General features: G+C 42.9%; 2 protein-coding genes across 3 annotated transcripts; both read right to left on the bottom strand.

The window, feature by feature from the left end:
- Window positions 1-3,049: 3,049 nt before the first annotated feature.
- Window positions 3,050-34,989, bottom strand: LOC130114381 (mixed lineage kinase domain-like protein). Of its 2 annotated transcripts, XR_008810395.1 has the most exons (12): window positions 34,902-34,989; window positions 31,397-31,850; window positions 31,159-31,257; window positions 26,129-26,306; window positions 25,818-25,918; window positions 23,357-23,492; window positions 19,465-19,549; window positions 18,339-18,478; window positions 14,193-14,242; window positions 13,914-14,054; window positions 3,918-4,026; window positions 3,050-3,177 (listed from the first exon to the last, which is right to left on the bottom strand). XR_008810395.1 is itself a non-coding variant. In XM_056282245.1 (11 exons), the coding sequence occupies exons 2-11, from the start codon at window positions 31,842-31,844 to the stop codon at window positions 3,977-3,979; spliced, it is 1,428 nt and encodes a 475-aa protein (XP_056138220.1). In that variant the 5' UTR covers window positions 31,845-31,850; window positions 34,902-34,989; the 3' UTR covers window positions 3,415-3,976. The 2 variants fall into 2 exon arrangements, 1 of the variants encoding a protein (XP_056138220.1); XM_056282245.1 differs by lacking the exon at window positions 3,050-3,177 and having other exon boundaries at window positions 3,415-4,026.
- A 3,083-nt stretch (window positions 34,990-38,072) lies between these two features.
- On the bottom strand, window positions 38,073-43,564 carry LOC130114464 (transmembrane emp24 domain-containing protein 6-like). Its single transcript, XM_056282345.1, has 5 exons — window positions 43,493-43,564; window positions 41,169-41,315; window positions 40,007-40,133; window positions 39,095-39,246; window positions 38,073-38,294 (listed from the first exon to the last, which is right to left on the bottom strand). The coding sequence occupies exons 1-5, from the start codon at window positions 43,562-43,564 to the stop codon at window positions 38,073-38,075; spliced, it is 720 nt and encodes a 239-aa protein (XP_056138320.1).
- Between the last annotated feature and the right edge of the window lie 17,766 nt (window positions 43,565-61,330).

The raw sequence follows: 61,330 nt of genomic DNA on the forward strand, positions 1-61,330 counted from the left end.
ATCAAAGTCCGAGACAAACTGTAGCGAATTCGGGGGACAACGCAACCGCAGGAACTGCCGCGGCCGGGAAGCGAACCCGTATCGCCCGCACCGCAGGAGACGTCGCTAACCGCTAGACTAAAGGGTCAGACCCGCGAGCCAGCGTGTCTTCTTATCCATGCACGTTACAGGATTTCCATGACAAACAAACAGTAAAAGCCAGACCCACAAGTAACGACTGCAGCAACACGCTGCCTCAGCACGTGTCTCTGGATGTGTGCGGTCAAAAACGAATAACCTTCCGGGCGGAACACCTGACCAGACAAAGATTGGTTCCTATTTATACAATAGCGCGCTACTTGGCTCCGACAGCTGTAATAACAGGGATGATCGGTGACTCGTTGTGCAGATATGAATTTGATAAGAAAGGATCTGCAGGGGTAGCTGAAGTTGAAGAGCTAATTTTGTTTATGATCTCAACCTTACTGCAGAAGTCTAGAAACTCATGGGCCATGAATGGCGACCAGCTAATAGATGGCTGCTTTTTGGTAAACTTAGCTAGTGTCAAAGAGAACTCTGGGGTTGTGTTTATTAATATCAAGCAAGAGACATACGCCGCTTTTGCAGCAGATAAAGCACGCTTGTATTTCAATAAACAATCATGCCAAAGGGCATCCGGGGATCGCCGGTTCGAATCCCCGCGTTACCTCCGGCTTGGTCAGGCATCCCTACAGACACAATTAGCCGTGTCTGCGGGTGGGAAGCCTGATGTGGGTATATGTCCTAGTCGCTGCGGTAGCGCCTCCTCTGGTCGGTCGGGGCACCTGTTCTGGGGAGAAGGGGAACTGGGGGAAATAGCGTGATCCTCCCACGCGCTACGTCCTCCTGGCGAAACTCCTCACTGTCAAGGGAAAAGAAACGGCTGGCGACTCCCCATGTATCGGAGGAGGCATGTGGTAGTCTGCAGCCCTCCCCAGATCGGCAGACGGGGTGGAGCAGCGACCGGGTCAGCTCAGAAGAGTTGGGTAAATGGCCGAATACAATTGAGGAGAAAGGGGAGGGGGGATAAAAACAAAAAAAACAAAAAACACTCCCGCCAAGATGGGTGAACAACTTCCAATTTTGATTTTCGCCATTTATGTTCCAGTCTCCTGCAGGCCCACATAAGAGCACGTGTCTCGTCGTTAAACCAGGGTGTAGGCCTCTTTAGTCCACTCGCTCAGGTAGTGAGAGGTGCAACTGAATCGAGGAAACTAGAGAGGGTCACATTTAAATTATTAGTGAAATTTTCAAGAGTCTGTCTTTACAGTGAAAGTAGCAAAGACTTCAGGCAGCTGCTGGCCAAATGCAACGGCAGTAGACCAACCAGTGCAGCAAGTGGCCATTACATCTGTGCTGACATTAACAGGACAAGCCAATAATGCCTCAAATTTAATGAGAAAATAATCTGACAGAAGATGTGTTTGGCAAGACAGTCAGATCAGAAATAGCTATCCCTTTAGATAAAACCAAATCAAGGGCGTTACCACTGCAGTGAGTTGACTCGAACAAACTGGGCTAACCCAAAAGTACCAACAAGTGCCAGAAAGGCTTTATTCAGATGAATATTGAAATCACCAAGAATTAGGATCTCATCAGAATGAGTAACGAGGCCTGAGATATATTCTCCAAATTCTTGAAGAAATAGAAGGGCCAGGAGGTCAATAGAGTATCACAATGTGGACTGAGCAGAGTCTGTTTGTGGCTGAGGGAGATGGACTTAAAACAAGAGCCTAAAAGGATCTGAATCGTTCTAATTTTTTTTTAAATTTTAATTAAAACCACACTGTTTGTGCCAGGGGATCCGATCCTTGGGGTGGACCAACTTCTGGTGCAGCGCTGCGCCAGAAGTTCAAGAAACTACTTGTTTTTAAAGCTGTGCTCTAAAACAACTAATATTAAGTAACCTGTATTTACACCTGCAGTTTATACCAGTTAAATCATGATTCTCTGGTTGGTGAGTTGATTCTATCAACAACAACCCCTCCTCCCTGTTTCTGGAGTTGTATCTACTACCAAACTATCCTGTTACTTTTAACTCGCAACAGAGAGAGTGTCTCAACAAGAGTAAAGGTGGTATACCATCACTTATTTTTTCATTGATGAGGGATCAGTCATGTGGTCGAGAACATCCCTGCAGAAACAGGGCTAAGGAAGAGAAACAAGCCAGTGATGTACACAATCAGCCCCTGCACATACATTTCTCTCCAAACAAACATAAAAAAGAATTAGATCAGGGGATCAAATGTTAACAGTTTTTTGCTTTGATATTAGATTGTAAAATGACTGTAAACATCAACAGACTGTAAACTGCTGATTAACACCGTCGATATGCCCGATGGCACGACACAGAGAACAAACACTACCACACAAGTACCTTTCTGTGGTGGATGATTGAGGTAACAGTCAAAGTCAGTGATGTAGTGGAAAATAAAATCGTAGGTAAACCATAATCTTCAGTTAGTGACCATCGTCAAGCTGCCAAATAGCAGTATGGGTGATATTTTCAGGGAGAAAAAAAAACGACTAATTAATTTTCAAGAACTTACATCTGTTTGATACAATTTTCTTTGATGTATAGTATGAACTGATGTAATGAAGCTTTGTCAGACGTGAAAAAAAAGTGGGTACACTGTAGTCTACAAATAAAAAGGTAGGAGGGCATCCGGGCAGCGTAGCGGTCTATTCCGTTACCTTCCAACATGGGGGTCGCCAGTTCGAATCCCCGTATTACCTCCGGCTTGGTCGGGCATCCCTACAGACACAATTGGTTGTGTCGGGTGGGAAGCCGAATGTGGGTATGTGTCCTGGTTGCTGCACTAGCGCCTCCTCTGGTCAGTCGTGGGGGGGGGGACAGCATGATCCTCCCACGCGCAACGTCCCCCTGGTGAAACTCCTCATTGTCAGGTGAAAAGAAGCGGCTGGAGACTCCACATGTATTGGAGGAGGCATGTGGTAGTCTGCAGCCCTCCCCGGATCGGCAGAGGGGGTGGAGCAGTGACCGGGACAGCTCGGAAGAGTGGGGTAATTGGTCAGATACAAATGGAGACAAAAAGGGGGGGGGGATAAAAAGGTAGGGAACTGTGTTCAGATGCGTTCATCCTCCACTCCACTGGTCAAAGCAGACAGCTGCTAGCAAAGGTTTGAGGTTGTGTTTACCTACATAGAAAACAAGACGTAGTGAAAACCTCGATTTTTACACCAACATAATGCTATAAGGTTGTAAAAATAAAACAAAACTCTGCACACCCCAACCAAGTCTACATCAACAACTGAGAGAGTCAATTAAAATCAGTGTTGAGTCACAGTAATACTATTTACCTGTAAAGTGTGACGTGCAACAGAACAAATAACTATTTTAATTCCAGCAAAAGAACTGTAACAGACTCCTATTTACATATTCACTTTTCACACAACTGGTAAATCTTCTCTCGCTTTACTCAGGGACTATCTGAGCCAGCTTGGTGTAGAGTAAAAAGAAATGCTTTTTTCACTGGGTCATGATTTTCTACTAGTTTGATTACACCATACTAAAGGATGACAATGACACTGGAGATACACATTATTCTTTTACCCTGACCGGCAAAACGTTGTACCAACTTTTGAATGAAAGGGAAGGAATGACTGTCTTAACGGGATGCACAGGCAAATTACTACCATGAGTATTGTTATGACTCTTCCCAAGGAGTCGTGAGTATGATAGCAAGTATTCAGTAGCAAAGTATTAAGTATTGAGTAGCAAAGAATTACTTTTGAAAAGTGAAAATGATTAAGTGTTTCTTCTTGAGTAACAACCCCAACACCTGAAATAACATACGAAATCAACATCACGGCTTAAAGTTTTCTGTAAAAATAGAGCACAGGCCAGGTCTAAGAGTGCACAGGGTGACCACGCACACCATATAAACTCCAAACCGGGAACGGGAGGGTCAAGCAGGAACATGTGGAACATCTGTCTTTAGTCCTCTTCTAACTGCTCCACCACTTTGCGCAGTTTGTCCACCACCACTGCAGAAGAGAGAAGGACAAAGAATGAAAGCATCAACAGGCTGAAGCAAAGGCAAAAGACAAGAAACGACTATCCTTCTTTCACTTTGCCCTGAACTTTTATAGTAAGTCTTGTAAAGACCTCCTGCACTGAACCATGCATCAGACCATACTGTGAAAGTCTGTTTTTTTTTTCAGCCTCATTATAATCAGTGGTATATGTTCAGACAGGGACAGACCAAATCCTGTGTACCTCTCAAGATAGGTGCTCTCTTAATTTCAGCCAAACTGAATTATCTTTCATTTGGTAATTGTTTCCAGTAGGATTCTTCCCCTCTCACACCCTGTGAGATGACCGCCCTTCTATCATTGTACAAGATGCTGTACATGTCTTTGAGCGGGGGTCAGGGTTATCTGAACACTGGAACACAGTAGTTGATAACAGCATAATGATTCTCGTTTTGAATACTAATTTAAAAAAGCATGATAGAAACAGCAAATACAGCATCCAGGTGGCGTGGCGGTCTATTCCGTTGTCTACCAACATGGGGATTGCTGGTTTGAATCCTTGTGTTACCTCTGGCTTGGTCAGCTGTCCCCACAGAAACAATTGGCCGTGTCTGCAGGTGGGAAGCCGGATGCGGGTATGTGTCCTGGTTGCTGCACTAGCACCTCCTCTGGTAGGTTGGGGCGCCTATTCGGGGGGAGGAATGACTGGGGGGAATAGCGTGATCCTCCCATGCGCAACGTCCCCCTGGTGAAACTCCTCACTGTCAGGTAAAAAGAAGTGACTGGCGACTCCACATGTATCGGAAGAGGCATGTGGTAGTCTGCAGCCCTCCCCAGATCGGCAGAGGGGGTGGAGCAGCAACCAGGACGGCTCAGAGAGTGGGGTGATTGGCCAGGTACAATTGGGGAGAAAAAGGGGGCAAACTAAAAAAAAAGAAAGAAAAAAAAGAAAGAAACAGCAAATACCAAATAGATCCCCAAAATTCACATAAAGGTTTTTATGGTCGCCTGAGGTGGATGAACTTTTCATTCAATAAATATAAGTATGATAAATTGCAGTGGAATTGCATCTGCTGAATGGAAAAACAAAATTCAAATTGAATTCAATCACATGATCATCTGTCTCTTAATTGTAACGTCACATGGGCACCGGCAGATATTAAAAGGTGAACAGAGGAAAAGAAAATGTTCCCTTGTCTGATTTAAGAAAGCAAGGACACAGTGTCATCGATGTGAAGCATCACTGTTGTGAACTGAACGAGACAAAATCATTGTGTTAAAGGGACCCAATGTAGTCGTCCTTGTAAACATGTTTGGTTTTGTTTGCATTCAACATTTCTGACCTGACCACCTTGTGTGTGTTCTTGGAGCCTAATAAACGTGTTTCACACAAAGATTTATTATGTAATGTTTTGAAACCGGCATTATTTACAACCGGTTGATTTGTTGAATATTGTTGAATTGTCAAGTTAAATTAGTACACTACTACCACCAAATGTCGACTTGAGTGTGACCAAGTGAAATGAGTATAAAACCTTATTAACCATTCTTTTAATTGACATCAAGTAGTTGAGGAAAATACACTTTATCCTGGTTGGCTATCAGACAATTTGTTGTGTGGCTAGCAACAAGATGTTTTCAGCAAAAGTAATATCATACGAAGTTAGTGATCATGTACCCGGCTAACGCCAGCTGCAGTTTATTGCTCAAAGTATGTAAATTAGCCCATTTAGTATTACTACTAATTAACCCAGCCACTGAGAATGTACAAGTCAGCATATTCTTAGTGCTGATCCCAAGCCTGGATAAATTGGGAGGGTTGCGTCAGGAAGGGCATCCGGCGTAAAACCTTTGCCAAATCAAATATGTGGATAATAAATCAGATTTCCATACCGGATCGGTCAAGGCCCGGGTTACCAGTGCCTGCCAACGGTACTGTTGGCCACTGTGAATTTTGTGAAAAGGATGGACATAGCTGTGGTGAAACCGTGAATACATATATTTCAAGAAGAGGGAGAAACACAAGGTGACATATAAGAGTGGAGGAAGGTGCACACAGGTGGACTATATCTTATGCAGCAGATGCACAAGTCCTTAATGCACTAATGCGAAGGCCACAGAATCACATACAGACCCCAAATCACCATGACGTAATATAATCAAATCAATGATGTAATCAATGTCATCAAACAGGCAATTCATAATATAGCAGAGTTCCCAAATATGGTAGGAGCAATCGAAGGGACACATGTTTTTATGGCACTGGTGACATTTAGATTAACAAGGCTGCGCTTGTGCCACTATCTTGCCCAGCTTTAGTAGATACTGCACTAAATTGGCCACCCCCATGAACACTTATTCGGTCAACCCACTTTAACCCTCTTGCATTCCCTCTCCCATGGCTGACTACACTAAGATTGAATTTACACTGGATGGAATTACAATGGAATTTTCCCTCTGTTGGAAGGCAAAATAGAGACACACGTCAAAATAGAGGCAAATGGCAAAATAGAGACATACGTCGGTCTAACAGAGAGAACATTCAAAAAAAGGTTTAATGCACACATGTGTAGCTTTAGAAACAACAGTTTAAAGAATGTAACATCTTTAAGCCGTTATATATGGTAATTGGCGGATGGAAATATTAATTATTCAACCACCTGGAAAAACCCTCTCAAAGAACAGGGCATATTCAACCAGTAGTAAAATGTGCAACCTATGTCTCACTGTAAAGACGGCTACATTAAATAACAGGAATTAATTTGCCAGCAGTTGCAGACATATATATAAGCATCTATTTTGTAATTATAAATAAATAATGCCGATAGAAAAATACCGTTAACATTATATGTAACCCCCCACTGGATGGTTAGCGATCACATGTTTTTGAATTTTTGGATGTAGGCACATCCCCCTTCCCCATTGGACGTTGTGCACATGATGTGCATGACGAGGCAGTTAATATGTTATGTTATGTTATGTTATGTTATGTTCTTTCCCGTGTGCTTTATTGACAGCTGATGATTGCTTATGGAATGAAGCAGGCTTGTACTGTCAATTAAAGAATTTCTTGAATCACTGGATTTTATGTAAATGTACTAGAAGAACCCCGCTACATTGTAGCGGTTTGGTTATCCACCCATCTAAATCTACCTCCTCTTCATCCTGCCAGCTAACCGCCTTCCCCCTGCCCCTAACCCCCCCCCCACTCCAACTCCCTCCCCCCAAATGCTCAGAATCATCTGAAATGCCGAGAAAAGTGGTTTACCCCCCCACTCCAACTCCCTCCCCCAAATGCTCAGAATCATCTGAAATGCCGAGAAAAGTGGTTTTTAGCCATTTTTAGAACATGCATATTTTGCATAATTATGCATAATTATTATAATTACATTTTAATTTTCTGCTATTTTTCTGGTCCTCTCTGAAACAATACCTACCACCTCCAAAAAAATTAGGATCATAAGTGCATTTTTGCAAAAATGCATATATTTTGCATAATGCCAAAACATTTCGAAGTCCCAGAAATTTTTTATATAGGTGAAAAAAATCAAAGATGCTCAGAATCATCTGAAATGCAGAGAAAAGTGGTTTTTAACCATTTTTATAAAAATGCATATTTTGCATATTTATGCATAATTATGCATTTTTAATTTTCTGCTATTTTTTATAGGTGCCCCTGATCATCCCCAATAACCTCCCAAAAGAATCAAGGCCCCAAGTGCTTTAGTTTGGCCATTTATAGACTCTCACACAGACACACACCACACACCAGACACACATTGTGAAAATACAGGGGTAGATAATATATATATATACACACACACACACACACACACACACACACACACACACACACACACACACACATACACACACACACACACACACAATGAAAGACAGGCCCTGGTTGAAGAAGTATAGCAAGATGTCCATAAGTGAGGCCCTGGAAACTGCCAAACAAAGGCTTACAGCTCTGGCCATCAGGCTGAAGAGATACACTAGAGATGTAGAAGCCGAAAGAGTAAATGGCCTGTTTCTCAAAGAACCATCCAAAGTGTACTCCCAGCTGCAGAGTAACAAGGGAAAAACTTCAGACCCACACAGAGCAGAGACTGAGCGATAGTGGAAGGATATATGGGAAAAGGAGGCATCACACAGCACCAATGCCCAGTGGCTGGTGGGCCTAAGAGCAGACCAGAGTATTATCCCAGAACAAAAACCAGTTATCATCACAACCGCCACCATCCAACAACAAGTCTCAAACATGAAGAGCTGGACTGCACCAGGCCCTGACATGATTCACACCTACTGGTTGAAGAAGCTAATGGCACTCCATGAACGCCTGGTGACACAGATGAACCAGCTGCTAACACACACTAAGGGCTGAGGGAAGAACTAGATCCGATGTGGAAGGTAGTCCCAAAGGTAATAGGAGCACTAGGGATTGTGATCTCCAAACTGGGACAGTGCCCCCAGCAGATTCCAGGGACAACATCTGAGGTCTCTGTCCAGAAGAGTACAGTCCTAGGAACAGCTAAGATACTGCATAGAACCTTCAAACTCCCAGGCCTCTGGTAGAGGACCTGAGCTTGAGGAAGACAAAAACCACCCAAAAAAGGGTGAGAGAGATTTTCTTTGATGAGGTGAGGCGGATGCTGCAGGCACGCAAGATCGTGTACGCCCTGCGATATCCAGCCACGAGGACCTTAACGCTTAACAAGCGGCGACACGAGTTCTCCAGCCCGGCGGAAGCTAAGCTCTTTCTCAGCCGCCTGGGAGATAAAACAGCGGCCTCTGCGGAAAGAGGTGCGCTCACTGATGGCGAGGATTAATTTGGGATTTCGAGACCTTGGCTAACTGACATTGACATTGAATTGACATTGATACAGCAACAACTCTTATTCGTTTGGTGTAGAGAGCACCCGCAGAAAACAGGACCACGATGTCACCATGTCTGGGCGGGACTGTATTGAGTGGAAAGCCCAGCAAAAGGTAGGCAGCCTAACCGGTGGACTTCATTTTTCTTTGCTGCTGACCAGCATGACAAGATGTGGGTAACGTAAAGTTTGTCCTCCCTCTACAGGTTAGCTGGGTAGCTTACACTACAAGCATTGTATTTGCTTATACTTGTAACGTGACAGTTGAGTTCATAATTATTACCGGTAGACCATGTCTTGTTTTTTTGTTTTTTTTTTAATCATGTCATTATTTCCACCGGCATGTATAAATAGCTACGGTCTATGGTAGGTGGGGGGCAAAAGAGATAGGAAAGCCTATAGGGGATATTAACTGGGGCTCTCTGGTATTAATCTGAGGTCGTTGCTGTAGGTCTACTTGTTTATAGAAACAGGAATATGTTAGCCAGGAGGTAGGGACTAAGGACAATCAATCATTTTGCAGCCTGAGTAGGCCTGCCAAACATTATGCAATCACTAAGTTGTGTGTTAAGGAGTGAGGGTTGAGTCAGTTGGCTAGCCAGTAGTGGAGCCTTCGATGGGATCAACCAGTTCCATGGACTCACTAAAGTTAAACTATGGGAATGACTGGCATGGGGGCCAGCTAGTTTTCAGTTTTGTTTTTCTTTTTTTGTCTGTTGTGTCTTTTAGTCTTGTAGGTTATGCTCATGTTATGTGTCCGATGTCTAGCCATAATGAGTCTACTAATACAGGCAGTAGGCCTACTAATTGCAATGCAAGTAGGCTATATATTTTTCAGATCCGAGGGATAAATGCATATAGGGCAACTTTTATTTTTTATGGGGATACTTCAATAATTCAGTATGGGTTTACTTAAAATTGTATCTTGGAATATAGCGGGGTGCACACATGTTATTAAAAGGAAAAAAATCCTAACATTTCTCAAACAGAAAAAGGCTGATATATATTCAGGAAACACATTTGAATGAGAAGGAATATGGCAAATTGAAATGAGACTGGGTGGGACAGGTTTATTACAGCACATTTGCTGCTAGGAAGAGAGGGGTGATTATTCTTGTTAAGAGGAACGTAGACTTCCAAGTGCTGAAGCACATCTCAGATAAAGAAGGTAGATGGGCCATCTTAGATGCTATAATGGAAGGCTAAAGAGTGACAGTGACTAATATCTATGGTCCGAATTCAGTATCGCCAGACTTTTTCCATGATGTCTGCAATATAATTAGAAATGTGGGGAATGACAATATAATTATAGGGGGAGAATTCAACCAGGTTAGAGATCTGAAACTGGACAAATCCTCTCAATCAAGCCGACCCAGCTATAGGTCTGCATCAATGGCCGCAATAGAGTTGATGATGGAAGAACTGGGACTTATTGATATATGGCGGTTATTACACCCACAAGAAAGAGAGTATACTTTTTTCTCTCACCCCCATGCCACATATTCTAGGATTGATTATTTTCTTATATCTAGGGCTTTCGTTAACCAAGTGCTTAGTGCTACAATTGGCAATATAGTTTTGACGGATCATGCACCTGTGGATGTAGTTATGTCCCCTCAAGAAAATGAGGAACGGGTGTTAAGGTGGCGCTTTGATAATTTCAGGTTAAATGGAGAAGAATATTGTACATTTGTTAAGATGGTGATGTGTGAATTCTGGGAATTTAACGAGGGCTCAATTTCAGACTCCAGGATGATGTGGGATGCCTTTAAAGCATATGTAAGGGGGCGTCTTATACAACACAGTGCGCTTGCTAAAAGAGCAGAAAATGAAAAGATGCTTAAACTAGATAAAGACACAAAAAAGCTTGAGAAATAGCATATACAGCAACCAGACCCAGAAACGTGGCGTAAACTTAATAAATTAAAATTTGATTTGAATAACATTTTACAAAGGAAGGCCACATTAGCGTTGTTTTATGCGAAGCAGAAATACTATGAACAGAGGGTGGGCAAATTATTGGCACATAGAGTAAAACATAGGCAAACTCAAAACATAATTTCTTCAATATATAATAAAAGTAATGAATTGATCACGAATAAAAAGGGGATTAATGGGGTGTTTAAGACATTTTACCAAGAACTTTACACATCACAAGGGACGACGGATGAGTCTAAGCTGAAGAGCTTCCTCTCAACAATTAACATGCCAACCTTAACAGAGGCTCAGAGAGACACTTTAGAAGGAGACGTCACTATTGAAGAAATTCAGCAAGCAGTACTTAATCTTAGTTTGGGGAAAGCGCCGGGATATGATGGGTTTACTTCTGACTTTTATAGGAAGTTTATCGACTAGTTAGCCCCGAGACTGCAAACTGTCTATCAAGATGCTTTACAGAAAGGTAAACTCCCGGAAAGCATGAGATCAGCAGTAATCACTTTACTTCATAAGAAAGGGAAGGACCCGCAGTACTGTGGTAATTTTCGACCAATCTCACTTATCAATGTGGATGAAAAAGTGTTGGCCAAGATTCTAGCAACCAGACTAGAGGATGTTATTCCACTTCTAATACATCCAGACCAAGTTGGATTTGTAAAGGGGAGGAGTTCAGTTGATAATTTACGCAGACTCTTGCATCTGATGTGGAAAACGAGAAATGGAGAAGACCCAGTGGTTGCCTTCTCTCTAGATGCAGAGAAGGCCTTTGATAAGGTGGAGTTTTCCTTTTTGTTTTCTATTCTAGAGAGATATGGGTTTGGACCATCGTTCCTACAATGGGTTCAACTAATGTATACAGATCCGATGGCCACTGTTCTCACCAATGTCATCATGTCACCCTCTTTTAAGCTGAGCCGTGGCACTAGGCAGGGCTCGCCTGTCTCGCCTCACATTTTTGCTCTTTTTCTCGAACCATTAGCACTGGCCTTATGCGCGAATAAGGATATAGTGGGAATACAAGCGGGTTGGGAAGAACATAAACTTTTTTTATATGCTGATGACATCCTAGTGGTATCCAGTAATCCTGAATTGGCTACATCAGAAATTAATTTAGTAATAGACTCTTTCTCTGAGATATCAGGATATACAATCAATTGGACAAAATCAGAAGCCATGCCACTATCCAAATTATGCCCAGCAGCCAGTAGAGAAAAATGGCAGTTCAAACGGATGCCGTCCTGCCTAACATATCTGGGGATTAAACTAACGCCGGGTCTGAATAAGATAATGGAATCAAATATAGCTCCTATTATTCAAAACATTCAATTTCTGTTGCAGAATTGGACTAAGATGAATATATCACTGTTGGGTAGAATAAACCTAGTGAAAATGATTATAGCACCTAAAATAAAATACATTATATATATGCTACCCTTATCATTCCCACGCTTGTTGTTAAAACAGTACAACACAGTAATTGAGCACTTTATCTGGATGGGAAAAAAGCCCTTATTTAACCGTACTAAGTTATATGCAGCTAAAGAACGGTGGCTGGTATCATTATGCCTTCTCACTCTCCCAACTTTCTAAAATTAATGTTCCTCCAGACCAGGCTCCTGCTTGGGTAAGGATAGAAGAAGAGCTAGTATATCCTTCCTACCTAGAGGCATCTCTGACACAAATGGGGAGAGCAATACCATTCAGGAACCCAGTGTTATCTTTTGCTCAGGAATCTTGGAGAGTTGCACATCATATTATGAAATCCAATACATATCTCACACCTAAAGCATCCATATGGTACAATAAGAAGCTTCTCATAGGCAAGAAGACATTCATGTGGGAAAGGTGGGTTAGGTAAGGTATACATCTCCTTGGAGATCTGTTTGGGAAAGACGGAATGAAATCCTTTGAGGAAGTGAAGACAGAATATAATCTAGACAAATCAGACTTTTGGAAATTTTTGCAAATTAGGCATTGTATATTGGGCCAGGTAAAATCTGAATCCACAAACTAGAATACAGGATCTACTCCATACAACATGGATGGGAAAAGGGGGGGCATCAATATTTTATGTGCATATTAGGGAAGCACACAAGCCACAACTAGAGGGCTTGAAAATGTGTTGGGAAAAGGATGTTGGGGGGGAGATTTCGACAGAGATCTGGGAGAAGATTGTTGCATCGTGGCATAAATGCTCACGTGAAGCACAGTCACAACTCATTTATTATAAGGTGATCAATAGAAGCTACTGGACTCCATGTAAACTGGCCAAACTGCAACTAAGGGACAATGATGCTTGCTGGAGATGTGGGAAGGAGTCTGGGACTTTAGTACATCTACTGTATTATTGTGAGAGGACAGTATGTGGGACAACATTGTTGTTTTTCTGAACGGGATGTTGAAGTTATCACTGATTAAAACCCCAGCACTGTGTATTTTGGGACTGTTACCAGAAAATGTCAGAATGTCTAATCGTATGAAACTATGGGTACAGCTGGTTCTGATAACTGCCTGTAGAATCAATCTGAGACACTGGAAATCCTCTGCTCCTTCAACCTACAATGAATGGATGGAAACAATGTATAAGATGGCAACATATGAACGAATCACTTATAGAGTGGCGGGTAGAGAGAACATGTTTAAGGAGGTCTGGGGCTTATTCTTCACAGAAACGGAATGTGGACATTGAAATAGATGATTACTCTGCATGAATATTCATATGGACTGGACTCTATGGCTGTGTCTTGTCTAATTGTTTTGTTTTTAATTTGTGTATGTTTAATTTGTTTGTTTTTTTTGTTTGTTTTTTTTGGGAACTTGTTTGGGTGTATGTTGTTTAAAAACAGGAAAAGAGGACAGTTGAGTTTGTTTGATACTTGTGTTATGATGCATTCTGTTTGTGGATGTAATTGTTGATCTGTCCAGAAAAATATTAAAAAAAAAGAAGTTTGTGTTGTCTGCTGTCTGTGACTGAGAAACACATTCAGTCAAATTTTAAACCTGACAAAATGTGTACCTACAAATTTGACTCAAAATTTTGAAAACTTATGAGCAAATGAAAAAGATAACTCTGATTGTGATTACCTCCTGCTGACGGCCTATTGAAACATTTACAGGAGCGACAGGCATTAATTAGCTCCCCCAGTTTTTTTGGGCAGTCATCAGGTAGTGGCTCTTGGTATTTGTCTTCACATACTCTCTTGTAGATCACTTCACGTGAACAATCTGTCAAAAGTCGGAGTGAAAATTAGTCAATATAACAGCAAGAGAAGATGATTAAAGTTGTGTTGGCAACCTTGATTTTACTGTGTGGATGTGAATTTTACTAATGTTGATAGTGAGTGTTGCCTTTTGGAAACATACCTTCAAAAGGCTTCTTCCGGGTTGCGATTTCCCACAGGACAATCCCAAAACTGAAAAACAGGATTTCAGAAGGAATGATCATTCATTTGTTAGAAGCAAACTGTTGACAGGAAGTGTTCAGGTCTGCAAACCAACAAAGAAGTCAACAAGACACACTTTCTATAGAACTAAGAACTAAAGAACTATGATGGAGTTGCATCTGAGAAAGGTGCTAATCTGTCCAGTGGAGCTGCTTTGTGGTTGAAAGTGGAAGACTGCTTTGCTGGACAGCTCACAATGTCCAGCTTTTGAGGAACATGGTTGGCTGGGATAGGCTCCAGCATCCCGTGACCCCTATTGGGATAAACGGCTTGGATAATGGATGGATGGACGGGCCAGTCATAGCGGTCAACATCAGATGATTGGTTATATTGGACACCTCGGAATGCCCAACTTTAGATGACTGTGGTGTACTGGGAGCTCCCAGGTGTAAATATGCAGAATTGTATGAATGTGAGCCAGGGCTTGCTGCAAAGTTAGATGATGCTCAGTCAATTGAATAAATAATTTGATTTGATTTGTTTTTATTTCGAACATGTAAAAAAACAAAACAATAATATTAAATTGAAATGAACAATAAACCTATACAACAAACTCAATAAACAAATTCTCATAAACACAAATTAAATATTACATGTTCAAAAAGGAGTAGGAGGAAGTAAACACTTATTTATTTCTACCCCTTCTCTACTACTCATCAGTTAATTCATTATCTTTATCTTATATACAATTTCTAAACAATTATCCCAGTTCTATTTACAAACCCAAATATCACTAAGTGTCAATACTATCAAGCCTAAACCGGTATCACAACTCTCCCTCATCCTTGTACCTCTTAAAAATAATCTTTGTACATCTTTTTGAACTAAATCATTTTTCTACTTTGCTTGAGTTTTCCACATCCAAACCCTTCCACAAATTCACCCCACAGATCGAAATATACACTCTTCATAGTTGTACGAACACAGGGTTTCCTTAAATTAAACTTTCCTCTCAAATTATAACCCCCCTCTCTGTCAAACAACATTTTTTGTATATGACCTGGTAGTAAATTATTTCTTGCTTTATACATTATTTGTGCTGTGTTAAATTCTACAATCCATGAACTTCAAGGCATGTGACTTAAAAAAAATAGCGTGTTAGTGTGTTTGCGAAAGCCTACATTGTTATCCTTATGGCCCTTTTTTGCAGTATGCATAATGGATGTAGGTTGCTTTTGTAGGTGTTACCCCATACCTCCACACAGTAATTAACATATGGTAATACAAGTGAACAACATAGTGTGTACAATACTTTATGATCCAGAATGGGCCTTGTTTTTCCCGAGACTGCAATGTTTGCACATATTTGATATGTTTCCAGCAGATTTTGTGGTCTATTATAACACCTAGAAATTTATTTTCTTAACACTTTCAATGTTGACATTTCCTATCATCACTTGTCCTTGAGTGTTTATTTTACAATTTCCGATAACACAGTCTTTGTTTTTGTCAAACCACCTTTTTAATAATCTCATTTATGTTTTGATTGTCTAGTTGTTTATAGGTACCTTTATGCTGGCTGACAGTCACGAGCCTTGCTGCATCCATTTCTAGTCAATTCCTACTTTTATTAGTTGTCCCTATACAACAGTCCACAAATAACAAAGGTTTCTACTTTTGTATATGACCTAATACTACAGCCCCTTTCTGAGATAAAAGTATTTCAAACTTTTCAACACAAAAAAGTTTTTTAAGTTTCAACACATTTTCTACCTAGAAGGGAAGGGTAGACAGCCCAAACCCTTATACTGTGCGAAGATTATTCTGCCCCATATCTCACTCTGTGTTCTCCAAAGGTACCAATGCCTACATGTGCAAAGTTCTTTAGGTACCCTGGAGGCCTTCTCACTCTGGATGGGTATCTGCTCTCAAACACTGGACCCGGCTGCTGCTGACACTGATCCTGGGCCTCTGGTGTGAGAAGTGTCCTCGCGGCATCTGGAGTGGTGCTCACCTCTGTTGATGTCTCAGGTAGGTTGGTTGGAGTCTCAGCAGCCACTGGAGCTAGAGATGAAATCTGTTTCTTCGCAGGGTGCCTCCGGGTGTCTCCACAAGGTAAGACCTTGGTGTGCCTGCTGCTGACACCACTGTGCCTCGCTCCATTGTGTCTCTGATCCACACGTTCACCAGGTTAGAGGTGTGACATGCCATTTGCTCTGTGTCTTTTACTGTAGTTCTGTTTCTGGTTTTGTCTGAATATATGTTCTGTCTTTCTCAGCTTCTCCATGTCCGTACATCTTGGGTTGAGCTGGGATGGAATGACAGGAACGGGTAGTTTTTCTTCCCATGAGGAGTTCAGTGGGACTATATCCATTTGGCAGCGGAGCAGCGCGGTAGGCCAAGAGAGCGAGGTAGGGGTTGCTTGACTTTTTAAGCTGAGTTTTGATTTTTCTCGCTGCCCGCTCTGCCTCCCCGTTGCTTTATGGAAAATAAGGAGTGGACGTTACATGGCTAAAGCACCAGTCCTGTGCAAATTTGCGGAAGCTCTCTGATGCAAACTGTGGGCTGTTATCTGAACTCACTACTTCTGACATTCTGTGACAAGCAAATTTTTTTTTTTGGAACATTTTATTTTTCATTTTCAGACCCATTTTAACAACCATACATAACACAAAACACTAAAGAAACCCCAATTTCCTACCCTTCCTATACACAGAAGACAGGGGGAAAAAAATAAGATTCAGCACATAGAGTGAAATACAGAGACAGTGCACTGACACAGTGTTATATCCTTTAAAGAGGCCTTCTCATTAACCAGAAATGATCACATCCCTATGGTGGCGTCAGTGATGTGCCTATATACTCGAGGTAAGGCTGACAAAGTTTCAGAAAGGTGTTGTATCCTTTTCTATGACTATATGTGATCTTTTCAAGAGGAATACAACTGTTCATTTCTGAAGACCATCTATCAATGAGGAAAGGGGAATCAGATTTCCATGTCACTGTTATGCATTTCCTGCCCACACATAAATCAATTTCCATAAATTTAATTTACAATTGGTTGGAGATCTACTGACACTTGTTACAATTCCCCAGTAAGCAAAACTCAGGATCTAATGGAAAGGTAACTCTGTGATCTTGGTCCAAGCATCAAAGTCGTCGTCTATGGCATTTCCAATGTTAAGTTAGCATTAATCCTGATGTTAGTTAGCTGTAGTGCTAATCAGTGATAATCCCAGCACATGTTGAGGTGTGTTTGTGTTGTGCATAACAATTAATGACTCAGTGTTTGTTGATGTGAAAAGAAGAGTCAAACACATTACAAATTGTAATTTTTATTTTTTATTTCTGTATTTCAGTTTCACAGTGCTTTTTACAGTAAACATCCTAAACTTACCTGCTGTCTCCTGGATGTTTATCAAGGAACCTGTTTAGCGACCTGCCAAGCCAGCAATCACATCCACGTCCTAGTAAGGGCAGAATATCCAGTTTATCATATTCTGTAATTCTTGTTGTTTGCCATTCATCATTATCTCCAGACAGAGATGAATTACTTCTTTCAGAACTTGTCTAAGTGTTTACTGCTCCAAATCCGCCACCCGGTTCTCCAGGAAGATGATCCTCTTTTCATTCTCAGTGTTTTGTAGCCTCAGGGCCTTGACTTCTTTCACCAGGTCCAAAATCATTTTCTGCTGTAGTCTGACCACTGCAACCTCCTCCGTCAGAAAGTCGAGTGATCTTTTTATATTGTCGACTTCCTCAGCTGCGGGATTCTGTTTGGTTCCATGGCGTTTTGTTTGTGCCAGCTAGTTAGCTTAGCCAGCCACCGACTCAGCCGGCACATTTTCAGTCCAAACTTCCAAAATTCAGCATCATAACACAGACAGCGGTCAAAGCCAAATATCTCTGTTGTAGATAGTCCTGTTGTAGATAGTCCGTATTCCAAAATCAGTAGTCAATTACAATTTTTTTTTCAAAAACCAAGGAAAAAAGAGACACGAGCGAGAGAATAGTTTCAGGAAGTCATCAAACACAACTTGACCAAATGTATTTGAAAAGAAAGCGAAGTAAAAGAAAAGAAAAAAAGAAAAGTAAAATGTTCCTGTGTGAACAACTGATATCTTACCTGTACATCTCGGACTCCTTGTTGTAGATATAGTTGACGTCAGCCATCTGCTGAGGGGAGCAATAACACAGGGAGCTACTCTTCCTCTCCTTGCTCCTCCTCAGTGATGTCTCTGTTTTTGCCAGCTCCAAACCACCCAGCTGGTACCAAAACCAACAACATAACTTTAACCATTTGGTTTGAGCCAAAACCCAAAAAGTGTTCAAACCATTCAGTAGGTACCAAAATGAACAACAGGATAAAAGATATTCAAGTAATCGAATATATCAAATCCCCCATTTCGAACAAGAGTTTTGTTTGATAGTGTAATTATCTGCAGTTTTTAAGAACTGAGTCATGAATGTTAGATTACATTTTCCTTCATGTCCATATACATGTCCATATCTGTAGAACACAATCTTTTCTACTGATAATGGTAAAAGAAAACTAGCATTCCTTTCAGGGCCGCCGCTCCCATAATGCACATCATGCACTGTGCATAGGGCACCAACTGCCGGAGGGGGCACAAAAATTATTTATTTATTTATCATTTTTGTAATGATTAATTATTTAAATTTAAGATGAAGCACAATTATAATTGGTATCATAAGACCATTATAGGTAATACAAAGATACACATATTTCCCCGAAATAATAAAATTAATTATGGTGCCCCCCTACTCCTCCTTCCTATGGTCTGTGCAATTGCGCCTAACAAACTCAAGCCTGGCGCTAACTTAAACATTAGCTACACACTATGGCTTCAATAAGGCAACAGGAGTCAGGAGCAGAGAAGCAAAAAAAGAAGAAGCAGCGGGATGACACTCGTGCATCACTTGCAGGTATGTTTTAGAAGTGTTAATTCTTAAAATACTGTTAAGTGCTTAAATGTTAGCCTTGGAGTGCATAACATACATAGCCTAATGGTAGGAAACATCTTGAGGCAACTAGCTTGCTAAAGTTAGCAAGTTAAAGATATTTTTCCCCCCTGGGGGATTTGTGGGGGTGGGGGTGTTGCTGGCAGTTTGTGCACCACCACTCGGCGGGGGGGGGGGCACAAAGCAATTACGCCTAGGGCACCCAAATGGCTAGTAGCGGCCCTGATTCCTTTTCCTACTGTGGGTCTTCAGATTTAGTATTCTCTTACCTTGACCCTGTAGCCTTCTGCCACCAGGAACTTGCTGCTGTTGATGCTTCCATGCAGCTTGAATTTTTCCTCAGTCTGGTGCAGTCTAGAGGAAACATCTGTGCTCATTAGTACTAGGGTTCAATTGATACATTACATTAGTTCTCTGACATCAGGCCATTATTAGCCTTTTTATTATTATTATCAGAGTTATCAGGCCAATGTTAGCCTTGTTTTGATTATCAGAGATCAGCCTGCCCATGTCTGCCTTTGCTGATATGAAAGAGGCTCTATCCCTGTCCTCCATCCTAGCACAGACAGAACGTTATTCTGAGTCTAATTTCCAGAGAACACTCAACACACGATTAATAATTCAAATTATTCAATCATTTAATTGTTAATTAAATTATTCGTTATTCTTTTTTTATCTTACTGACAATATACTATTATTTATATTTCTATAGATAGTGGCTTCAGAAAGTTTTCAGACCCCTTCTCTTTTTGCACTTTGTGTTGTAGATTTGATTTTAAATGGATAAAATTGCCATTTTTGCCCATTAATCTACACTTAATGACCCATAATCACAAAGTGAAAAACATGTTTTTAGAATTTTTTTTGTTTTTTTTTTTGCAAATTTGTTAAAAATAAAAACTAAAATATAATTTACATAAGTATTCAGACCCTTTGCTGTGGCACTCCAAATTGTGGTCAGGCACATCCTGTTTGCTTTAATGATCCTTAAGATGTGTCTAGAACTTGATTGGAGTCCACCTGTGGCAAATTGAATTGATTGGAAATAGTTTAGAAAGGCACACATCTGTGTATATGAGGTCCCACATTTCACACAACATGTCAGGCCAAAAACCAAGCCATAAAGTCCAAGGAACTCTCTGTAGACCTCCATAATAAAATTGTGGTATAAAACCATTTCTAAAGTTTTGAGTGTTCCCATGAGGACAGTGGCCTCAATAATTGTGCAATAGAAGAAGATTGGAACCACCAGGACTCTTCCAAGTGTTGGCTTTCTGGCCAACTGAGTAACTGGGTAAGAAGTGCCTTGGTCAGGGAGGTGACCAAGAACCCAACGGTCACTCTAATAGAGCTTCAGAAGTCCTCTGCAGAGATGGAAGAACCTGCCAGAAGGACAACCATCTCAACAGCACTCCATCAATCAGGCCTTTATAGTGGAGTGACTAGATGGAAGCCACTCTTTTTTTTAAGATTTTTTTTCTCCCCAAATGTACTTGGCCAATTACCCTATTTTCTGAGACATCCCGTTAATTTCTCCACCCCTTCTGTTAAGCCGGGGAGGGCTACAGACTACCACATGCCTCCTCCAATACATGTGGAGTTGCCAGCCGCTTCTTTTCACCTGACAGTGAGGCGTTTCGCCAGGGAGTGTAGCGCGTGGGAGGATCAGGCGCCCTGAATGACCAGAGAAGGCACTAGTGAAGCGACCAGGACACATACCCACATCCGGCTTCCCATCCACAGACATGGTCAGTTGTGTCTGCAGGGACGCCCGACCAAGCCGGAGGTAACATGGGGATTCGAACCAGCGAATCCCCGTGTTTGTAGGCTGCGAAATAGACCACTAGGCTACCTGGATGCCCGATGGAAGCCACTCTTGAGAGAAAGGCATATGACAGCCTGCTTGGAGTTTGCCAAGTGGCATTTAAAGGACTCTGAGAGCATGAGGAAAAAGATTCGCTGGTCTGTCAAGATAGAAATTGAACTCTTTAGCAGAACTCAAAGCACTCTGTCTAGTGAACACCAGGCACTGCTCATCACCTGGCTAATACCATCCCTACGGTGAAGCATGGTGATGGCAGCGTCATGCTATGGGTTGTGTCTTGGCGGCAGTGAGAGGTAGACTGGTCAGAATTGAGGGAAGGATGAATGCACCCAAATGCAGGGTGGTCCTTGAAGAAAACCTGCTCTAGAGTGCAACCTCAGACTGGGACAACGGTTCACCTTTCAGCACAACAGTGACTCAAAGTGATTCAGCATATCAGCTCCCTCATGCCTCTGGGCGCACGCGCTTCCGATGACCTCAAGGTCTCACCATCCCACTCCTGACACCAATGTAGCGAATTCGGGGGGCAGTCTGGGAGACTGTCGCCACTGCCGGGACGCGAACACACGTCTCCCACACTGCAAGCAACAACGTTAATCAGTTGACTAAAGGGTCCAACCCGTTAACCAAGGGCCAACATGTCTACTTATCCATGCACGTTACACATAGAACAACTGTGGATAGACCTGAAGATGGCAGTTCACAGATGCTTCCCATCCAATTTGAATTTGGGAGGATCTGCCAGGAGAAATGGGGCGAACTGCCCAAATCCAGGTGTGCAAAGCTTGTAGAGACTTACTCAAGAAGGCTTGATGCTGTAATTGCTGCCAAAAGAGTTTCTATAAAGTACTGAATTAAGGGTCTGAATACTTTATATAAATGAGAGATTTCCGTTTTTGAATTTTTTTTTTATATATATAAATTTTGCAACATTTTTTCACTTTGTCATTATGAGTTATTGACTTTATAGACTTATGGACAAAACTGGCAACTTTATCCATTTAAAATTAAATCTACAATTGTGCAAAAAGTGAAGGGGTCTGAATACTTTCTGAAACCACCGTATTTTAACATATAATTATACCTGGCCCCAAAATGGTGGAATGAACTCGTCTTCTATCAAAGCTGTAGACTCACATATGGCATTCAACTTTGCTTTTCCAGGCCTATATTAATCCGTAGATGGCCTCGAATTATAACTGATACTGATTTGTGGTATTGTCCAGCTAGAAATTGGAATTAACTGAATATTGATGATCTAACTATTGCACACTAATATCCCATGACATAACTTGCATTATTGGCTATGATATGATAATTATCCAGTGTTCTCAGATGCCTGTAGGTCGACACAACAATATATCTGCTAATTGCTGATTCTCCAAAAAGTTGCTTTGTTGAAATTGTCTGCTGAATGAGATCATGTACATTTTTGTTTCATTTTTCAAAAGACTTCATAAAAGTTGTTTTGAAAAGCACTTTATGAAGTTTGTCATTATTGTTGTTATTACATTATTAGTAGTAGTTAGTAGCAGTACTCATAGTAGCCATACTACATTACATCAGGTAAAAATTCTGATATTTGAAAACATACCCAGCGAATAATCAGGTACTAATACTCAAATATCTATTATTCTGTACAGGGGTAAACTATCATTCCATGCATTTTCCAGTTTTACTGAAATGATGAGACTATTAGCTCTCAGGTGACTAAATAATCTTTTTTTTTTCCTCCACAATTGTATCCGGCCAATTTCCCCACTCTTCCGAGTGGTCCTGGTCACTCCTGCACCCCCTCTGCCGAGCCGGGGAGGGCTGCAGACTACCACATGCCTCCTCCAATACATATGGAGTCACCAGCCACTTCTTTTCACCTGACAGTGAGGAGTTTCACCAGGGGGATGTAGCGCGTGGGAGGATCACGCTATTCAGCCCAGTTCCCCCTCCCCCCTGAACAGGCACCCCGACTGACCAGAGGAAGCACTAGTGTAGCGATCAGGACACATACCCACATCCGGCTTCCCACCCGCAGACACAGCAAATTAATTGTGTCTGTAGGGACGCCTGACAAAGCCATAGGTAACATGAGGATTCGAATCAGTGATCCCCGCGTTGGTAGGCAACGGAATAGACCGCCACGCTACTCGGATGCTGAAGAATCATTCATAATACTGCAGTTGATTATTGACAATAAAGTTGAACTTGAGACATTGAGCTTAATTTAAATTGATTTAAATTTTCTTTTGCCTTCATGATTTACAGTATAAAATTGCTTTTCTTTTGTGTTTCTTTTTTCTACGTTTGACTATTTATAAAATCCTGTGTTAGACTCTCACCTGTAGAGGCCTTGTGCTGCATCCAGACATATGCGGGCCTTCCTGGTCCAGGGTAATTTACACTGAGAGTCCAGCACCTGTCTGAGGCTGCCCTTCTCACAGTACTCCATGATAATGAGGTAGTTTGGACTGGGCCCTGCAGGCAATGACAAGGACACCTCAATGTCACAACATGATATTAAACCAGGCTTGGATCCTGGTCTGTGATTTGTTTAAATTTATTTTTTTTAAAAAGCCATGTTCATTTGCAAGGGGGGAGATGAAAAACACAGGTGTAGTTTCCATTTTACATGTTAGGCATTTAGCTGAGGCTCTCACCTCAAGGTCAAGGGTCAGAGCCACAAAACAGCAGGAGTAGATACCACAATCAGCTTGTACTTACAGATCACTTAGTTATGAGCTCAAGTTTGGGAACTGTGATATATCATGTCAGACCTTGGAAAAGTAGAAATAAACTAATGTCATAAATGTTCTAGTGATAAATAGGGATAATACTGAAACCACTAATTTACTTTTTCACCATTCTCAAACATCCATACTCAAGAAAAAAATACTCTTTTTGTAAAAAAAAAAAAGGCCAAATAGTCTATAATTAACCAAACCAGAACTCTTGATCCCCCTTCAAAATGCAAAAACAAGGCACGCAAACAACAATGTACTGTGGTAGGTGGGGCAATTTGTCTTGGTTGTAGAATGGGAAATCTCATAAATTCAGCCTGGAGGTGATTTATTATCTATACTCATGAAACGGTGAGACCTTTTTAACACATAAAAAAAAGCTTTTGAATAAGTTCCACCTCAAACACTTAGACAGCAAGACTAATTCCAACCACCCCCTACTCGCCTTCCCTCTAAGCATTTCTTCAGCTGTCCTTCCTCACTCTCTAGACGCCACAAAACCTAACAAATAACCAAGTATACTTTTTGAACTTGTGCCAATGTCACAAGACCCCACCCCTCCTGCCGGCTGCACTGGAAAAGAAGCCCCAAAGTGGGGGTTTGATATTCACCACATTCGCTGTATCCCTTCATTGTGACAGTCATTTAATCCTATAACTCACCGGCCCGAGTCTTTTCATCACTTAAGCCGGCCCTGCCAACATCTATGGGCACTGTAGCATCCACTTTGTCAGCTTTGGGCCCTCTCTACTCTCACCTGTACTCAACAGCCTGAAGTATGTGTCAATAAATCAACTTAAGCACTCAATTTAAACACATATTTGAAGTTCAATGTAGCAGAATAACCACCACTGCTTAATAATAAAGTGCACATGCCGTATTTAAAAAAAATGTAAATACTGCCATGCATGGGCATCCAGGTAGTGTAGCAGTCTATTCCGTTGCCTACCAATATGGGGATCGCCGGTTCGAATCCCCATGTTTCCCCGGCTTGGTTAGGCGTCCCTATAGACACAATTGGCCATGTCTGCGGGTGGGAAGCTGCATGTGGGTATGTGTCCTGGTCGTTGCACTAGCACCTCCTCTGGTCAGTTGGGGCGCCTGTTCAGGGGGGAATAGCATGGTCCCCCCATGTACTACATCCCCTTGGTGAAACTCCTCACTGTCAGGTGAAAAGAAGTGGCTGGCGACTTCACATGTATTTAAGGAGGCATGCGGTAGTCTGCAGCCCTCCCCGGTTTGGCAGATGGGGTGGAGCAGCGACCGGGACCACTCGAAAGATTGGAGTAATTGGACGAATACAATTGGCAGAGAAAAATGGGGGGGGGGGGCAAAAATAAAAAAATGAAAAATAAAAAACTATCATATGCTTTTGAAAACGGTTGGGAGTAATAAAGCATGTATGATTTGTAGTAGCCTAACTGGGTAAAAACATGCAAAAACCCTGACATGACGTGTTTAGGAAATCTGACATCATCAAACAGAAAAATATACTCCGTGGTCTGTGTTGCATGACAATCGCCTCTGGTGGTTGAAACAGGAGCAACCTGTTGTACCAGCTAAAGAGGAATTACGCTGAGCATTGTTACAAGGGACAAAAGATGTGGTTCAGCTGTCCAAAAACATGGGCTGAGCAAAACGAAAGCAACACCTCAGAAATTACAATTTCAGTTTTGGTTTGTGGTCATCTTTGAGTTGTTGTGCAAGTTTCAAATAAAGAGGGAATAATCTGATGGGATGAAGTACACCTTTCATTTTTCACGTATCCAGTTCACTGAAGTAGCCAAAAATTTGGCATTAATAATGTCATTATTTCATATATAAACCATTTATTAACTGAATTTCCAGAAAAACTACTATATTGTCATAAAGACTGTTAGTGTGACATAAAATTACATAAATAGCAAAAGATTTTGGTCATATTGCCCACCCCTAAAAGGTAGGACAGAGGACAGGGGAACACAGGAGTGGGATGATACAGGAAATCATAGGAAATTGGGGGGAGGGGAATATGATAAATAAGGCTTTCTACTTTCCTCTACATGTGATTGAGCCTACTCACCGCTCTCATCCTGGACACAGATTCCAAACATTCGCAGGATGTTGGGCGACTCAAAGCGCCTCATTGTTTCCACCTCCTTCCGGAAAATTTGCCTCACCTCACTTTTAGGGAAAAAACACATCACATGACAATACTGACTTACAATGGAGTTATCATATGTAAACACACTGTGGTCAAACACAAAAATGACTCCCTTCCCAAAGATTGAATTTGCTTTGATTTTTTTTTTTGCATTTTTGTATAGTGTTAAAATGTGAGCCAATAATGTTCATTGTCATAAAACATGTCCAACAGGAGGAAGTGTGCCTTACTTTGGAGAGGTGGTAATGGGATAGGTGTATCTTTTAATGGCCACAGTGAATTTGTTGTACTCTCCTCTGTAAACTTCTGAGATGGGGGTTGTCATGAACGGTCGTTTGGGAAGTTCATAGGTCAACTCATCTGGTTTGATCTCTCGGATGTCCTGAGGGATGATCCTGGGTTTATTTACTGTGGAAACACGAAAATATCACTGACAGAAAAAAAGAATCCAGATTTATTTGAAAGACTCTCATCCAGATATAATAAAATCTTAATCCATAGGGATATTTTTTTTTCTTCAGTCAAATTTGTAAACTCAATCTTAATTCTACAACTGGACAGACCCTGAAGTGTAGCATCTATTAAAATGACAAGAAAGTTGAATCAGTTCATCTGGACACAACATTTATTGAGTGAAACGTTTCATCACTCATCTAAGTGACCTCTTCAGTCTCAAATGACTGCAGGTATCCCCACCCTTATAAACAATACAGTGGCATAACGACAGAAAACAATGATCAGTTTAATATGCAAATTATGGTGACTATTAACTACAGTTACAATGGCCATCTGTCCTGGGTAAGATGCTAAACTTCAACTGCAGGCCGTAGAGGAGTAGCACCTTACCTCAGCAAGGGCCCTTTGGCTAAGGACGACATCCCTACTGATAGCTCTGGTCCTCCTGCATGTCTGTATGGTACTTCCCATGGTGCCAAGTCCAGCCAACACATTGGGATAGGAGAAGGGAAGTCTAATTTCAAATCCACCTGCTGCCTTGTACGTTGATGCCTCTTTAGGCAAAGGCTAGGAGGAGGTAACTCTGTATTCAAATACCCGGGCACAGTCTACCCAGCTGTCAGTACCTGGAAAGTGTAAACCATGGCAGCTCCGCTCAGTCAATTCGGCAGCGGTTCCGGCAATCGGCAGATCTGTTTGTCAACTCAGCAGCAGTTCTGGCAAAAAGCAACAGGATTCTTCTGCAGCCATCTCAGCTCCGCTGTGCCACCGAACGACAGAAAATCTTGCCAAGGGACACTATAGAGCACCAAATAGTGTCATCATCTAGGGTGCAGCCTCACATTTGAATATGGAGATAGTGAATCATTACTGTCTTTCTATTAAATTTTGTTTTTACTCGTTTCAGGTGAAGGTGTGTGTGTGTGTGTGTGTGTGTGTGTATATATATATATATATATATATATATATATATATATATATATATATATATATATATATATAATGGCCATGTGAACTATTCACAGAGGACTGGGGAATAGTTGCCATCACAACATTGTAAGATGGTAACAGTTGTATTCTTAGGCCCCCCTCCTCAGTTCAGGGATAGTCGTTCCCTCTTCACATAGATGGCCTCTTTGACTCCGTTCAAACCAGCGTTCCTCCCTATCAAGATCCTCATCCTTGAAAGAGTGGCCACTGGCCTGTAGATGGGTGTAGACTGCAGAGTCCTGCCCTGACGTGCTAGCTCTTCTGTGTTGTGCCATCCTCTTTGCCAGTGTTTGTTTGGTTTCACTGATGTACCTGACCCAAACAAATAGAAAGATTGCTGACCTTGAAGAAGATGTTCGACGACTTTCTGATGAACTCCATAAGAAAGACTCCCTTTTGACCAGCTTCATGGACATGGCTTCTGGACAGTCCAAACGGATTGCATCTCTCAGTGCAACCATCCATGACACAGTTCTATGGGACCCCGCCACTTGTCCACGGCTTTCATCCTGCTCGACACCTAACCAGCAGTCGTCCTAAGCCGAAGTGGTGGCCCACGGTCACAAGAGAGACTAGACGGAGCTGCCCCCCCCCCCCCCAGGCTTCTCCAACCACTATGCAACCCTGTTTGATGACACTCCGGTCCACCCAGCTGATGTTCCTGCAGTTCCGACGCATCTTGATCTGGGCCCTTCTGAGAAAATGGTGGCTGGCGGCACTTCAGCTACCCCACTGGTGGCTAGCAGTGTTCAGATGGCCATCCCACTGTGAAACCAAAACAATAGCCCTCATCCTGGGTGATGACCTCCTCTTTCCGTCATAAGATCCTGAAAGAGGCTGTGATTAGACACTCTCGAAGTCTTCCTTGCAGAGAAATCCATATTCAGAGCTGATGTCACTGCCTCGTCACAACACCTGCTTGCTCAGACACCACATTCCCAGTAGGCGATTGCAACACAGTGTGGATCATGCACTCTCCTGCTATGAGAACCCACAGACAATATCCCCTCATCCTCTTTTCTCCCCAGCCACATTAATTGTTGGAGATTCCATAATCAGGAATATCAGTTTTCTCAATGCAGCCACTCGGTTTTCTCACCGAAGCCACTCACTGTTTCCCTGGAGCCATACCCTGATATCCTGGATAAGCTCCTGGCATTGATCCACCCCCTCCCGTGCTCCACTAATCGGGTGATCGTTCATGTGGGGAAAGTATCTCAATTATTTTTAAATAAATAAAAAAAATGCTTGACCAAATTGCACCATTTAAAACTAGGAAACAAAAATCAAATAACCTCCCCTGGCTGAACAATCACACTCGCGCCCTTAGTAAACTCTGTGGAACGTCTGAACGACAATGGAATGTCAACAAGTCCGAATTAGCACATAACACCCTTAAAAACCAAATGTTAATTACCAGAAGGCAGTTAAGGATGTGAGATCAGCATACTTCTCTGAATTGATATCTAGAAATAACCACAATCCTAAAGTTCTCTTTAGGGTAATTGATTCTCTTACTAATGGTCTCTCCACTTTTTTTTTTTAACCTGATGTTGAGCTGTCTGAAAAATTTCTCACTTGTTTTGTAAATAAAGTGGAGAATATCAGGTCCCAAATCCCGCCTGGCCCTTGCATTCTTTCCATTCCCCATGTTAATTCTGCCTCTTTTACCCAGTTTCAACCAATTACAATTTCAGTGTTAGAGTACAGTCTCCAATATGAACTCCTCTCCCTGTATCTTAGACATCATTCCCACTAAGCTGCTCAAGGAGATATTTTCAACTGTTAGCCTCGTTATTCTGCAAATTCTTAATAATTCTTTGGCCTTTGGTTCTTTTCCAGACAGTTTTAAGCATGCTGTTGTTCACCCATTGCTGAGGAAACCTAATTTACATCCCCTGTCCTTAAGTAACAGAACAATCTCCAAATTGTCTTTTTTCCCAAGGTTCTGGAGAGAGTAATTTCATCTCAGTTGATTTCTTTTATGAACACTAATAGTGTTTTTAACAGTTTCCAGTCTGGTTTTAGAGCACTTCATAGTACCGAGACAGCTCTAGTTAAGGTTACTAATGACCTACTGTTGACTGCAGACAGAGGTGACTTCTCGAGTTTAGTTCTTTTAGACTTAATTGCTGTCTTATACACAGTCAATCACAGTATCCTCTTACATTGCTAAGAGACTTGAGTTGGTATCAAGGGCTCAGCTCTTAGTTTATTATGCTCTTACCTCTCCAACAGAACTTTTTCTTTTGTTCTGGGTAACTCTGCTTCCTCAATGGCTCAGTTGAGTTGTGGTGTCCCTCAAGGCTCAGTTCGTGGCCCCCTACTGTTTTCTGTATACATGCTGCACCTTGGCGAAGTCATTCAAAATCACGATGTGCTTTACCATTTTCATGTTGAAGATACTCAATACATGCCACTAAAACCCACAGATCCTTGCGGCCAAGCAAATCTCACAACTTGCCTCTGACAATAAATCCTGGATGCCCTAAAATTTTCTTAGACTTAATGATGATAAATCTGAGGTCATTCTTTTTGGTCCCGAAAATTCCATCACCGTTTTTATTACTAATCTTGGTGGTCTGTCAAGTAGTCTTAAGCAGGCTGCACGGAATCTTGGGGCTCCCTCCACCATCTGCAGCTGGTACAAAATGCTGTTGCTTGGCTCATTACAGAGACAAAAGGCATGACCATACCACTCCTGTGCTTGCTCCCTACACTGGCTCCCTGTTATATTTCGGTTTGATTTTAAAATTTTAATGTTCACATTTAAGGCCATAAACAGTCTTGCTCCTACTCAAATTTCCACACACCCTCTTGACCATTATGATCTGCAGATGGAGCCCTGCTGGTTATTCCCAGGTCTCAGTTTGTCACAAAGCATGGTGAAGCTTCTGCTGTTAGAGCCCCCACACTATGAAACTCCCTTCCTGTTCAGCTAAAACAAACCAAGTCTCTAGCTTCTTTTAAAACTCATCTTAAAACTTTTCTTTTTATGAAAGCTTTTAAAAATGTTGATATTTGTTTTTATTTATTTAGTGTTTTTATATTTACTCTTATTTTATGGTTTTATTTGTTGGTACTTTTTGTTTTATTCTCTTATAATGTTTTTCTTTTTGTATGTGTGTCATTTTAAAAAAAAATTATCCTGTTCTGTGAAGCACTTTGTAAACTTGCTTAGAAAAGTGCTATATAAATAAAGTTTATTATTATTATTACGACCAAATGCACTGCCTGAGATCCTCGGGCAAAACTCGATTATCCGTTCCAAAGTTACCGCTAAAAACTAAAGGTGATTGTGCATTTGCTGTTAGAGCCCTCAGACTTTGGAAAGTCCTGCCTGAGGAGATCAGGCCTTCTGAATCAGTCCGCCTTTTTAAGTCACTCCTCAAAACACACCTGTATAAAGCTTCTTTTAATTCTTTCTGATTTTTTTTAACTTATTCATTATTTTTTGTTTTATTTATTTATCTATTTATTGTCTTATATTCGTATTTGTAATTGCCCTGTAATTCTTGCTTTGCTAACTGACACATTGTCTTTCCCCCCATGTCTTTTATTACTTTTTATGAGTATTTATATGTATGTACAGCAGTTTTTACCTCTGTTTTGAAAAGCGCTATAGAAATAACGTTATTATTATTATTATTATTTGACAGGTGGTCATAATGCTTTTGCTCATAAGTGTGTTTGTGTGTGTGTGTGTGTGTATATATATTCACACACACACACACACACACACACACACACACACACACACACACGAGAGAAGTTGTCTGCACTGTCACCAAAGTTAGAACTTTGCTTTACTCACTGGTTTCGATCATTGTCCTCATGTTCTGTTTGATGTCTTGTACTTCTTTAAGTGTTGTGTCCTGTGTCTCTTGCATGGTGTCCATCTTCTCACTGAGCACTGAGAAACAGAAAAATACTCCAAAGCTTAACATTCTGAAAACAGTCAAGCCTTTGCCTCGCCTCTGCTGTGCTGTCATACCTCTACACGTCACTCAAAACTGCTTATCTTTAAAGGACAACAAAGTTTCTTCCCTTACATTCTTGTAGCTCTGCATGATCCTCCTTCCTGTCTTTTTCATCCTCTGCTTGTCGGGAGGTGATTTCAAACACCTTGTGTAGTTTATCTCCATGGTCCACCTGAAGAGACAGAGAAAGCACCTGGTACGCATCGTTGAGACGCTCGTTCAAAACGCCAAACTCTTCACCGTGGTTGTAGGCATTGATGATACGATTGAGGAAGCTGGAAGAAGTGTACTTGGTGATCAGCTGCTCAGCTGATTCCAGCGTGATCTTCAGTTCCCTGAGAGCTCTGTTCACGTCTGGAATGGTTTGGTCAGGACCCTTCAGTTTGACAGCCATCACCAGTTCTTCCAGTGCTTTGACACGCTGGGCCACACGCTGGCAGCGTCTCTTGTTGCCCTTCACCTCCTGAGACAGCCTGTGGATCGATAACGCCAAGGATAAGATCCGATCGATGAAGTCCATAGCTGGCTGGAAGAGAGAAGCGGGGGGTAAGTAGCGAGCAGCAAAATTGGCCCAAAGTTTAAAATTGATTAAAAGGATTGTAAATGAACTGAACCAGACTGACGTTAAGGGACTACAATCATCTTGAGTTGAAGTTACACTGATACCACAACTCCTGTGTAGCTTCAACTACCTTTTCCTACAGTAGTACCAGAGACCCAACGCTGCTTAACCACATTAAAAGCATTTCAAAATCAATCAGATTTAATTCTATAGTAAACATAAGCCATAAAATATACAGTACTGTGCAAAAGTCTTAGGCATCACTAGTTTTTTAAAATAATTTTTGCCTTTTCTGCATTAATAAGTTAGTAGCAAAGAGCAAAGTTTAGATTTCCAAACATTAATTTTCCCAAAAATTAAATGCAACAGAGTATTTTTTTTTATTTCTTTAAAGAAAGTAACATATTGTGTAATAGACCACTTTTCAGATATAAACTTTAATGTGTTACATATATATATACAGTATACCCACACAAACACACACACACACACACATATATGTATAATCCAGTGAGTCAAGTAAATTCTTTACGAGACAGTACAAGCCTGTTTCATGCTATAAGCAATCATCAGCTGTCAAGATTGACAGCTGATGATTGCTTGACAGTATTGAGAAGGAGAAGAAGAAAGAAGAAGAAAGCCACTTCATTTTGTCATTGTAGTTTACAATGAAATTTGTTTTCTGCATTTAATCCATCCTACAGTATAGGCAGCTGCAGCGCCTGGGGACCAACTCCAGTTCTTCTTTCCATCGCCTTGCTCAGGGGCACAGACAGGAGTATTAACCCTAACACACATGTCTTTTTGATGGTGGAAGGAAACCGGAGCACCCGGAGGAAACCCACGCAGACACGGGGAGAACATGCAAACTCCACACAGAAAGGACCTCGGACGGCCCGGGGTTCGAACCCAGAACCTACTTGCTTCTTGCTGATTGACTATTGCAAGCTGTTCTCTTCTCTCACACATCTTTTCTCTCCCTGTGAATGATGTGCTCTCCTTTCTCTTCTTGTGTGTGTGTGTGAATGGTGTGATGCAAGTCTCCCTTGTGTGCAGGTGCAGTCTGTCCTCCTCCCAGGTCTCCATGGTGATCGCCACCTGGACACTGCATGGCATCCCCCTCATCAAATTTTCTTTTTATATATCTTGAAATTCCATATAATTTTGTTGTCCTGTTTCAATGTTGTATCCTTCCCTCACTAAGATGTGTGACTCTTTTTTTTTTTTGTCTGCATGGTGGTGCTGGTCACATGGCTCGGGTCCAGGGCTGTTCTGGTGGCATCTGCACACTGATTGGCATCCTCCTCATCATATATTGTATAATTCCATTGTAATTCTGTTACGTTATTGTGTAAACACATTGCACGTTGTCCGTCTTGGGAGAGAGATCCCTCCTCTGTTGCTCTCCCCGAGGTTTCTTCCTATTATTTCTCCCTGTTAAAGGTTTTTTTTTTAGGGTGTTGTTCCATATCCGATGTGTAAGGACAGGATGTTGTGTTGCTGTAAAGCCCCCTGAGGCAAATTTGTAATTTGTGATGTTGGCCTATACAAGTAAAGACTTGACTTGCCTTGCTGTGAGGCAACGGCGCCAACCACTGGGCCACCGTGCCGCCCTCAGTATTGCGGGTCATTACACAACCTCCTCACATCACTTCCACCTATGTGAGACTCTGAGCCCACACAGAGCAGATATGTTGTCCTGGCTCATGTTAAACCACGCTTTTGAAAAGGAACTGAAACTTCCATATCCAACAGAACACAAACCGTTCTGAGCTTTTCTGCGTTGACAGGGGAACTGCAAATGAATTCATCATCGTAGAACCAGCGTCTAATCAGGTTCTGTTTTATCTGAGGAGCAAGTTTCTGCATCAATAGGAATTCGATCCAATTGTGCGCCTCATTTTGACACACAAAATCCAAGAAAAATCAAAGAATTAAAAGGTGGTATCGGTAAAAAAAAGTAAAAAGTAAAATAAAAGGTCAGTCAAAAAGCAACATGAACCATTGTGAATCCTAGTACTAGCACCGAGTCTCTGAAATTATAAGATCATTACAGTAAATTGGTCTCTGAAGACCATGACGGAAAACATAATCCCCAAACAGACAAAGACTGCTTATCATTCAACTGGACGGGCTTGCCAACAGCTCCGGTCTCAGAACCTATTCCATCTTCTACCTTTTATCTTTGCAGGATTGAGTTGTTTCCATAAGACTTCTTAACACCCCATTGACATTGATACAGTTCTACACTTCCATACCTGAAAGTAGCTCAGAACAACCAGCCTGGGCGTAGCAGTGGTGACCGTCTGGAAAATAAGCTACACATGACTCTGAACACACTGGATTTGCTAACCTACATGGACGGATGAGTCAGTTTTGACAAAGTAAAAACCAGTAAATATCACCGCCACGACAGCTAGTTTTGTTTTGTTTTTTTCCCCCCTCTCGGAGTGAAATTTTTCTTGTCGCCTTCCTTGGTTTGTTTTTTTCTCTATCACACAATTGTGTGTCTTATCTCACATACTGTTTTGTATACACACAAACTAAACCCAAATGTAAAGCCTCAAGGAGCCTCATGAAATGATCTTAACACTCACAGGCAGCTCTCACTTACACAGAGACACACTGACACCATGTCTTCATGTTGTCTCCAAACCTCTTGGTGGAACTTCAAGAGAGAAATGTGACCCACGTAGAAGGCCAAATGGTACAACAGCACCGGCAAAAAGATGACTGAACAAAAGATCAAACTGTCCCTGCCAGTCTGCTTCTCCGCCATCTATCAGCTTGTTGGTCTCTTTCTCTTAATGTATGTGTATGTCTCTGTCTGTCTCTTCATTTCCCCCCCCCCCTCCACTGATCCACAGCAGTTGTGTTCAGCACAGAGTACACGGCATATATGCTGCCTGCTCATAGATAAAACAGGAAGTGGCTCATGACAGCAGAAAGAAGGGGAGCCAATAAAACAATTATATATTCCATTTGCAGTCGAACAAGTCCTGAAAGATGGTTTACCTGCAGCGGATGTTGGTACAAGCTGCCCGTTCCAGCCGAGGTCTGCTGAAAATGAAGCCAAAGCCTACATCGACTCCTCCTGCCGCTCCACTTCCTTATTCCTCGAATGGGTTGTTTCCCTTCACTGATCTCCATCTGCTGCTAACATCCCCTCGCTCTGACACACCAGGCAGGAGTCATTTACCCTCTGACCCATAAATCATCTTGGAGGGAATAAATTACAGGGCACATAGATACCTCCACACAGACCCGACAGCCTACAACAGCACATCCTACCAACAATGCAGAACCTAGAAATGGGCAAATAACCAGTTTATTCTCAACATACTTACGTTCATTTAATTACCGTTTAGCATGACTCCTATTGAGAATGACTTACAAAAGGAGAATAAGATTCAACTCCCAGTTAACCAAAGTCATGTTCATTTTGGGCATTTTTTTTTCTTCAATAAACTGGTCCCTCGTCAAGACTGACTTACAATAAGCATAGTGTTAATAAAAACGGACAGTAGCCACAAGCAGCAATTGGCAGGGTCCAAGCACTATGGCAATTGTCGATGTACTTAGTACTGATCAAGTTTTGTAAATATTCGAGTTTGCATTTAGTAGTAATGGTGTATTTTGTCAATTAAGCGTCAGGTGCTGAAACTGATAGGAATACAGTGGCCAAATAAAAAGATTTTGACTTAAATACATTACTTAACTCATTAACTATATAAGCACCCATTATGATCTATTATACAGCCGATCACTATGTCATGACATCATAATGAGTACTTTGAAAGTTGAATGGGTTTTGTATGGAAGCGCATTGCTGTCATGCCAGAAAAAGGAAAACGGATCAGTGTCACGTTATAACATGAAAAGTTTGTTGTTATAACAAGGTGTTTTTCATGTTATAGCGAGATATTTTCACGATCTATCGTGATAACAAAACATTTCGCGTTATAACATGAAATTCAAGTTTGAATGGGGAAACGGTGTGCGAAGAACAGATAAACTGAGGAACATGCCTCATTTACATGATTTGATTAAGTGCTTAGGTTGAGATGTGTGAGATTCTGCCGTTATTGAGTACGGTGGATGATGTTGTGATAAGGATTTTAAAATGCAGGGGGATATACAGAAGAATGAGTCTGATTCTCACGGAAGTAGCCTCATTTCTCCTTGATCAGCTGGAGGGGCACAGAAGGCTCCATGGATACAAGCTACACCTCCACATCAGGCAAGCTCTCAGTCTTTGCTCACACCATGGGGGTCTAGAAACTTTAACAAATGCCTCACTGTACTTTGGGTCCCACATACCCAGCTTGGATGCAGCCAAGATAGTGTCGCTCGTGTCCATGGAGCCTTCTGTGCCCCTCCGGGTTGATCAATGAGAAATTTCTGTGAATGTTCTCATTCATCCAGGTCATGGTTATCCAAAGGAGTTGAATCAAGTGCAACTGGACTTGGTATATATCCGTGAAGACGTTTCGCCTCTCAGAAAGGCACGAACTGAGGAAGCCTCTTGGATGAGAGGCAAAACGTCTTCACAGATATATACCAAGTCCAGTTGCACTTGATTCAACTCCTTTGGATATCAATGAGAAATGAGGCTACCTCCATGAGGGTAGGACTCATTCTTCCTTCTGTACATCTCCATGCATTTTAAAGTTCTTCTTGGAGTATGCATACCCATCACAATATCATCCGCCGTACTCAGTAACAGCAGAATGTTGCCATGTTGCAACCCAAGCATGAAGAACTTAATCAAATTATGTAAATGAGCCATACTCCATAATCCATCCTTTCTATGCACATTTCCTCATTCAAACATAAGTTTAACATTATAACAGTATGAGTTATCATCACACTATAACGTGAAACTATCTTGTTATAACAAACTTTTCACATTATGTGAAACGGATCCGTTTTTCTTTTTCTGGCGTGGTAGCAACACGCTGCCGTAGTTCTGTACCGTTTTCAGTGGTTGAGTTACAAATACCGTGGAAATCTCTGAGAGTCTCCTTTGTTTAATGTAAAGTTCAAACATTTACCAAATCCTAATCTTATTCCTAAAGAAACCAGATATTGTTCTGGTAGACAGAGAAATATTGTCAAATATTTTCATCGGGTTAGATGAAACATTCCGGTTATTACTGGATATAGTACATATTACAGTAAGACATTTATATGACTGTGGCCTCAATTTTTGACATTTTTGACTTGCTGACTGACTAGAGTTGGGCAAAGTTTCTTCAAATATTGTTGCAAAACAAATCAACTCCCTTAGAGATGTTATTAATTTTTGAAGTTTTGAGAGCAATATCTGTGGAAATTTGATTATTTTGTAATTAACCTCACCCACTTTCACCAGTCACTACCAAATTTCATTAGTCTACTTCAGCGAGACCATAGAGCAATAAAAAACATATAATAAAAACCCATATGGTCAAATGTGAGATATAATTTTTTTGAATTTGCATTTGGGAGTATATGCTTTCAAGTACTCGGGTTGAGGAGATGAATGGTCAGCGAAGTATGGACAATTTTGTGCTAGACCATTGATTGCTGAAAGTTAATTAATTGATAATAGCCAAACCAGTTATCAGTATGATTGATTTGTGGAGGCCGAACCCTTGGTAGCCCACACCAAGTGTTGTGTGAATCAGATGAACAGGCTAGAAGGTGCTGTGAAAAAACAGTTTTGGACAAAATCCAAAATGGCAGAAAATCAGGTTAGAAAGAAAGGGGCTTTGAACACTGTGTATAGCTTGGTCTTGACCTAAGGACTCCAGGGGAAAGGGAATTTGGTGTCCACAATTTACAGTTTGGAAGTTACACGCGAAAACATGACATTGTTTGTTATAGCACCACCATTTTTCATGACTGAGTTGCCTCAGACTTTGACTCTATCTCTATTTGGTTGATGTAGCTCTTATTGTTTTTATGAATCCAGATACTTTTAGGGCGTGAGAATAAGAAGCAGAATAGAAATAATACAAACAAAAACAATAGGGTTCTCAGTACTTGGTGCTTTATGTTTGGATTAAATGCCTTTTTCTTGTGGTAAATATCTGCCTGCGCCAATTAACCAATAAAATGGAAAAGAGAATACAGTCATCATCACTAAGGTCATGGTTTTTGAGATCTAAGCTTGAAACAAGAGGGTGTTAGTGGGCTGGGTTTTCAGCATCGTGGCCTGCCGGAGTCTGTATGAAACAGTCTTTTGAGGAAGAAGAGCTGCAGAAAACCAGACAGGATGATGGCGACGCTCTGTGCCGCTGACCACCAGGTGACGTAGTTGAGGTTGGACAGCAGGAGGTAGTGGTCCGCCCCTTTCCTCATGCGGGCATAGCTGTAGTGCCGCCACATGTGGAAGATGTAAGTTTGGAGCTTCTTGGTGCTCTCCTAAACCACACATGGTGCATTCATTAGAGTCACTTGATATGTATGTCAAATATTATGAAATGTAATGTATATCTTAAATTGAACTAGGGGACCTGTTCTCAATTTACAGCATATCAGTTGTGGTGTGCTCTGTGGTTGTCCTTGTACTATGTGTGTCAATATGTACTGTGATATTGTGTTAGAATCTGGTAAAGTATCATTATGTACATCCATCCATCATCCAAACCGCTTATCCTACTCAGGGTCGCGGGGATGCTGGACCCTATCCCAGCAGTCATTGGGTGGCAGGCGGGGAGACACCCTAGACAGGCCACCAGGCCATCACAGGGCCCACACACACACACACACACACACACCTAGGGACAATTTAGTATGGCCGATTCACCTGACCTACATGTCTTTGGACTGTGGGAGGAAACCAGAGCACCCGGAGGAAACCCACGCAGACACGGGAAGAACATGCGAACTTCACACAGAGGACAACCCAGGATGACCCCCAAGGCTGGACTACCCCGGGGCTTGAACCCAGGACCTTCTTGCTGTGAGGCGACTGCGCTAACCACTGCGCCATCGTGCCGCCCTCATAATGCACAGTGGTACAATATTCGTCTATTAGAGGACCTGTTGACCTGTACTATGTGTAGCCATCCTCTGGGTGGTTATAAGTTCTCAAAATGCTTCTGCATCATCAGTTTCATCCTGACAAACTGTTTTATATATTTATTGTGCTCACTGCAGGAGATGACACTCAGTTCTCAGTTACAGTTTAAAAGCCAAAAGCTTCTTAAAATCAAACAAACCTCAATACTGGTCAAAGTGCTGTTGAGGGCCTTCTGTTCCTCCTTGCCCTCGCTCCCGACTTCCTCAAGGCCTTCGTAGATGACGCCGAAGTTCAGATAGACCCGCACTGTTCCAAACTTATTGCGATTACCAACACACATCTGGTAAAAACCTATCAGGAAGAATTTGTAAAGGTGGAGACAGTTTTAAAATGATACAAACCTCTCTATGTTCTAACAGCATTCACTGTATCAGGGCATTGGATAGTTTTATTTCAGCCTCTTACTGTATATTGTATATTCAATTAAATACTGACTGGACACCTAGTGGAGTTAGGCCATTTCAAATCGTGTTTTCAACATAAATGTCCCAAACACTCTGTACTGTATATATTCACAGGGTTCTCATGTGCCCTGGAAAACCGGGAAATTTATAGACTAGCTTCCAAGTTATGGAAAACACCTGGAAAAATGTATAAAATTGATCAGATGTCTTGGAAATGTATTAAGGTCATGGAAATTGTAACGTGAGTTTGTAAAATTCTATTTTTACCCACTGAGATGGCATATTTTTATATTTAACATTTATTAACGAAATGTCTAGTTGGGATTTAGTGGGGTAATTGGCCAGATACAATTGGGGAGAAAAGGGGGGGGTCCAAAAAAAAAAGTTACGCAGTCCCTTTAGAGACTGCTGAGGCTTTCACCGATAGTTAATATGAAATAGTATCACCTTCTGTGAGCAATAGCTGTCATATATATCCAAGCAAAAGTCATGGAAAATGTCCTGATTTATTAAGTTCCTGTTGTCCCACACTAGGTACTGGGACAACAGGAACTGAGTTGTATTAGCGGATATGACTCTGCTCCAGTGTTACTAAAGCTAATTCCTGGATACTGAATGGATGTGGGTTGAAGAGGTTGTGATTTCACCTGTCGCCTCAGTCTGGAAGTGGATTTGACTGATGGCATCATTTCCGGATGCCATGAGATAACCCTCAGGTGAGATGACAGTCACAAAGAGTCTGTGGTCAATGGCCATGCCTGTGCTCCACTGCACCTGCAAACACATGCATGCACACACACAGATAGCAGTGTTCTGGTAGCTAAAAGAGATTTTTCCATCCCCAAAATCCTGTCCCCTCCAACAGTCTTTGTGTGTGTGTGTATAAGGCCCATTTCCTGATTAGATTTGGATTCACTCCATGAATGAACCGGATGGTAAGTGTATGTTGGAACCAGTCAGCCAGGTGATTCAGATTCTTTGAACTACTGAACTGATTCAAATCAAGATCAAGTGAGACAAACACATGCAGTTTTATTTTACTACCCAAAACATCAGTGACAAAACACTAAATTAAGGCTGATGCTTTTTAACAGAAAGGAATTAAATCTCTAAAACACAGAGGAACAAGGAAAACACCAAAAAAATATTCAAGGAATTAGAAAGACACTTGGAAACAATTACTACTTTGAAATTCAAAAGGATGTTGCACTATTTCATTTGCTACTTTATATGTTTTGAGAGATTTATTTTTGTGGAGGTATACTCATTTTAAAGCTAATTTGATCTCCTTAAAATAACAATTGGGGTTGTTAATTTGCTATTGCAATATAGTGCTTAATTTATGCAAATTCTTCCTGTCAGTATTTTAAGCCTGGCTACTCAGAACCTCATAGTAACTCTAGGACAGAGGTGATACACTATTGTTAAACCTGCATATTGTGGTCTGTTCATGGTTTGACTTTTACCTAAATGTTAGCATCTGTCTTGACCAGGGACTTCTTGGTTCCCTTCCTAAACAAAAGTAAAGCTACGTTCAATGGAGTTATGGTAAGTTTTCCCAAGCATATATGAATGCAAACAAAGTGCAAACAAGGCTCAAGAGCTAATCTGGTTCACCTTGAAAGGAACGATAAGTCTTCAGTTGGACAAGTTCAACCGAAGGGCACTAGATTCAAACAGTGTGTAGTAATTTCTCTATAGCGTGTTAGCTTTTTGCGAAAAACTAAATAAAACAACAAACTAAACAAGATGATGGTCAATCCGAGACGTGAAGCATCATCACTATGCTGTAATTACCCACCCCCTTACCATGTAAGTCAGGTAGAAGTGTCCACTCTGATGGGCGAAATGCCAGAAACATTCCATTCCAGAAGCAGGGACACTGATGGCAAAGTCATAGCTGTCTGATCCTCTGAACAGGCTGGGATCTGCCTGGCCCAGGGAGGGCTCAGATTTCTGGGACCAGATGCATTGTCTGCTAACGACTAAGAGAACAGTATAAATTAGCGTGCCTGTAGTCTGCATGGTCCTTGTTCCACGCTGTGGAGGAGTTGGTTAGGGTTGAACCCACTGCGGTGCTCTGTTGATTCTTCGATATCAAGTTGTGGAAAATAATTAACCACTTCACGCAGGCATGGGCTTCTTAATGTTACAAACTCGATAAAATTGCTATTCTTGGACCAAAAGATCAGGCTGCAGCAAGTCAGGTTATCACAAACAATCAAAACCTTTGTGTATTTTATGCACTGCCCATGTACAATATCCGTCCACCCATTATCTCTACCTGCTTAAATCCACTTCATGGTCATGGGGGTCTTGAGTATATCCCAGCAGGCTTTAGGCAGGGAGACACTATAGACAGGTCACCAGTCCATTGCGGGGCTGACATACACAGTCACTCACACAACATACCAATGAAACACATAGTAATTCTGTTTTGCCGAATGCTCAATAAATACATTGTTCATTTTGCTTTTTTACTTGATGCATTGGTGATAATTATTGGTCTGATATACATTCATATATACACAAACCTACTTGTATGTTCTTATGTCATTTATTTATTGCTCTAATGTCTAATCCATTTGGTCCAACATCTTTGGTATTCCAACTCCTGATTCCTTATTCTGTAAAGGGATCTTTCCGTTTCTAGCATTTCCAGTATTGTTGAGTTCCAGTTTTGAATTGATGGTAATGTGGGTTTTAGCCAATTCCTGGTCTCCTGATTCATGGCTGCAACTAAATATTCTATATAAACATTTATCTGTTTCTTGGGATAATTCTGATGGTGATATTCCTAAAATGATGCATTTGGGATTCGCTGTTCAACAGCAGCAGCGCCAGAAAATGTCTGTTGAAAAACATAAAAGCACTGTCAGGTTAAAAACAAACTGCAAATAACACTAATTAGCTTTACATAATTAACATCTCTTACCGAATCGTTCAGAAGGGAGGGGCGATGGTCTCCAAGGACAAAACGATTTGGCTGATTTGTCACCAGGATGTAGTGCTCGCAAAAAAGGGTAACGTGGAGTGGCACCACAACACCATCCACCCCAAAGTTCAGACACCTGCCCGCTAAAGAGCATGCTTCGTTCAAAGAAAGTTGACGAGCTCAAGTCTATATTGAAAGCACAGCAGTTGCTTTTTACCAAACCAACAGCTAAAAGTAAGGCTGCAACAGAGGCATCCTTCCATGTCAGCCATCTTTTGGCTAAACATAACAACCCGTTCACCAATGTTGTGTCTGTCTGTCTTAATACATTCAGTTAGACCAATAGACATAGTGAATTAAATCATACTCGTGACACAGATGTATTCAACTCTTTGCTCCCTTTATCAGAAGAACTCCCGGCATACAATGCGTCTTCTCGTGACGTCCTCACTATGGGTACTGACAGGTGTCACACAACTAACCAATACATGACATCCCCCTCTTCCTTGGGAACAAACTTACAATTTACAAAACAGTTGTCAACAGTGGCATTGCAAAAATAATTTTTTTCTGCTCACAGACATCTTACAAACCTGTGTCTTTCCAACAACGCCACAAAGTGTTCGGGAGGACTATTAAAGACTGTATAGGTGGTTGTTTGTTTGTATAGCTAGCGTTCGCCCCATGGCGTCGGTGAGGACACAGTACACGGAGTGTAGATTATAGTTTAATCCACTTTATTCCAATGCATAAAGGCATGGTCATTCTTCATTGGTCTCGCAATCATTTACATGCTGTGTGATCTGTAACACATTACAAATCATATTAACATTAGTAAACGAACAGATCTAACATTCAAGTCAAAGTCAAACATCAGGCTATGACGTTATTAGACTATAGCTGACGACAACAGATGATCTGAAAGTATACATAATCTAGCTCAGTATATAGTCTAGCTCATCAAATATGTAGCTCGTACACAAAGAATAACGCTCATAACAAATACATCAATAATGGGCCCGATAGGCTAGGATCCATAACGTGTCCCGAACGATCTAGCTAAATACTGTGACTAAAGGAGGCTAACGGCTCTGTTGCTAGTGGACACTTACAGCTAATCTAAACAACATAAAATAGGCTAACATTATCTCAGCAAATGAGTCACTGTTGTGCACTAAAGACAAGGGGGGGAACTTACAAAGAAGTCCATTCCCGTGGAGTGGAATGCAGGCTTAAAGAGACGCAAGCGAGCAGGGGGCAAGTCCGCCATCTTGGGGACAGCCGGTCGGGCCTTACAACGTCGGCATTCAACGCATGTGCGTTGGTAGCGGCAGATAGCTTCATGCCCACACAGGATCCAGAATATGCGGTGAAGCTCAGCAAACACTCTCTCAGCCAGGATGGCACAGCCGGCTATCAATATCCTGGATCAGGAGTTTGGTGGATGGGTGACTAGGGTCTAGGACAACAGGGTTCACAGTCGCTTGGCCCAAATCTTCTGCTCGACGGAGTCTGCCTCCGACATGGATGAGCTCGATGGCTTCATCAAACTCGGGGGCTAAGGTAAGTAGTCGGCTGCTAGATGGAATGGGTTTGCCTGCTTTCAGAAGTCGGAGCTCCTCTTGGAAGCTATCCTGCTGGCCTCTCTTGTAGATGAGTGTCTCTACATTGTGGTAATCTTCAGCAGTGGGGTCGACACTCTGATCTGCTGCCCTGTGCAGCACCTGTGCTGTAGCTTCTAGGAGCTCCTTCCAGGTGTTACACTGACTCACATTGGTTAACAGTGTACTGGATACAGTAGAGGTGACACCACAGAAGGTGGACTTGCGGAGCTTAGAGACATCCTGATCAGGTTCACCAGCAGGCTTCACAGGCCAACTGTCTGGAGAGTCCAGGAGAAATGGGGGTCCTTGGCTCCATCTGTTAGGCTCTACCAGGGTCTTGCCTCTGGTAATGTCATCCACAGGGTTCCTCGCTGAGTCCACATAACGCCATTTATGAAGATCTGTAAGCACTTGAATTTCTGCAACTCTGGTGCCAACGAATACTTTGTAGCGACAGGACTCGGACTGTAGCCAAGTCAGCACTGCGGTGGAGTCCATCCACAGGATGGCCTGGTCGATCTTCAGGGTATGTATGTATGAGGTTCGACAACTGAGCTCCAGTCATGGCTGCACAAAGCTCAAATCTGGGCATGGAGTGTAGTCGTTTGGGCACGACTCTGGACCGGGCCATCAGGAGGGACAGGTGGACATCATCCTGACTGTCAACTGTCCTTGGGTACACCACTGAGCCATAGGCCTGCATCGCAGAACACGGGTACCTCTCGGGTGATGCTTGGTTGGTCCACTTCAGGGCTTAGCTTCGTTACTGCACCAGCTTGGATTAGCTTCTGCATCTTTGCACTGTAGGCCTCAGATTGCTCTGGGTTCTTGGCGAGTCGTCTCTCAGTGCTTCGCAGATTCAGCATGACTGCTTCCTTGGGGGCTTGTAGGCAGGGCATGCCTTTCTTTCACAGGAGGGGGATGGCATAACGTAGCACTCCATCTACTTCCACAGGGGTTGCCTTGGTTTCGAGCAGGTCCACAGGTTGATGGTCCTGCCTTGATCGCATTACAGCCTTCTCACTCCGGTAAGGCAGGGTGTCGACCTGCCAAAGCTTCTCCACGTTCTTGAAAAGCTCTGAGGTGTGGGGGAAGATAGACGTTACTAGACACTGCTGTGGTCTTAAGGGCTGTTGGACCAACTTTGTAGGGCCTTGAAGAACCCAGCCCAGTCTGGTCCAGATAGCTGCCGGGCCACCTGGAGGACCTAGCCAGACCAGCTCGATAGGAGTGATGAGGTGGAGCTGATTGGCACCAATCACGACCAGGGGTCTTGCATTCTTGAAGGACTGGATTGGCAGATTGACCAGGTGTTTGTACTGCTTCTGGAGTCTGTCCATCGGGTAAGATTGGTCGGCCAGGCCAAGACAAGTTGCGGGGAAGGCCTCTGTGATGAGGAAGCTGGTCTTGGGCTTAGCTGCTGGGGAGATATGGAAGGACACAGAAGAGCCACGGAGGGTCTGGACATCCTGCCGGATGGTCCCTAAGGCTAGGTCTTCGGGTCTCCCTTGTAATCCTAACTCTCTTGTGGCTGCTGGAAGGAGCATGGTACGCTCAGACCCGTCGTCCAGGATGGCGTGGGTCTCCAGGGTATGATTTCCATGATGCAGGAGCACTCGGATGACCTTCAGCAGGACATGGTTGCCTTGAGCTGCTCTGTCCACGTACAGCATTTCAGCGGTGTTCACCAGGCAACTCTCCTTATTAGTTGGCTCAGCTGTCTCCCCAGGTGCTCTAGCATTGACTACATGTAGAACCTGCAGGTGCTTCCCTTGGCACAAGCCGCAGGGCTTCTTAAGGTTGCATTGGGCGGCTCAGTGGGGCCTCGCGCAGAGCCAGCATCTCCTGTTGGTCAGGAGCCACTCCTTGAGTTGCTCTTTGGACAGCTCTGTCGCTTCTGTACATTGGCTGAGGTAGTGTTCTGCATTGTCGCAGAACGGGCAGTAGGGCTTTGCTTTAGCCTTCTTCTTAGTAGAGCCCTCCTGCCTGGTAGTGGCTTCCTCTTCTTCGGTTCCGTGGAAGACTGTGACGGACCGCCTTCCCTGGCGACCCTCTTGCTTTGGCGCTTGCTTTTCCTTTGTCCCCTTGGCTGCCAACTGCCCATCGAAGTCTTGGCACCATGACTCATACAGTAGCCACTGCGAGAAGTCAAGCAGTGTATAAGTGGGCCCTGGCCGGTTGAACATATGTCAATGGAAGTCTCCTCGTTGCTTCGGAGGTAACTTGCTCGGGAGGCAGGCTACATGAGACCCACATCAGAGCTCCATATCACCGTCAGGACCCAGGGTTTCTCTGCCCAATTACCTTTCTTTCACTCTCCATTTCTTCTTGAATATAGACATCTAATATCACAGGGGGAAATAACCATGGCAGAGTCACCGGGTATGGCACTGTGGAACAATAACTTCTCCCATGTAATCCCATTTCTTCAGCCATTTTATTTGCTGCCCAAGCAAAACAGTCTCCCTTTACTTTCCCAACATGGTTTGAGGGCCTTCACAGTAGGATGATCTGCCCTATGTCCTTGTAGATTTGCCCAGTAGTTCACCATGATCTGCTTATACCTTAAAGTCAGTGGCATCTCTCCCATTTCCACTTGAATGGCTATATTAGGAGAAGTCTTAATAACCCCACAGCATAATCTCAGTGCCTGAGTTTGTATCACTTCGAGCTTTTTTAAATTGTGATTTTGCTGCTGACCCGTACACTACACTTCCATAATCAAACACTGATCTTAACACAACATAGTCATCAAAGTGCTCCAATTTGCTCCCCATTCTGACCCTGTCAAACATCTCATTACATTCAGAACCAGCTTGCATTTTTAATGCATATTATTAATATGATCCCTTGAGGTCAGCTTTGTGTCAAATAAAACCCCCAGAAACCAAAATCTTTACTTGCTCCAAGTGTTCCCCATACATCTTTACACCTGCTTCCCTTATTTTCTTCCTACTAAACACCACACCATGTCTTTTCTACAGAAAACTTAAATCCCCATGAGTGTGACCATTTCTCTACCACTAAAATCGCTTCTTGAATCTTCCTCCCTAGTAGTACTAAATTCTTCCCCTTCTTCCATAAAGCCCCATTATCAGCAAACAGTGACTTCCCAATATCGTAATTTACATCAGCAAATACATCATTAATCATAATATAAAAAAGGATTGGGCTGATAGCAGTGCCCTGAGGAGTTCCATTATCTACCCTGTATTATCAAATAAAAAAAATGTTGATCCAATTAAAAGTTCTTCCAGTTATTCAATTTTTTCCTAACTTGGTCAACAATCCCTCTTTCCATACCATAATATAAGCTTTCTCTACATCAAAGAACACTGTCATCTCCGATTCATCATTAGCTTGGGCTTTTCTAATTTCCGTTTCCAGACAAACTACTGGATCCATTGTTCCACGACCTTCCCTAAATCCACTCTGGTAAGGGGATAATAACCCTCTAGTTTCTATAGAGAATGTTGTTCTCTCTATAATCATCCTTTCCATTGTTTTCCCTACATGTGAAGTGAGTGCAATTGGTCTGTAGCTTGTTGCACTTGTTGGGTCCTTTCCTGGTTTGATTATGGGTATAATAACAGCCTCTTTCCAACTGGTAGGTAACCTTCCCTCTTCCCAAACTTTATTATATATTTCTAGAAGCTTCATTTCTGTCTCAGTTCCTAAATGTTTTAACATTATGTAACAGATCTGGTCTTTCCCTGGAGATGCCAGGCCAGTTTTTGCTATAGCTCTCCTCATTTCATGTATAGCAAAAGGTGCATCCAATGCACAACTTGTGCTTCGCTAGTTGCATCCCTCCCTCATTTCCCCTGTTAGATTGTTAGAACTATGGATTTTGGTGAATGTCTTGGCTAATATTTCTGCTTTATTTTCAACTGACCGCTGTTTCACCTCCCTCCATTAGTACTGGGTACTGCCACTGTCTTCTGATTCCCCTCATCTTTCTTATTATTCCCCATAATAATCTCATCTTCAGCTGCTTTTCCAGGGTCAGGTTGCGGTGGCAGCAAATCTAAGTAGGGCACTCCAGACATCCCTCTCCCAAGCAACGCCCTCCAGCTCCTCCTGGAGAATCCCAAGGTGTTCCCAGGCCAGATTGGACATGTAGTCCCTCCAGCGAGTTCTGGGTCTACCCCGGGGTCTCCTCCCAGTGGGCCGTGCCCAGTAAACCTCCAAAAGGAAGGCGCCCAGGAGTCATCCTAATCAGATGCCCGAACCCCCTCAACTAGCTACTTTCAATGGGAAGGAGCTGCAGCGCTACTCCGAGCTACCTCCGGATGTCCGAGCTCCTCACCCTATCTCTAAGGCTGAGCCCAGACATCTTACAGAGGAAACTCATTTCAGCTGCTTGTATCCGTGATCTCACCCTTTCGGTCACTACCCAAAGCTCATGACCATAGGTGAGGATTGGAATGAAGATTGACTGGTAAATTGAGAGCTTTGCCTTCCGGCTCAGCTCCTTCTTCACCACAACGGTCCAGTACAATGTCCACATTACTGCAGATGCTGCACCAATCCATCTGTCAATCTCCCGCTCCATCCTACCCTCACTCGTGAACAAGACCCCCAGGTACTTGAACTCCTTCACTTGGGGCAACAACTCATCCCTAACCCAGAGGGAGCAATCCACCATTTCCCTGTAGAGAATCATGGCCTCAGACTTGGATGTGCTGACTCTCATACCGGCCATTTCACAAACAGCTGCAAACCGCCCCAGTGCGTGCTGGAGGTTGCGTTCTGATGAAGCCAACAAAACCACATCATCTGCGAAGAGCTGTCCATGAATATCACAAACAGAATCGGAGACAAGGGACAACCTTGGCGGAGTCCGACACCCACCGAAAACATGTTTGACTTTGTGCCAAGAATGTGGAAACAGCTCCCACTTTGGTTATACAAGGACCGGATGGTTTGTAGCAACTGCCCCGGTACCCTTTACTCCCCGCAGTACCCCCCACAGAGTGCCCAGGGGTACACGGGCATAAGCCTTCTCCAAGTCCACAAAACACATGTAGACTGGCTGGTCAAACTCCCATGCCCACCTCAGCACTTCCGCAAGGGTAAAGAGTTGGTCAGTTGTTCCACGGCCAGGATGGAATCTGCATTGTTCCTCCTGGATCTGAGGTTTGACAATTGGTTGGAGCCTCCTTTCGAGCAGCCTAGAATAGACTTTCCCAGGAAGGCTGGGCAATGTGATGCCCTGATAATTGCAGCACACCCTCCGGTCCCCTTTTTTGAATATGGGAACCACCGCCCCAGTCTGCCACTCCACAGGTACTGTCCCCAACCTCCATGCGACACTGAAGAGATGCGTCAACCAAGACAGCCCAACAATGTCCAGAGCCTTCAGCATCTCAGGGTGAATCTCATCCACACTCGGCACCTTGCCACTGAGGAGCTTTTTAACTAACTCAGAGACCTCTGCCAGGGATATGGGTGGGGCTTCCCCTGAGTCTTCAGACTCTACCTCCTCCACTGAGGACGTGTTAGTCGGGTTCAGGAGCTCCTCAAAGTGTTCTTTCCACCTCTCGACAACATCCCCAGTCCGGGTCAACAGTTCCCTCCCCGGCTGAACACAGCCTGAGTCAAGCCCTGCTTCCCCTTCCTGAGTTGCCGGATGGTTTGCCAGGACTTCCTTGAGGCCAACCGAAAGTCCTCCTCCATAGACTATGTGGAGGAGGACTTTCAGTTGGCCATAATAATAAATTAAACTTGTATAGCGCTTTTCTAATACTCAAAGTCGCTTTCCAATAAACGGGGTGAAACAAGACAACAGATAAACCCATACATCACCTATAGGTGTTGATCTGCCTATCTTGTTACAAAAATCCCTCCAACTTCGTTTCTTTGCTTCCTTCAGTTTTCCTTGCTTGCACCTGTGCACTTCATATTCCTTTAGTTTTTTGGAAATTATGGGTTCTTTTTAATACTTTAAAAGCTTTGCTGCACTCCTCAGTCCGCCACGGGACTGCCTTCCTCTCCATTGCTTCTGGGAATTGATAGATTTGCTGCTTTTAATACAATTTTCCTAAACATTCCATCAACTTGTTCAATATCCTGACTCAGGTCTATTTCATTACATTCCCTCTCACAAATATTCGAAGTGATCCCACTTTGCTTTACTAAATATCCACCTTGGCTCTCTTTTCTTTCCCCTTATTTCCTGGTCTATCTCTATTTTATAAATTTATTTCTGTTTTCTCCCAATTTAGTGGCCAATCGATCCCTATTTTAATTCAAACACCCACCCTCGTACTGCATGCATTCGCCAACTGCATCTCTCCGGCCAGCAGTCTGGAAGGAGACGCCTCCCCACTTCCGTGACAAGGCGACTCCAGGCCGAACCACTGTTTTTTCCCGACACACACAGAGACGCATTCACGTGACGAACACAAGCCGACTCCGCCCCTCTCCCGAGGACAGCGTTGCCAATGATTGCTGCTTCATCGAGTCCGGCCATAGTCGAATCTGACGAGACCGGGGTGCGAACCCCAGTCCCCAGTGGGCAACTGCATCGACACAAAGCCGATGCTTAGACGGCTACACCACCGCGGACGCCCGGTCTATCTGTATTTTATTCAATACTGGATAGTGGTCATTACCGATTGTTGAATCTTCCCATAATTCCCACTCACATATCCCTGCCACCTCTCGTGATACCAGTGTCAAGTCTAGTGCTGAGCCGTTACCTGTGTGTACAGCTATCCTTGTCCCTCTCCCATCATTAATATACACCAAGTTATTATCCTCCAACAGTTGCTCAATTAATTCCCCGTTTGTATCCGTCTTTTTCACTCCCCACAACGTGCTATGTGAATTAAAATCCCCAACCCAAAAAATGTGATTTGTAACCTGTCCTTGGATCTGCTTTAACTTGTTTATATCTAGTTTCCTGCAATAGTTATTATAATTTATGAAGGTGAATTGACCTTCATTTGTCCATATTTCTACTACTATATACTATCCCTCTGTCCCTTTTTAACAACCCTAAATGGTACATTTCCCTTAATAAAAGTCACACACCCTCCACCTGTCCTCTCTTCCATATCACACCTCACAGCAGTATAGCTGAAAATTCTAAAATCAAGATTTGGTTTTAACCATGTCTCTTGTAAACAAACAACTTCAGGTGTCCTTGATTGGCCATTAAGTTTTTAAATTCTTGTCCGTTTCCCACCAAGCCTCTTGCATTGCACTTTAATAAAAGAATCATACTTGTTTTAACCAACCCATGCTGACTCTTTGCTTGCCTGATGAGCACGGAGGTCATTTTTCACCTCCTCCTATGTCAGTTTACTAAGATTCAGATGGTTTGCTGCAGCTTTTACTATCATTTGTATTCTTTCCGTTTTTGTTTCCATTGTAGCATTTATCACTCCTACAGTGAAAGTGACTAATTTCTTTAGATCAACCCACACTTTACCCTCTTTTGGTTCTTCCTGCTGTTTGTTATGTTGGCTACTATTTGTGTCTCTAGTCTCCCTCCTTCTCCTCTGGTTCACCGTCTTGACCGCTTCTGCATATGTGGTCTTGTTTTCCACTCTGACCTGTTGAATCTCTACCTCCTTTTTCATGACTTCACATCCTCCATATGCCACACTGATTGCCTCTGCAATGGGGTGTAGTGATATAAGGTTATGTATATCCACTGGAACTACACTAGGTGTTATGTACTACCCGGACTGTTATTATGGTTACTATTATGCCGCTACTATGTATCGCTATTACGTCTGCCTACTGAGCCATGATTAAACCCGAGTTCTATAACCCGGTGTGGTCATTGATCCTCTACCAATACTACCCCAAGTATTACTTCATGTGGTAGCGTCCATGAGCTATTTTTAGCCCTTCCTCAGCGGAAGCTTCACAGCAAACGGAAGTCAGACATCAGATGCAGTAGACTATATTATAGTCCATGGGCCAGAGCTCAAAATTTCCTATTTCGGTACACTCAAGGTGGCAAAACTTATAATTTTTGAAAGGATCCATGTCTGTAGATGATATTTTGGTATGATAACCATTCCTGAGTGGCAGCTGTATCACAGTTATCAGCTCATGAAGTTAACCACCCCCTAAAGTAAATTGCATTTTAGATGCTGGTGCATATCCTGGTTTAGCCTCATGGTCAGGACATTTTTCAATGTTCTATAATATTGTCTTTGGTATCATTTTAAAGGGGACCTTCTTAGCTTTCATTCAAGCCCTGTTGTGGATATTTCTCACAAATATAGAGGTCACTTGAGCTCTTCAACCCGTCAATAACACACATCTTTCTGCAATTTTCGCCTAAACTATATACTTTCTTTTAGCCCTGTGGCATCTAGGAATATCAGGGACACAAAACACAAAAACTGGAATACTCACAGGACTGTAAAGATTCAGGAAATGTATAATATACCCATACTAAGTCCGCGGTGGCGTAGCGGTCTAAGCATCGGCTTGGTGTCGATGCAGTTGCCCACTGGGGACTGGGGTTCGTGCCCCGGTCTCGTCAGATCCGACTATGGCCGGACTCGATGAAGCAGCAATCATTGGCAACGCTGTCTTCGGGAGGGGGGCGGAGTCGGCTTGTGTTCGTCATGCGAATGCGTCTCTGTGTGTGTCGGAAAAACAGTGGTTCGGCTTGGATTCGCCTTGTCACGAAAGTGGGGAGGCGCTTTCCTTCGAGACTGCCGGCCGGAGAGATGCAGTTGGCGAACGCAATACGAGGGTGGGTGTTTGAATTAAAATAGGGATCAATTGGCCACTAAATTGGGAGAAAAAAGGGAAAAATCCGAAATAAATTTAAAAAAAAAAATAATATACCCATACTATTTCATTGTGTGAGGTGATTGTGAACCTTAAATTAGAAGGGCATTATTACTAAGAAACTAACTAGACCAAAGCCAGTTAGTCCATGGGTCAGACCAGATATCGATATCACCCAAGGTGACACAACTTCACTGGTGCCATTTTATTTGGTACACTAACAGAAGTAAAATAATACATGATAACCTTTCCAAATGAGCAGCTATTTCATTTTTCTTTCAGGAAACCTGTTTCTGTGCCTCTCACGATTGTGTATTTGCCCAGATTTTTACAAATATAGCATTTCAACACCCCTGGTACTGATTAGCCTAGCTTAAACTCTGGGACAGTTCTTAGTTGGCCAACAACCAAGGATAACCAGTACTGTGTACTTCCATTCATTGTGCTAAGCTAGGCTAACGTGCAGCCAGATAGCTTTCTACTAAACACATATAGAGGAAACTGGTATCTATCTTCTTGTCTCACTCTGGAGAAGATTGTAAGCTAATTTCCCATAATGTTAGCATGTTCTTTTAATGTATATGTTAATATGATTAGTTAAAGTGGCTACGAGGAACTTTCATCTTGTGTTGATTTTAGCGGCCTCAGGTGGACAAAAATACAGCTGTTGCATAGCAACTAGGTAATGTATCTATTTGTGGCTATGTAAGATAAATAATGGTAATATGACGCTGGTGAAGCAAAGTAAACTTTGTTTTAGTAGTGTTCATACACCTAAGTTACATGTATTTGTTTGTATGTGGCAGGTGAAAACTGACTGAATATGGCCACTGGTGAACAAGCAAGTTTTTACCCAATACCAAAGCGCCCACGGGTGGAGTGCGTTATCCACTGTTCTGATGATACAGATAAGCTGGTTTCACTACAAAGTGTCGACTCATGGAGAACTCTGCTCAGGGCAGCTCAGATACGAAATCATGCACCAGTTTTGAAACTGGCAAAAGACATTCCTGAGGGACAGATTCCAGCAATCTACTACCACAGAAAGTGTCACAGTATCTTCACTATGAAGCAAATTCTTGATGGCCTCCTTGCAAAAGAAAAGAAAAGTTGTGTCTCTGCTGAAGAGAAACAATCTAAGAGAGTAGCTCGACATGCTCCAAGTACATCTAGGACTTATGATGCAGAGTGCATATTTTGTCAGAAAAACAGCAAATATTCCAAGAGACAGAATACGAGAGAAGTACTGGTGCAGTGTCGAGAACTGCGAGCTGATGCAAAGATCAGGAGTGCAGCCACAAAGAAAAGGGACAGCAGAATCCTTGCCATTGTGAGTAGAGACCTTGTAGCAGCTGAAGGGCACTACCACAGGTCATGCTATAGACTTTACACCAAAGAAGAGGTTTCCAAAGGAGAGGTTGCCAGCAATGAAGATGATGATGCAGCCCAGTATGAAGCTGCTGTGAATAAGGCATACAATGAGCTGTTCCTCTTCATCAGGATGGAGCTTTTTGGCAATCCTCAAGTGATGACAATGACTGATCTCTCTTCTAGACTGGTAGCTTCAATGAACTCCCAAGGCATTGCCCAAGTCAAGGAATCAACCAAGAAGCACATAAGGCGAAACCTGGAGAGTGAGTTTGCTGGAGCCTTGCAGATATTCCCTAATGAGAAAGGAAAATTCCTCCTCTATCCCGATAATTTGTCCATGAGGGAACTTGCCAAAGAAAATCAGTCTCTCAAAAGGGAGCTGCAGACCCTGAAAAGTGTCAGTGCACAAGATGTTATAGCCAAAGCAGCCATCAAATTGAGAGCAGACATTAAAAGTCAAGATGTTCCTCAAACCTGGCCGCCTGAAGTCAAACCAGAAGCAGAATGTCCTACCATTCCAGAGTCGCTCATTATCTTCCTGTACTCTCTACTCACAGGCTCAAATGATCCTGATCATGCATCCCAGAGAGTGCAGTGCCTTCTGCAGTCATTTGGCCATGACATAGTATATGCAGTGACATGTGGAAATACCAAGCCTTCCAAGCACATTGTTCTGCCATTCAGTGTCAAATCGTTGACAGGAAATGTAGAGTTGATAAACATCCTCAACCGACTTGGTCACAGTGTGTCCTATTCACAGATGGAAGAGATCAACACTGCCCTGTGTCTCCAGAAACTCTCATCATCAGGGAGTGGCATTGCCCTTCCAGCTAACATCCATCCTGGCATATTCACAACTTTAGCCTGGGACAATATCGACCGTCTTGAAGAAACTGTCAGTGGTGAGGGAACATCTCACAGAGTCCATGGGATTGCTGTGCAAGCAAAGCCAGTCAACCCACTTCCTGTCCAACCCATGCCCACTGTTCCCAAAACAAAGAAGAGAAGCATTGATGGACCCCCACCAATGTTACCAACTTACAATGCTGGACAACGGGTAGGGCCACCACAAAGCAAAAAGTCAGATGCCGATACTGCAGCCAATACTAAGCTTGCCAGAGAGAAAAACCTTCTTTGGGTCCTAGCACGCATGTCACAACAAGAAGAACAGTCAGTCAGCAGCTGGACAGGCTTCAACATCCTGACTTGAGGAGAGATGACGGTCATCCCCGACAATATAGGCTATCTGCCTACCATCAATGCTCCAGCGACACAAATGTCTACTGTCAACGAGGTGCTTAACCAGTCACTGAGCATCATGCAGTGCTTAGGCCTGAGGAAGATTGTCTGTGTCTTTGACCAAGCCCTGTATGCGAAGGCTGTCGAGATCACATGGAAACACCATGACAAGTTCCATGATATCATCGTTAGGCTTGGGGTATTCCACACCATCTGCACACTGCTGGCAATAATAGGAAAGCGTTTCCAAGATGCTGGACTCAAAGACCTCTGCATTGAGTCTGGCATGATTGCAGAAGGCTCAATTGCTGGTGTTATGGATGGCCGCAAGTACAACAGGGCAGTGCGACTACACAAGCTCCTGTATGAGGCTCTCATGCGACTGACCTTGAATGGTTTCCTGTCCTGGTTGGAAGAAACTCACAGGAATGACATGGTTCACCTGAATGAGACACTGAAGACCATTGACAGCCTTGGGAAAGAAGTCTCACAACATGCTTTGAAGGAGGTCCTCGAGAACAGCTCTTGTACACGCATCATGGATCTATTTGAAGTCTACCGTGAGTTCCTTAGAGGTGGAAACGGCAGCCTCTCGAACTTCTGGATGTCCTATTTGGACATGGTTGAAATCTTGTTGGGGCTCATCCGAGCATCCAGAGAGGGAGACTGGATGCTACACTTGGCTAGCATTCGAGCAATGATCCCATGGTGCTTTGCTTATGACAGGATGAATTATGCACGCTACCTCCCCTACTACTACGCCCAGATGTCTGAGCTGCCCATCACACACCCAGATGTGTACACAGAATTCATGGAAGGAGGCTTCTCAGTCCAACTGGGCTCCACCAATCCCTTTGGCCGAATCCCTGTTGACCAAGCTATAGAAGAAACGGTGAACAAAGACACCCAAACAGCTGGAGGGACAAAGGGATTCAGCTTGAAGCCAGGAGCTGTGACCAAATATTATCTCACAGCTGAGTATAGAAGCATGTACCTCAGACAGCTGAGAGACCTGACAGGTCAAGGCAGGTGCAAATGGTCTCATCCAGATCTACAGAGTCCAAGGATCAAGAGAGATGAAGCAGATGTCCAGTCTCTCATGGACCTTATGGAGAATAACTGGCTCAATCCTATGTCCCCTGATGAGATTGATTTGGTTAGCCTCTCCACTGGCAACATGGCTCCACCTGATGTGACCATAGATCTCTTGAGAGCTCTTGAGAAAGGAGAAGAGGCCTACCAAGCATTCCAGCAAACAAGGTTAGATGCAGACCCACCACCTGTGAAATTCCACGACAAGATGACCAAGCAAAGTCTGAAAACATTCTCCAATGTCAGCAAAAAACAAGCTCATGGAAAGAAAGCACAGGATGTGGTTCTGAAGGCAGATAGAAACCTTTTCAGTCACATGATCCTGGTGGCTGAAAGCAGGAAGGTGAATCTGAAGGATGTCCTTGCCTACCCATTGGGCCCACTACCATGGGCACTGGCAAATGCTGATGGGTCCTTATGAAAAACAAACAAGGCTGCACTTGCCAGAGAGCTTGAAAAGAATGTATCTCCTGCAGAAGACATCCCAATCCCATCTACTTCCATCATTGATGGGATGAGCCTGGTCCAAAAAATGAATGGCAACAACAAAACCTTTGCACAGGTGGCAGAGTCAGCCTTGACCCAGGTCCTCCATGAGGGAGCACAGAGTGGGAGGATTGATGTTGTTTTTGATGTCTATCACCAGACTTCGATCAAAGATGCTGAACGACTGAACCGGGGTGGAGACATCACTCTCCAGTACAAGAATCTTGCAGGGGGACACCACGTCCAGCAGTGGAGAAAATTTCTGTGCAGTTCCTCCAACAAGACCAGTCTCATCAAGTTTCTGGTGGAAGAGTGGAAACTCCCACGATACAGAGCTATGCTGCATGGCAAGGTGTTGTACATGACCTGTGAGGAAACCTGCTACAAGTTGACAGAAGATGGGTGTGAGGAAGCAGCAGAACTGCACTCCACACATGAAGAAGCTGACACCCGTCTGCTCCTGCATGCATTGCATGCAGCAAACGCGGGCTCAAAGTCAGTTATCATCACAGCTGAGGACACTGATGTCATGGTGCTTTGTCTTGGCTTCCAGAAGGACATCACCTGTCCCATCTACCAGAAGTGTGGGACTCAGAACCGCACACGGTTTGTCGACATCACCAAACTGGCAAGTTCACTTGGAGACAGCATCTGTGACAGTCTAATTGGCTTACATGCCTTCACAGGCTGCGACACTGTCAGTGCATTCGCTGGTCGAGGGAAGCTGAATGCCCTGAAGATAGTGAGAAAGCACACTTCCTGCCAAGAGACTTTTAGTCAACTGGGACAGACATGGAATGTGAGTGATGAGCTGTTCCAGAAAATTGAGCAGTTCACCTGTCGGATGTATGTTGCTAATAGCAGCACTGCTGAGGTGAACAAACTGCGTTACCAGCTCTTCTGCACCAAAAGGGGAGAGGTTGAGTCCAGCCAGCTGCCACCATGTAGAGACTGTCTCTTTATGCATGTTCAACGAGCCAACTATCAGGCAGCAATATTGAAGTGCTGTCTGCAGGCTAACCCTGTGGTGCCAAGCCCTACTGAGTATGGATGGACAGACGATGAAGGCAAGCTGGCCATTTACTGGATGCGCTCCCCACCTGCACCAGATGTGGTCTTGGAAATGCTAACATGCAAGTGTGTGCATTCATGCAAAATGCCAAGCTGCATGTGCCTGTCAAATGGACTTCCATGCACAGACATGTGCAGGTTACAGATCTGCAGTAACCAAAAACAGCAGGATGGTCCAGAACTGGACTTTGAACTTGGGGAGTCAGATGATGAGAGAAACGAGCAGTTTGATGAATGACAGTGTGATGATTCTGATGGTATTACTGTGGTAGTAGTCTATTGATGCACAGGATGTTGATTCTGGACTTGGTTACCCAGAGCTTGATAACAATAATGTAACCATATTCACAAATACCCATTACCCTACCCATTACCATTAGATATACCCACTAATGATATGGGATTACATGTATCATTGACTAAGTATATGTAAATGTCAATGTTGTTTAAAATATTAAAATAGTTCATTACCTCACTATGGTATTCCTTTTTATCATGTATTTTGATTGTATATTTAAACAAATGTATAGAGACCAGTTTGTGACCTAACTGGCTTTGGTCTAGTTCTCATTTAAAGGCTCACAATCACCTCACACAATGAAATAGTATGGGTATATTATACATTTCTTGAATCTTTATAGTCCTGTGAGTATTCCAGTTTTTGTGTTTTGTGTCCCTGATATTCCTAGATGCCACAGGGCTAAAAGAAAGTATATAGTTTAGGCGAAAATTGCAGAAAGATGTGTGTTATTGACGGGTTGAAGAGCTCAAGTGACCTCTATATTTGTGAGAAATATCCACAACAGGGCTTGAATGAAAGCTAAGAAGGTCCCCTTTAAAATGATACCAAAGACAATATTATAGAACATTGAAAAATGTCCTGACCATGAGGCTAAACCAGGATATGCACCAGCGTCTAAAATGCAATTTAGTTTAGCGGGTGGTTAACTTCATGAGCTGATAACTGTGATACAGCTGCCACTCAGGAATGGTTATCATACCAAAATATCATCTACAGACATGGATCCTTTCAAAAATTATAAGTAAGTTTTGCCACCTTGAGTGTACCGAAACATCGTCTGGCCCATGGACTAATTAGAAGTAAGCAGTTTGTTGTAATCGGTCTTTCCGGCTTGGGCCGTTTCTAATGGCAACGCGACGCCGGGCGCCATCTTCCAAGGATCAGAGGCATTTTGACGTCACGACCGAAAGACCGATTCTCTTCGTTTTTTGCATAATTTAATATTATCAGATATATGGCAGCATATACGTGAGTTGGTGTTGTAAACACAGCCATGCTGTACTGTCTAACGTGCTCCGCATGTCTGACTTCCTGTGACGCGTCCATAGCGACAGCGATGCTGTGACATCACTCGGACGCTGCCTCATTACAACATTTTGGTTGTTTCCCTTTCCCACATTGTCCATACTCATGATCCTCACCACATCTAGCACACCTTCTTCTTCCTTTACATGTCATAGCGGTATGTCCAAATCTCTGACAATTAAAACATCTTACAGGTTTTGGCACATACTCCCTGACAGAGTAGGCCATGTATCCTAGCACCACTTTCTGTGGGAGGATTTCTTCCTCAAACTCCAACAGTACGCTTTCGCCATCTGTCCTCACCCCTTCCCTGAACACATGCAGCCTCCGTGCTTCTTTCAGCCTCCCACCTTTCAAATGTGCTTTTATTTCGTCCATGGTTACTTCAACTGGTATTCCCCATATCACTCCCTTATTCCATGTTTCCCTTCTCAACGTGGCTAGCACTTACCACTTCCCTATTTTTTAATATCGTAGTTAACTTCACTGGGCTCATAGATTGAACACCATTCTCTTCGCTGAACCGGAGTATCACCTTGATGTCATTTCCCTCATCCCCCGTTTCACTACTTCTTCCCTCGGCGCTAGTCGTCACTTTCCTAAGTTTCTTTGCACCAACTTCAGAGTCATTTCCTCGCTTTTCTCTCTCTCTCTTTCAGGTTCCAGGCTAACTTCCATACTGGCCTCACTCATCTCCCTCTGAATCTCCCCACTCTGGCCCATTCACAGCGTAGCTGTGCCTACCCGCCGTGGTTTTCCGCTGTTGTCAGGTCTTCCCATGTTTATCGGAGAAATCCCTCTTTCCCGATGTCAACCTCCGTTTCTTCTCAGATCCATCGAACGATTCCCTATTTCTACTCACGTGTAAACCTTTTACCATTGACAGCTATGTGTAACGTTTGAAAGACCGCCGCCGTACCACACTTCCGCGTCCAATCCTTCGTCCTGTTCGGCCAGCCTCGGGGGACTACACCCCCCCCCCCTCAGGCCCCGACGAAGAGCAGCGCAGCCAAGGGGCATATATACCCCTCCCCCGTGGAGGCCAACCAAGGAGATTGGGCGCAGGTGCGCAGGACAGGGCAGGAACCGGACAGCCAATCGGAGAAGGGGGGAGGTGAGTGAAGCCGGGCCATCAGGGTCATTCAGGCACACGGACGCAGGTGAACTAAGCCACCAATCAGAGGATGGGAGAGCCCAGATCACAGACCATGACAGCTTTGCCTGTAGTCATAATTAAATTATAATTGGCTCGTGATCTTGTTGGGAGACAAATATTTGATAGGCGCTTTGAAACAAAAATAATTGCCTTATGACTGACAGGTAACAAAATAAAGTGTCAAAGTGGAACTACATTGTGGGTTTGTTTGTTTTTGGGGTTTTTTTCCGTCATTTTTTTGCAAGTGGTAGATAGTGGTTTACATTTGGACTTGGGATGTGATCTTAGGCTTGAAACGGTTGGTGACCACTGCTTTAGACTGTGGCTGGAAACCAGAATACCCAGAGGGGCCACACACACAAATGGAGAACATCTAAGCTCCCCACAGATGAACTGGAACTAAACCTGGGACCCTCTTGCTGTGAGGTGAAAGTGTTGAGTACTAAGCCATCATGCTTTGCCATGTACAGTAGAGTATGTGCAGTACAAATATATGGTATATTTGACACATTTCAGCGAGATTTATATACCTAAGGTTTTGCAATATTTTATCCAATGTGGCGATTCTGTTGGACATACTAGTCGAATGCAGGACCAGAGAGAAATGGACCTGTTGAATCTGATTTTCTCAGACTACAAGCAAAATGTAGCAGCCGATGTGGCTCATGTGCTGTCAGATTATCAGTAAGTAGTCTGCACCCGTGTAAAAAAACGAGATTCTCGGACCAAAGCTGGAATAGGCAGTCTAAACGTCTTCAAAGTACATCACCGCATCGTTCTGTTATTTTGATTGTCTGTCTGACAGAAGCATCGCCACATCAGCATCACATTTCAATCTTTTTTTTCCCCAACACGTACATGTTTGCTGCTGCACTAGTGTTCATCCTACCCAGCCAAAACACCTCAACAGCATATATGAAGACTGGA

Source organism: Lampris incognitus, chromosome 6, assembly GCF_029633865.1.
Source record: "Lampris incognitus isolate fLamInc1 chromosome 6, fLamInc1.hap2, whole genome shotgun sequence".
Taxonomy (NCBI): Eukaryota; Metazoa; Chordata; class Actinopteri; order Lampriformes; family Lampridae; genus Lampris; species Lampris incognitus.

Bases quoted from the DNA above. Each gene is read 5' to 3' on its own strand.
- LOC130114381 (XM_056282245.1), bottom strand. From the start codon at position 31,844: ATGGACTTCATCGATCGGATCTTATCCTTGGCGTTATCGATCCACAGG. The intron at 26,307-31,158 runs GTGAGTAAAGCA...GTGTTTCCACAG, and splicing joins GAGGACAATGATCGAAACCA to TAAATAAACCCAGGATCATC. The intron at 4,027-13,913 runs GTAATCACAATC...TCTCTTCTGCAG, and splicing joins CAATAGGCCGTCAGCAGGAG to TGGTGGTGGACAAACTGCGC.
- LOC130114464 (XM_056282345.1), bottom strand. From the start codon at position 43,564: ATGGCGGACTTGCCCCCTGCTCGCTTGCGTCTCTTTAAGCCTGCATTC. The intron at 41,316-43,492 runs GTAAGTTCCCCC...ATCTGGTCCCAG, and splicing joins CCACGGGAATGGACTTCTTT to AAATCTGAGCCCTCCCTGGG. The intron at 40,134-41,168 runs GTAAGGGGGTGG...ATGTGTTTGCAG, and splicing joins ACTTCTACCTGACTTACATG to GTGCAGTGGAGCACAGGCAT.